Genomic DNA, 72,089 nt, shown 5'->3' on the forward strand with positions numbered 1-72,089 from the left:
AGTTCTCTGGCAGCATGACGGCGCTCCGGTGGTGGTGATGATCTACTCCTGCAGGGCTCCGCCCAAGCTCCACGGAAATCCGATCTAGAGGTGGAACTTTGTGGTTTAGGGTTGAGTTGCACGTGACAAAAGTTGTCCCAAATCAACCCTAACAGACCACTATATATAGGAGGGAGGGAGAGGAGGCTTGCCTTGAGGGCCAAGCCCTCAAGGGGTGCGCCAGCCAAGGGGGAGGTGGACTCCCACCCCAATTCGGTTCGGGGGAAGGAGTCCACTCCTTCCTTCCCACCTCCCCTTTTTCCTTTTTCCTTTTTATTTACTTTGGTATTTTCTTATGTGGCGCCATGGGCCCCTTGGGCTGACTCCACCAGCCCACTAGGGAATTGTGGCGCAACCCTATGGCCTTGGGCTCACTCCCGGGTGGGTGGGCCCCTCCCGGTGAACTCCCGGAACCCATTCTTCACTCCCGGTACACTGCCGGAATTGCCCAAAACTTTCCGGTAACCAAATGAAACCATCATATATATCAATCTTCGTTTCCGGACCATTCCGGAAACCCTCGTGACCTCCGTGATCTCATCCGGGACTGCGAACAACATTCGGTAACCACACATATAACACAACTATAATGAAACATCGCCGAACCTTAAGTGTGGAGATCCTGCGGGGTTCGAGAACTATGTAGACATGCCCCGAGGCACTCCTCGGTCAATATCCAATAGCGGGACCTAGATGCCCATATTGGATCCTACATATTCTCCGAAGATCTTATCGGTTGAATCTCTGTGCCAAGGATTCATATAATCTCGTATGTCATTCCCTTTGTCATTCGGTATGTTACTTGCCCGAGATTCGATCGTCGGTATCCGCATACCTGTTTCAATCTCGTTACCGGAAAGTCTCTTTACTCGTTTCGTAATATAAGATCCCGTGACTTATGATACGTCTCAAACGTATCTATAATTTTTGATGGTTTCACGCTGTTATCTTGTCAACTTTGGCTGTTTTGTTTACCTTTTATATCTTTTTTGGGACTAACTTATTAACTCAGTGCCAAGTGCCAGTTCCTATTTTTTTGTGTTTTTGACTCTTTTCAGATCTGATTTTCGAACGGTGTCCAAACGGAATAAAATCCCCAAAATGATTTTCTCCAGAATGGAAGAAGATCGGGAGGCTTGAGGGCCAAGCAAGTGGGCCCACAGGGAGCCCACAAGCCATGTTGCCGCGGCCAGGGGGAGGCCGCGGCAACCAAGCTTGTGGCCTCCCTGGCGCTCCCCTGCCCTAGGTCTTTGGCCTATAAAATCCCTAAAAATCCAGAAAAAATCAGGGAGTCCACGAAAACACTTTTCCGCCGTCGCAAGCTTACGTTTCCGCGAGATCTCATCTGGAGACCCTTCCCGGTGCCCTGCCGGAGGGGACTTTGGATTTGGAGGGCTTCTTCATCAACATCATCGCCCCTCCAATAACTCGTGAGTAGTTCACTTCAGACCTACGGGTCCGTAGTTAGTAGCTAGATGGCTTCTTCTCTCTCTTGGATTTTCAATACAAAGTTCTCCATGATCTTCATGGAGATCTATCCGATGTAATCCTCTTTTGTGGTGTGTTTGTCGAGATCCGATGAATTGTGGATTTGTGATCAGATTATCTATGATATATATTTGAGTCTTTGCTGATTTCTTATATGCATGATTTGATATCCTTGTAAGTCTCTCTGAGTCTTGGGTTTTGTTTGGCCAACTAGATCTATGATTCTTGCAATGGGAGAAGTGCTTGGTTTTGGGTTCATACCGTGTGGTGACCTTTCCCAGTGACAGTAGGGGCAGCAAGGCACACATCGTGTTGTTGCCATCAAGGGTAACAAGATGGGCTTTGTCGTAGATATGATATTGTCCATCTACATCATGTAATCTTGCTTAAGGCGTTACTCTGTTCTCATGAACTTAATACACTAGATGCATGCTGGATAGAGGTCGACGTGTGGAGTAATAGTAGTAGATGCAGAAAGTATCAGTCTACTTGTTTTGGACGTGATGCCTATAGATATAATCATTGCCATAGATAACGTCACGACTTTGCGTGGTTCTATCAATTGCTCGACAGTAATTCGTTCACCCACCGTCTACTTGCTTTCATGAGAGAAGCCACTAGTGAACACTATGGCCCCGGGGTCTATTCACACCTATCGTTTCCACCTTCGTTTTTTACTTGCTTTGTTACTTTGTTGCTTTCAGTTCTCACTTGGCAAACAATCTATATGGGATTGACAACCCCCGTTGGGGGCAAGCTCTTTGTGTTTGTGCAGGTACTTGTGATACTCCTTCAGTGGATCGATACCTTGGTTCTCAAAACTGAGGGAAATACTTACCGCCGCTGTGCTACATCACCCTTTCCACTTCGAGGGAACACCAACGCAAGGCTCCAAGGCCACGGGGGAATCCTTTGCATATTTGCCTAGGAAGTCCCTAAAGGCATAGCCGTAGCATAAGGATTCCTGGTGCCGTTGCTGAGAAGAATCAAGACAAGAATAGTCTCCCATCAGCACGCTTGTTTCTGGCGCCGTTGGAAGGTCTTTGGTTGCAGTAGCAGAAGTAATTTATGGCGCTGTTGCGGGGGAAGGAGAGATCTATCCAAGTAGGTCTCACAAACTCATCTCTTGCATTTATTTATTTTGCTAGTTGCCTCTCGTTTTCCTCTCCCCCACTTCACATTTGCCGTTTTCATTTGCCTTTCTCCTTTGCTGTTTTCATTTGCCTTTCTCCTTTGCCGTTTTCTTTTGCCTTTTTCATTTGCCTTTTCGTTCGACCTTTTTCTCTCGCTTGCTTTCTGTTAGCTTGTGTGCCATGTGCCCTCAATATGCTTGCATCTTCGCTTGCTGAAAATCTAGTGATATGGATCCTCATCCACTTGCTAATCTCTTTAAGAGATCCAATTATGTTGATCCAATTGCTAGTGAGTTGAGGGCACTTGACTATCTTTATGGAGTTTTGCTTGAGATGCGTGAATCTGAAAATTGTGACGAAGAAATGTATGAAGTGATTCACGAGGGCTCCTCGGATGAAAATTATGATTGCAATGGTTTCACTATAAATTCTATTAGTGACAATCATGCTAAAAATATGCAAAACCCTAAGCTTGGGGATGCTAGTTTTTCTTTGACCACTACTTATTGCAATAATCATGATTGGGGTGATGATATTTCTTATGATCTTGAAAATTTGTTTAAACCTCATGATGAATATGATATTTGCAATAATATTGAAAGTGGGTTTGGAGAAGTCATGACTTTAGTTGATGATAATCCCACTATTTTTTAAGAGCGTCAACTTTGCATGCATGTGGATCATGAAAAGAATATCCTATGTGATAGTTACATTGTTGAATTCGAATATGATCCCACATGTAATTGCTATGAGAGAGGAAAATATTTTGGTAGAAACTTTCATGTTACCAATTTACCTCTCGTGATGTTGAGATTGCTCTTGTCTCTTTCTTCTTCCTTGCATATGGCAGCTATTGGTTGTCTTGACAACTTGTTTTCCTATAAAATGCCTATGCATAGGAAGTATGTTAGACTTAGATATGATTTTTACATGCTTTAGGATGCTCTCGTTGTGCTTCAATTCTTGTCTTTTGTGAGAGCATCATTGAATGCCTAGCTAAGGGCGTTAAACAATAGCGCTTGTTGGGAGGCAACCCAACGAATCTATCCTTTTTCTTTCTGTTTTGTGTTTTCCACACCTTCATAATTCTGTTATGATTGTGTTTTTTGTGTTTCTTTTTGCGTTTGTGCCAAGCAAAACCGTTATGATTAGTCTTGGGGATGATCATTTGGTCATGCTGGAAAAAACAGAAACTTTCTGCTCACAAAAAGAATTTTCATTCTGTTTCTGTAAGATATTTTGAGTTGATTGTTTTTGATTCTGATTTCTACGTAAATTCTTCAGACTATCATAATTTTTCAGAATTTTTTAAGTACCAGAAGTATATGAAATATACAGATTGCTACAGACTGGTGTGCTGTTAACAGATTCTGTTTTTCTTGAGTTGGTTGCTTATTTTGATGAAACTATGGATAGTATCGGGGGTATTAGCCATAGAAGATTGAAAATACAGTAACCCAACATCAACATAAGTAGAATTTAAGTTTGCTACAGTACCTAAGGAAGTGGTGGTTTGCTTTCTTATACTAATGTTATCACGAGTTTCTGTTTAAGTTTCGTGTTGTGAAGTTTTCTAGTTTTGGGTGAAGTTCTTATGGACAAAAAGATAAAGAGTGGCAAGAGCTCAAGTTTGGGGATGCCCAAGGCACCCCAAGATGATTCAAGGATGCCGTAAAATCCTAAGCTTGGGGATGCCCCGGGAAGGCATCCCCTCTTTCGTCTTCAATCCATCGGTAACGTTACTTGGGGCTATATTTTTATTCACCGCATGTTATGTGTTTTGCTTGGAGCGTCTTGTATCGTAGGAGTTTTTTTTTTGTGTCACAATCATCCTTGCTGCACATGTAGAGAGAGAGACATGCACTCACCGTGATTTTGTCGAGCTTCACTTATATCCTATGGTTAGACAATTCAGCTCACATGTGCTTCACTTATATCTTCTGAGCTAGTTGCTTTTGCTCTATGTGCTTCACTTATATCTTTTAGATCACAGGGGTTCGTGGCTTGGTAGTTGATCTATTCTTTGAAAGTAGTCTCAAAAGGGGTAGTTATCCAAAGGGATACGAAAACTTCCACCTTCATGTGCATTGATTAGTTAGGGAAGTTTGATTCATCTCAACTAGTTTTGAGTTGTGGTTATGGTAATATTGAAGTTATGTTAGTAAGGTGTTGTGGATCTAGAAATACTTGTGTTGAAGTTAGTGATTCCCGTAGCATGCACGTATGGTGAACTACTATGTGATGAAGTTTGAGCATGATTAGTCTATTGATTGTCATCCTTTGTGTGGCGGTCGGGATCGCGCGATGGTTTATACCTACCAACCCTTCCCCTAGGAGTATGCGTTGAATGCTTTGTTTTGATTACTAATAAAACTTTTGCAACAAGTATATGAGTTCTTCATGACTAATGTTGAGTCCATGGTTTAAATGCACTTTCACCTTCCACCATCACTATCTTCTTTAGTGCCGTGCAACTTTCGCCAGTGCACAAAACCCACCATTAGCCTCCCTCAAAACAGCCACCATACCTACCTACTATGGCTTTTCCAAAGTCATTCCGAGATATATTGCCATGCAACTACCACCATGACATGTGCCACCACGTCTACATTTCCATTACATGATCGTAAGATAGCTAGCATGATGTTTCCATTGATGTCCATGCCATGCTAGATCATTGTCACGGTACACTACCGAAGGCATTCCATATAGAGTCATTATTGCTCTAAGTTTTGAGTTGTAAGTGTGATGATCATCATTGATGGAGCATTGTCCCATGTGAGGAAATACAAAAGGCCAAATATGCCCACCAAAAAAAGAAAGAGGCCAAAGAGCCCATCCAAAAAAATGAGAGAAAAAGAGAGAAGGGACAATGCTACCACCTTTCCACACTTGTGCATATTAAGCACCATGATCTTCATGATTGAGAGTCTCTCGTTTTGTCACCACCATATAGCTAGTGGGAAATTTTCATTATATAACTTGGCTTGTATATTCCAATGATAGGCTTCCTCAAATTTGCCTTAGGTCTTCGTGAGCAAGCAAGTTGGACGCACACCCACTAGTTTTCTTTAAGAGCTTTCACATACTCTTAGCTCTAGTGCATCATTTGTATGGCAATCCCTACTCATTCACATTGATATCTATTGATGAGCATCTCCACAGCTCATTGATATGCCTAGTTGATGTGACCATCTTCTCCTTGTTTTTCTTGCAACCTCCACCACACTCCACACCACTTATAGTGCTAAAACCATGGCTCACACTCATGTATTGCGTGAGAGTTGAAAAGGTTTGAGAAAGTAAAGGTGTGAAAACAATTACTTGGCCAATACCGGGGTTGTGCATGATTTAAATTCGCTGTGCAATGATGATAGAACATAGCCAGACTGTATGATTTTGTAGGGATAACTTTCTTTTGGCCTTGTTATTTTGAAAGTTCATGATTACTTCGCTAGTTTGCTTGAAGTATTAATGTTTCCATGTCAATAGCAAATTATTGTTTTGAATCTAATGGATCTGAACATTCACGTCACATAAGAGGAGTTACAAAGGACATCTATGTTAGGTAGCATGAAAGCATCAAAAATTCATTCTTTATCACTTCCCTACTCGAGGACGAGCAGGAGTTAAGCTTGGGGATGCTTGATACGTCTCAAACGTATCTATAATTTTTGATGGTTTCACGCTGTTATCTTTTCAACTTTGGATGTTTTGTTTACCTTTTATATCTTTTTTGGGACTAACTTATTAAATCAGTGCCAAGTGCCAGTTCTTGTTTTTTCTGTGTTTTTGAGTCTTTTCAGATCTGATTTTGGAATGGAGTCCAAACGGAATAAAATCCCCAAAATGATTTTTTCCACAACGGAAGAAGATCGGGAGGCTTGAGGGCCAAGCAAGTGGGCCCACAGGGAGCCCACAAGCCCTGTTGCCGCGGCCAGGGGGGAGGCCGCGGCAACCAAGCTTGTGGCCTCCCTCGCGCTCCCCTGCCCTAGGTCTTTGGCCTATAAATTCCCTAAAAATCCTGAAAAAATCAGGGAGTCCACGAAAACGCTTTTCCGCCGCCGCAAACTTCCGTTTCCACAAGATCTCATCTGGAGACCCTTCCCGGTGCCCTGCCGGAGGGGACTTTGGAGATGGAGGGCTTCTTCACCAACATCATCGCCCCTCCAATGACTCGTGAGTAGTTCACTTCAGACCTACGGATCCGTAGTTAGTAGCTAGATGGCTTCTTCTCTCTCTTGGATTTTCAATACAAAGTTCTCCATGATCTTCATGGAGATCTATCCGATGTAATCCTCTTTGGCGGTGTGTTTGTCGAGATCCGATGAATTGTGGATTTGTGATAGATTATTTATGATATATATATTTGAGTCTTTGCTGATTTCTTATATGCATGATTTGATATCCTTGTAAGTCTCTCTGAGTCTTGGGTTTTGTTTGGCCAACTAGATCTATGATTCTTGCAATGGGAAAAGTGCTTGGTTTTGGGTTCATACCGTTTGCTGACCTTTCCCAGTGACAGTAGGGGCAGCAAGGCACACATCGTGTTGTTTCCATCAAGGGTAACAAGATGGGATTTGTCGTAGATATGAGATTGTCCATCTACATCATGTCATCTTGCTTAAGGTGTTACTCTGTTCTCATGAACTTAATACACTAGATGCATGCTGGATAGTGGTCGACGTGTGGAGTAATAGTAGTAGATGCAGAAAGTATCGGTCTACTTGTTTTGGACGTGATGCCTATAGATATAATCATTGCCATAGATAACGTCACGACTTTGCGCGGTTCTATCAATTGCTCGACAGTAATTCGTTCACCCATCGTCTACTTGCTTTCATGAGAGAAGCCACTAGTGAACACTACGACCCCCGGGTCTATTCACACCTATCGTTTCCACCTTCGTTTTTACTTTGCTTTGTTACTTTGTTGCTTTCAGTTCTCACTTGGCAAACAATCTATAAGGGATTGACAACCCCTTCATAGCGTTGGGAGCAAGCTCTTTGTGTTTGTGCAGGTACTTGTGATACTCCTTCACTGGATCGATACCTTGGTTTTCAAAACTGAGGGAAATACTTACCGCCGCTGTGCTACATCACCCTTTCCACTTCGAGGGAACACCAACGCAAGGCTCCAAGGCCACGGGGGAATCCTTTGCATATTTGCCTAGGAAGTCCTTAAAGGCGTAGCCGTAGCAGAAGGATTCCTGGTGCCATTGCTGAGGAGAATCAAGACAAGAATAGTCTCCCATCAGCACGCTTGTTTCTGGCGCCGTTGGAAGGTCTTTTGTTGCAGTAGCAACTTACACTTAGTCACATTGCTTGCAAGGCTTTGTGTGTGATGTTGTATTACCGTGTGGGTCCCGAGATACCTCTCCGTCACACGAAGTGACAAATCCCAGTCTTGATCCATACTAACTCAACGGACACCTTCGGAGATACCTGTACAACACCTTTACAGTCACCCAGTTACGTTGTGACGTTTGATGCACACAAGGTATTCCTTCGGTGCCAGTGAGTTATATGATCTCATGGTCATAGGAATAAATACTTGACATGCAGAAAACAATAGCAATAAAATGACACGATCAATATGCTACGTTCATAGTTTGGGTCTAGTCCATTGATACGTCTCCAACGTATGTATAATTTTTTATGGTTCCATGCTATTATCTTGTCAAACTTCGGATGTTTTGTATGCCTTTTATATCTTTTTTGGGACTAATTTATTAACTCAGTGCCAACTGTCAGTTCCTGTTTTTTCCGTGTTTTTGAACCTTTTCAGAGGAGAATATTAAACGGAGTCCAAACGGAATAAAACTTCTGAAAAGATTTTTTCCGAAATAGAAGATATGCAGGGGGCATGAGAACCAAGGCACAGGCCACCAAGGGAGGCCACAAGACCCCTAGGCGCGGCCAGGGGGGCGCCTAGCAGGCTTGTGGGCCCCGTGTGGCTCGTATGCCCTACTTCTTCCGCCTATAAATCCCCGAAAAATCCAAAACCACGTGAGAGATCCACGAAAATACTTTTCCGCCGCCGCAAGCTTCTGTCTCCGCAAGATCCCATCTCGGGCATGTTCTGGTGCCCTGCCGGAGGGGGATTCGGATACGGAGGGCTTCTTCATCAACACCATTGCCTCTCCGATGATGCGTGACTAGTTCACCATAGACCTTCGGGTCCATAGCTATTACCTAGATGGCTTCTTCTCTCTCTTGGATCTTCAATACAAAGTCTCCATGATCTTCATGGAGATCTATCCGATGTAATCTTCTTTTGCGGTGTGTTTGTCGAGATCCGATGAATTGTAGATTTATGATCAGATTATCTATGAATCTTATTTGAGTTTTTTCTGATCTCTTATATGCATGATTTCATATCCTTGTAATTCTCTTCGAGTTGTGGGTTTCGTTTGGCCAACTTGATCTATGATTCTTGCAATGGAAGAAGTGCTTGGTTTTGGGTTCATACCGTGGGGTGACCTCACCAAGTGATAGAAGGGGTAGCGAGGCACGCATCGTGTTGTTGCCATCAAGGGTAAAAAGATGGGGTTTATATCTATTACATGAATTTATCCCTCTACATCATGTCATCTTGCTTAAGGCGTTACTCTATTCGTCATGAACTCAATACACTAGATGCATGTTGGATAGCGGTCGATGTGTGGAGTAATAGTAGTAGATGCAGAAAGTATCGGTCTACTTGTCTCGGACGTGATGCCTATATGTATGATCATTGCCTTAGATATCTTCATAACTTTGTGCGGTTCTATCAATTGCTCGACAGTAATTCGTTCACCCACTGTAATATTTCATATTTTGAGAGAAGCCTCTAGTGAACACTATGGCCCCCGGGTCTACTTCACATCATATTTTCAGCCTTACACTTTTACTTTGTTGCACTTTCCGCTTTCAGATCTCACCTTGCAATTAATCGTGAAGGGATTGACAACCCCTTTGTAGTGTTGGGTGCAAGTTTGCAGTTTTTGCGCAGGTACTTTGGAAACTTGGCTTGATACTCCTACTGGATTGATACCTTGGTTCTCAAACTGAGGGAAATACTTACTGCTAGTGTGCTGCATCACCCTTTCCTCTTCAAGGGAAAAATCCAACGCAAGCTCAAGAGGTAGCAAGAAGAATTTCTGGCGCCGTTGCCGAGGAGGAGGATAAAGTCAAGAATAGTCTCCCGTCAACGTGCCAATTTCTGGCCCCGTTGCCAGGGAGGACGATCAAGACAAGAATAGTCTCCCGTCAACGTGCCAATTTCTCGCGCCGTTGTCGGGGAGGATCAAGTCAAGAATAGTCTCACGTCAACGTGTCAATTTCTGGCGCCGGGGATTATTCTAAGTGAAGCTTATCCAAGTAAGTGTCACAAACTCATCTCTTGCATTTACTTTTTTTCCTCTCGTTTTCCTCTCCCCCACTTCTGAAAAACAAAAATTTACAAAAATATTTGCCTTTTTCGTTCGTCCTTTCTTTTGCTTGCTTTGTGTTCGCTTGTGCGCTTGTCTACCTGTCCTCATGGCTAGACCTATCGCTTCGAACGATACTCCCGAGAACGAAGTTCTCAATTTCAAACAAAATGAGGAAGAAAACTTAAAGGGTGCTTGGTATAGGATTTGCAATGCTCAGGGTAGATCCACTCGTAAGCAATCTACTACTGTCCTGCTTCGCAGCTTTTATGTGGGTATTTCCCCTTGGAATAGGTATGTTCTCGACACCATCGTAGGTGGAAATTTCTTGGGTAGCCATACCGTTGATTCTTACGGTGCTTTAACAAATTTGGTTGGCTCACCCCCACTCATGGTTAATGGAACTACCTTAACTCTGGAACATGTGATGCGTTTGCTGGATATCATTGAAAATAAAGTTGCTACGATCGAACTCATTGAGAATTTGGATAAAAAGATCCACAATCAAATCACTCAGTACGGATCCAAGGTGGGAATGACTTTGAAAAATTTAAAGGAGAGGGAACCCACAGTTAACGAAAAACTAGGTCATGATTCCGCTAGGATTGGCAAACTAGAGGATGTTATAACCAACTTGGGTTCCGCTTTTGCCGCTGTGCAGAACACTCCAAATTTTGCCCACAATAAGGCCACCAAGTCTATTTTTGTTCCTCAAAATAGTGGTGAACCATCTAGTAAGAGAGATAAGACCTTAAGATGATGAGTGTTCACCCTACTTATGGTTTGAGTACCAAAGACGACGATACGTGATGGTATCACCTTATGCCTAGCTAAGGGCGTTAAACAATAGCGCTTGTTGGGAGGCAACCCAATGAACTCATCTTTGCTTTTTGCTTTCTGTTTTGTTGCGTCCACGCCATCATAATGTTGTTATGATTGTGTCTTTTGTGTTTCTTTTTGTGTTGGAGCCAAGAAAAACCTTTATGACTAGTTTGGTGATGGTTGTTTGATCCTGCTGGAAAAAGACAGAAACTTTTTGCTCACGAAATTATTTTTCATTTTTATCCATAAAGATATTTGGAGTTGATTCTTTTTTATGCTGGTTGACATGCCAATTGCCCAGGCTGTTGTAAGTTTTCAGAAGTTTTGAGAAACCAGAAGTATACGAAGTATACAGATTGCTACAGACTGGTCTGTTTTTGATAGATTCTGCTTTTGTTGTGTTGATTGCTTATTTTGATGAAACTATGGATAGTATCGGGGGGTACTAGCCATGGAAAAGTGAGAATACAGTAATCTAACACCAATATAAATAGAAATCAAGTTTGCTATAGTACCTAAAGAGGTGGTAGTTTGTCTTCTTATGCTAATGATATCACGAGTTTCTATTTAAGTTTTGTGTTGTGAAGTTTTCAAGTTTTGGGTGATGTTCTCATGGACGATGAGATAAAGAGTGGAAAGAGCTTAAGATTGGGGATGCCCAAGGCACCCCAAGACAAATTCAAGGACACCAAAAAGCCTAAGGTAGGGGATGCCCCAGGAAGGCATCCCCTCTTTCGTCTTCAATCCATTGGTAACATTACTTGGAGCTATATTTTTATTCACCACATGATATGTGTTTTGTTTGGAGCGTCTTGTATCGTAGGAGTCTTTTCTTTTTGTTGTGTCACAATCCTCCTTGATGCACACCTTTTGAGAGATACATGCACTCATCGTGAATTTGCTAGAATACTCTTTGAGCTTCGCTTATATCTTTTGAGTTAGTCAATTTAGCTCACATGTGCTTCACTTAGATCTTTTAGAGCACGGCGGTGTTATATTTTGGAGAAATGAGAACTCTCGAGCTTCACTTATATCTTATGGAGAGTGATCTCTCTGAGTAACTTGGTAGTTGGCTTGTGCTATGAAAGTAGTCCCAAAGGTGATAGGCACCCAAAGAGGATACAATAAAACTTCCATCTTCATGTGCATTGATTAGAAAGATAAGTTTGATTCCTCTCAAATAGTTTTGAGACATGGATTTGGTAATATTAAGAGTTATGTTAGTAGGGTGTTGTGAATATAGAAATACTTGTGTTGAAGTTAGTGATCCCCGTAACATGCACGTATGGTGAACCGCTATGTTAGGAAGTCGTAGCATAATTGATTCATTGATTGTCATCCTTTGTGTTGCGGTCGGGATCGCGCGATGGTTAACACCCACCAACCCTTCCCCTAGGAGTATGCGTTTAGCACTTTGTTTCGATTACTAATAAAAACTTTCGCAACAAGTATGTGAGTTCTTCATGACTAATGTGAGTCCATGGTATAGATGCACTTTCACCTTCCACCATTGCTAGCCTCTCTAGTGCCGCACAACTTTCGCCGGTGCACAAACCCACCATATGCCTTCCTCAAAACAGCCACCATACCTACCTATTATGGCATTTTCATAGCCATTCCGAGATATATTGCCATGCAACTCCCACCGTTCCGTCTCATGACTTGTGCCGTCACATTCATATTGCCATTGCATGACCGTAAGATAGCTAGCGAGTCATACGCCAAGCTAGATTGTTGCACATCCCGGTACACTGCCGGAGGCATTTCCTATAGAGTCATCATTGTTCTAAGCATTGAGCTTTGAGTAAATTAAAGTGTGATGATCATCATTATTAGAGCATTGTCTCATGTGAGGAAATTAAAAAAAAGAGGCCAAAGTTGCCCAAAAAAAATATGGAAAGAGGCCAAAGAGCCCCAAAAAAGAGAGAAGGGACAATGCTATTATCTTCCCCGCACTTGTGCTTCATAATAGCACCATGTTCTTCATGATTGAGAGTCTCTTGATTTATCACCACCATATGCTATTGGGAATCTTCATTATATAACTTGGCTTGTATATTCCAATGATGGGCTTCCTCAAAATTGCCCTAGGTCTTCATGAGCAAGCAAGTTCCACCAGTTCTTCTTTTGAGCTTTCACATACTTATAGCTCTAAGTGCATCCATTGCATGGTAATCCCTACTCTTTCACATTGATATCTATTGATGGGCATCTCCATAGCCCTTTGATACGCCGAGTCAATGTGACCATCTCCTCCTTTTTGTCTCACAACCTCCACCACACTCTATTCCACCTATAGTGCTATATCCATGTCTCACGCTCATGTATTGCGTGAGAGTTGAAAAAGGTTTGAGAAATTATGAGTGCGAAAACAATTACTTGGCCAATGCTGGGGTTGTGCATGATTTAAATTAGTTGTGTGGGGTTGCTGGAGCATAGCCAGACTATATGATTTTGTAGGGATAACTTTCTTTGGCCTTGTTATTTCGAAAGTTCACGATTACCTTGCTAGTTTGCTTGAAGTATTATTGTTTTCATGTCAATAGCAAACTATTGTTTTGAATCTTACGGATCTGAACATTCATGTCACATGAAAGAAGTTACAAAGGACAAATATGGTAGGTAGCATTCCACATCAAAAATTCAGTCTTTATCACTTCCCTACTCGAGGACGAGCAGGAGTTACGCTTGGGGATGCTTGATACGTCTCCAACGTATCTATAATTTTTGATGGTTCCATGCTATTATGTTGTCAAACTTTGGATGTTTTCTATGCCTTTTATATATTTTTTGGGACTAACTTATTAACTCAGTGCCAACTGTCAGTTCCTGTTTTTTCCGTGTTTTTGAACCTTTTCAAAGGAGAATATTAAACGGAGTCCAAACGGAATAAAACTTCTGAAAAGATTTTTTCCGAAAAAGAAGATACGCAGGGGGCGTGAGAACCAAGGGAGAGGCCACTAGGGGAGGCCACAAGCCCCCTAGGCGCGGCTAGGGGGCGCGCCTAGCAGGCTTGTGGGCCCCCTGTGGCTCGTCTGCAGTACTTCTTCCGCCTATAAATCCCCGAAAATCCAAAACCACGAGAGAGATCCACGAAAATAATTTTCCGCCGCCGCAAGCTTCTGTCTCCGCAAGATCCCATCTGGAGCACGTTCTGGTGCCCTGTCGGAGGGGGGATTCGGATACGGAGGGCTTCTTCATCAACACCATTGCCTCTCCGATGATGCGTGAGTAGTTCACCATAGACCTTCGGGTCCACATCTATTACCTAGATGGCTTCTTCTCTCTCTTGGATCTTCAATACAAAGTCTCCATGATCTTCGTGGAGATCTATCCGATGTAATCTTCTTTTGCGGTGTGTTTGTCGAGATCCGATGAATTGTGGATTTATGATCAGATTATCTATGAATCTTATTTGAGTTTCTTCTGATCTCTTATATGCATGATTTCATATCCTTGTAATTCTCTTCGAGTTGTGGGTTTTGTTTGGCCAACTTGATCTATGATTCTTGCAATGCGAGAAGTGCTTGGTTTTGGGTTCATACCGTGCGGCGACCTCACCCAGTGACAGAAGGGGTAGCGAGGCACGCATCGTGTTGTTGCCATCAAGGGTAAAAATATGGGGTTTATATCTATTGCATGAATTTATCCCTCTACATCATGTCATCTTGCTTAAGGCGTTACTCTGTTCGTCATGAACTCAATACACGAGATGCATGCTGGATAGCGGTCGATGTGTGGAGTAATAGTAGTAGATGCAGAAAGTATTGGTCTACTTGTCTCGGACGTGATGCCTATATGTATGATCATTGCCTTAGATATCGTCATGACTTTGCGCGGTTATATCAATTGCTCGACAGTAATTCGTTCACCCACCGTAATATTTGCTATTTTGATAGAAGCCTCTAGTGAACGTACTATGGCCCCCGGGTCTACTTCACATCATATTTTCAGCCCTACACTTTTACTTTGTTGCACTTTCCGCCTTCAGATCTCACCTTGCAATCAATCGTGAAGGGATTGACAACCCCTTTGTAGCATTGGGTGCAAGTTTGCTGTTTTTGCGCACGTACTTTGGAAACTTGGCTTGATACTCCTACTGGATTGATACCTTGGTTCTCAAACTGAGGGAAATACTTACTGCTACTGTGCTGCATCACACTTTCCTCTTCAAGGGGAAATCCAACACAAGCTCAAGAGGTAGCATCCATCACATGATTCTCCTAATGATGTGATCCAGTTATCAAGTGACAACATTTGCACATAGCCATAAAACCTTGAGTATCATTGATCAACTGGCTAGCCAACTAGAGGCTTGCTAGGGACATTGTTTTGTCTATGTATCCACACATGCATCTATGTTTTCATTCAATACAATTATAGCATGGATAATAAACGATTATCTTTAAACAGGAAATATAATAATAACTATTTATCATTGTCTCTAGGGCATATTTCCAACAACCCGGTCAATAACCAATAGCGGGGCCTGGATGCCCATATTGGCTCCTACATATTCTACGAAGATCTCTATTTATTGAACCTCTATGTCAAGGACTCAGTTAATCCTGTATGATGTTCCCTTTGTCCTTCGGTATGTTACTTTCCCGAGATTCGATCGTCGGTATCTCCATACCTAGTTCAATCTCATTACGGGCAAGTCTCTTTACTCATTCCGTAATACAAGATCCCATGACTAACTCCTTAGTCACATCGCTTGCAAGGCTTGTTGTGATGTTGTATTACCGAGTGTGCCCTGAGATACCTCTCCGTTATACGGAGTGACAAATCACAGTCTTGATCCATGCCAACCCAACAAACACCTTTAGAGATACTTGTAGAGCACCTTTATAGTCACCCAGTAACGTTGCGAAGTTTGATACACACAAGGTATTCCTCCGGTGTCCGGGAGTTGCATGATCTCATGGTCATAGGTACAGATACATTGACATGCAGAAAACAGTAGCAATAAACTGACACAATCATATGCTACATTCATAGTTTGGGTCTTGTCCATCATATCATTCTCCTAATGATGTGATCCTATTTATCAAGTGACAACACTTGTCTATGGCCTCGAAACCTTGACCATATTTGATCAACGAGCTAGTCAACTAGAGGCTCACTAGGGACAGTGTGTTGTCTATGTATCCACACATGTATTTGAGTTTCCAATCAATACAATTATAGCATGGATAATAAATGATTATTATGAACAAGGAAATATAATAATAACCAATTTATTATTGCCTCCACGGCATATTTCCAACACAAAGAACCTCAAAGAGTGCCCCAAGATTTCTACCAGAGAAACAAAGACGATAACGTGCATCAACCACTATGCATAGATTACCCCAATGTCACATCGGGTATCCGCGATTTGAGTGTCAAAACATATATCAAGCGAATCAATATGACACCCCATTGTCACCACGTGTATTCATAGCAAGACATAAATCAAGTGCTCTCAAATCCATAAAAGTATTCAATCCGATAAAACAAAATCTCAAAGGGAAAACTCAATTCATCACAACAAGATAGAGAGGGGGAAATACCATATGATCCAGATATATTAACAAAGTCTGCGATACATCAAGATCGTGCCATCTCAAGAATATGAGAGAGAGAGAGGGAGAGAGAGATTAAACACATAGCTACTGGTACAAACCCTCAGCCCCGAGGGTGGACTACTACCTCCTCATCGTGGTGTCGGTAGGGATGATGAAGATGGCTTCCGGTGATGATCTCCCCCTCCGGTAGGGTGCCGGAACGGGCTCCCGATTAGTTTTTCGTGTTTACAGAGGCTTGCGGCGGTGGAACTTCTCATCTAGGGTTATTTCTGGAGGTTTCTCTATTTATAGGATTTTTGGCGTTGGAATCATGCCAAGATGGGCCACGAGGTGCCCACTAGGTACCAGGCCGCGAGAGGGGGCAGGCGCACCCTGGTGCCTAGTGGGTAGTGTGGGCCTCTTGTGGTTGGCTACCTTGGTCCTCTGGATTTCTTCTGGGCAGAAAAATCTCCAAAAAGTTTCGTGACATTTGGACTCTGTTTGATATTGATTTTGTGCGAAGTAAAAAACAAGCAAAAAAATAACTCGCACTGGGCACTATGTCAATAGGTTAGTCCCAAAAATTGATATAAAGTTGCTATAAAATGATTGTAAAATGATAATTCAGCAGCATTGAACAATCAAAAAATATAGATACGTTGGATATGTATCAGACACCAACTCCAAATTTTTTCCAATGTCTTGTGTGTTAGTTCTCTTAAAAATTCCTCCTCTACTCATACACAGTGTATGCAGCGCTACATAAGCAACAAAATTTTTCTGTTCATTGAGGGTTTTGTTCTTTTTAGTAACTTGTTGAGCACCTGCGTCAAAAAATACAACAAAGATGAAATGATCAAATGATCAAGAGATGAAATGACCAAATGACCAAATGTTTTTTACCTGTATCTTCCACAATTTCATCTCCTTCCATTTCATATCCTATATCTCCTTCCATTTCATGTCCCATCTTCGGCAAGTCAAGTGTAGTTGAGGTCTGGGAGATCCATGTTCTCCTGAAGATATGAACAGTTAAGATGAAGATCCATTTCATCCATTTAACTGAATATATATGGACCTAGGAGATTGGCCAAAAACAGAGAAAATACTCAAGTGCTTTTGAGAGCACTTAACTGAATTTTTATGCACATATGTGCATATTAATTCAGTAAAGGGCTATTGACGGCGTTTAACTGAATTTTTATGCACCTATGTGCACAAAAAATCAGCAAAGTGCTTTTGACATCACTTAACTGAATTTTATGCACCATTGTGCATAAAAATTTACCAAAGTGGCTTTGACAACACTTAACATATTTTTTATGCACCTATGTTCATAAAAATTCAGCAAAGTGCTTTTAACATCGCTTAACTGAATTTTTATGCACCTATGCGGAGAAAAATTTAGCAAAGTACTTTTGAAAGCACTTAACTGATTACAAGCATGAGTACACTACAATGTTTGCAAGAGTACAATTACAAGCATGAGTACATTACAATGTTTGTAAGAAAAATGGGGTAGCTCACCTACTATTTATCTTGCTTTGTCAATTTGCTTGCCTATTGTTCGAGAGTATCAACAAAAACAATAGAGACAACATGCCGAGAGAACAAAGTATCAACTTGCTTAATTTGCTTGCCTATTATTCTAGTTTGTGTCTGCTCAACTTATTGTTCTAGTTTGTACTCTTTGTTAGTGTACTCAGCAAACAGGAACCACCACAACTTGCTGAACTTTGTGAGTGTGATATGAGAATCCTCACAGTGTTATCTTCAGTTTCTGTTCCAATTTTTGGTTGCTCCTATTCCATTTGAAGTACTGATCTTGCCCTTGTTGATCTTGCTATTGTTCTTGTTGATTTGATAGTACTCCTCTTGCTGATTTGTCAATTTCACAAATATGGCAGCCCCTGTTCCATCCAGTTTGTGGCTGCTCCTATTCCAGTCTTCTTCAGAGTATTAACTTGCTTGATCAACACAATAGAGAGGAATCACCTACTGTTCACACTTACAACAAAAGGTACTCTCATTGTTGATCTGCTGATTTTCTTAGCAGATTTGTGAGCAGGATTTGCAGAACACATTAGAGTGTGATTTGTGAGATTATTCCTTGTTGTTTTTCTTATTTGAATAAGATAGGTACTCCAATCTGCAGCAGAGCAGACAACCTACAGCAGACCAGCAGAGCAGGGAAGTTCAAATCGATCCAATCTCATGGGATTTTCACTCTAGTGGCAGAAGGGATACTACCGGCGGCAAGCAACACGACTCCTCCTCATGTGGAGAGCTACAGAGGGTCAATTCAAGCCAAATCAAGCACTGAAGCAACAGGGGGTTGAGAGGAGAGAAGGAGCAGCATGATCAATTCCAGAAGGACCTCATGCTCTTGATTGGAGTTGTGGCGACCGGCGAGGGAGATTTGGTCGGCGGGGGCGGCGGGGGAACTATGGCCAGTAGGGATGGACCTCAGCATCTTGATTGGAGTGGAGGAAGATGGAGGGAGATGAGGGAGTTGCAGACTCGAGGGACCTGACGGAGGGGATGAGCCTGGCAGAGGGAGCTGCAGACTGGAAGGGCCCGACGAAGGGGATGAGCCTCGAAGATGGAGGGGTCTGACGAACGGGAGGGGCCTAGCAGAGGGAGGGGCCTGGCGAACGGGAGGAAGACGACGATCCAGCGATTTTAAAATTCGAGGTAGTTCGGTACTTTTACACGCTTTCACCTGGTGGGAAATTGATCCCAGCGACAAATATTCTGGAACAGAGGGAGTATTTCGGGGAACGGAGGAAGTATGTGCTAATAACTTTACGATTTTGCTAAAATCGAGTTGACCTGGTTCTTGTCTACATATTCGCACTAGTCGGATGGCGCTTATTTCCAATCCAACGGCGATTGTCGCGTGGGAGATTCGGTGAACAACATCCGGAGGAAACACATGCGACCTGTTGATCGCCATCCCATGCATGCATGCAAACTAAGAGACAAAAAAGATGACATCAGCAAAATATTCTTTTTATTTCAAATCTTTCAAACGTTTTGTAGCTTAAACCGGCGCTCGGATTCAAAATCCGTTTTCACATAAAAAAATCATCTCGATGAGATCTTCGGAACTAAATCTCATGTTGTCATGTTTCGATGACTCTTTTTTTCATGTCAAAAGTTACCACATCTAGACTACACAAACTATCACGTGTTTAGTACGATAACTTATCATGGTCTTTACACTAAAGTTATGAGGGTATGTTTCAACTACTTTTTTGGCCGTGTAAAAAATTTACCATGGTATACGTACAACCAGGGTGGTAACTTACGTACAAACATCGCGACAACTATTTTGACCCAAGGGAAAAAGTTGTTCAAAAATACACCACCGATACTTTTTGTGTAAATAACATGTAACACATGCATAGCATAGTTGATAACCCACGTACAAACACCGTGATTTTTTGACCTGTTTTTTTGTTGAAACCTCTTCCAATAATATTGTGTGAATAACATGGTCATTAACGCATCGCGGACCTGATAACTTACATACAAACATCCTGATAACTCACACATCACATACCTGATAATTTATGTACCCCGGTCTTGATAACTTTGGCGGCGGGGGGGGGGGGGGTGATCAAGTATCCCCTGGTAACTTTTGTGTGAATAACATGATAACTCACACATCGGAGACCCGATAACTTACGCACCCCGGTCATGGTACTTTTCGAGAGGGAGTGGTGATGAAATATACCCCCGATAACTTTTATGTGAATAGCACGGTAACTCACACATCATAGACCTGATAACTATTGTACCCCAGTCTTGGTAAATTTGGTGACCGGGTGGGGGAAGGGTGGTTGATGAAATATACCATTGGTAACTTTGTGTGAATAATATGATAACTCACACATCGGAGAAGTGTGATCTACTACATTTGCATGTGGAGAGAATATTGGAGGAGCCATTTTTGTGCCTCGGTAATTTCCATGTAAACATGATGGTAACTGGCGTACCACGTAGGTGATAACTTATTTAGCCTAGGTCTAATAACTTTTAACCAAAAAAAAGTCACCAAAACATACCAACATGGGATCTAGTTTTTGAGGTCTCGTCGCGACAATCTTTTACATGAAAACAGTTTTTCAATCGGACCAACGGTTTGAGCTACAAAATATTTTGAAGTTTCGTTTCTAATGGAATCTTTCATGACATCATCTTTTCTTCTTACCTACATGGATGCATTGTTAATTGGGTGCAATATGTACGTTCCATGCAAACAAAACAAATATGTATATGAGATTGTAGGGACAACGCTGCATGCGAAATTGCATCGAGCGTCTACACGTGTTGCTAAAATCCTGCCTTCCGGAGCTTAGTCGCGTCCATAACTTTATATAAGCATGTTTTGTAGGCCCTGCAAAAGAAAAACAAAAAACAAGTTTGGCAGGGTTTGTCTGGCAAGTGGGCCCATGTCTCCATGGCTAGTAAAATGCCCGTGCGTTGCTACGGGCCATTCAATGTTTGTTTTGATGACGTGTATATACCTATATCGGTACATACAACTCGATGAATTCTTTTCCCTTTCGAACGACATTGTGTGGGGCGATGGATTCTTTTTTAAACGTCAACCTAATCCATCTTCGCCTATACCTTACACACACACACATGCACCTTTTATATTATCTGTGCAACATCTTCAATATTGCTCGTGCACATCTTTTCATCTCTTTTCTTTTAAAAAAGTCAATTGCACATACGTTGCAAGTGGGACATATATATTCGAATGATTTGTTCCTAAAAATAAGGATCTAATGATTCGACAACCGTATATGACACTGGATTTTATAAACCTCGCGACAAGTGTGGTGAGCAATCTCCGAATCATTACAAAGAGACATACATCTTTATATAGACAAACTAATTATCAAAATAAAAAATGTGCAGCGAGCATAACAACATGTAGTACCCATTCATATGGAAATAAAGATATATATTCTCCACATGTTTCTCATAATTCCTTACCACCCTCTCCTTCCAAGAAAAGAAAACAACGTTTTTATCCTTAACCTTCCTTCCCTTTCATTTTTTATTCTCCTCATTCACCCTAACTCTAGAGCATTGTTCTCACTTCAGAAGTTTTTCATCTCATCTTGCAACCTTTTAAAACTTTGGCAACTCTACCAATAGTCCCATCTAGCCATTTGCTCAGAACTGCCACCACTTCAGAAATTTGTCATCCCACCATGAAACTTTTTAGAACTTCATCAAATCTACAAAATGGCTGAAACTTACCACCTCCTCATTTATGCTTCATTAATTGATCCATAGATGATCCAGAACAAATATAGTGCAACATAAGAAGAAAAAACTATCTTGTGTTTTGCAACGGGAGGAAAAAAAACTATCTCACGATGTCTGAAAAGGCATAACTCCCATTGGCTTTGAACTCAATGCAGAGCTTCTATATGATGTTATACAAAAGTAGCACCCAAATTAAAAGACTATACATGATAGAAGCACGCTCGTAATTGCAAATCTATAGGGGCAAAGAAGGCACGTCTTTGTCAGCTCAACATTTCTTCTTTGTACTTTAGCTATCTCTTCTTTAATATGCATTGTTTGATGTACACCGTGCGAAGTGCTTCCTCTGTTTCCTCTTTCTCGGTCTTAAGAGTTACCAAAAGTTGTCCATTTGCTTCATTATTATCTAAATTGTCCATAACTTTATATAAGCATGTCGGTCATCACAAACAGCGCACTGCTGTGTGGCTGCGTAGTATTCCAAAGGAGCTCGACTCTTTTGATTGATCATTGAAATATTTTCATTCGCAAAAAAAAAACTTTATATAAGCATGTGTTTGTAGGCCCTGCAAAAGAAAAACAAAAAAAAAACAAGTTTGGCAGGGTTTGCCTGGCAAGTGGGCCCACGTCTCCATGGCCCCAAAGCCGATAACGTAACGGTCCGGATGTCACCGACGGGCCTGGCCGCCCAAACCACACCACAGGATAAACCCCTCCCGGACGAAACAGCCCCCTTCGGCTCGGCCGTCCACACCCCACCCCACCCGTCCCCAACCCGTTCGGCGAAATGCCGCCGCCGCTCTCCGTCTCGCTCCCCTCGCCGCAGCCCCCATCCCTCCTCCCGCGCCACGCCAGGCTCCCCCTCGCCCCGGCCCAGCCCCTCTCCGCCAGGGCGCCGCCCTCCTCCGTCTGCTCCGTCGTCCCCGCGCGCCACTCCGCCGACTACTTCGACCCCCGGGCCCCGCCGTCGCAGCGCGACGCGTACGGGCAGCCGCCGCCGCCGCTGGAGAGGGAGCCGCCGGTGCCGGGGGGCCAGGCCGGGAGGGTGTTCGCCAGCTACAGCATCTACAAGGGCAAGGCCGCGCTGGCCTTCGACCCCAGGCCGCCGCAGTTCGTGCCGCTCGAAGTAGGTAGAGCGTGGCGCGCCATTGGGCGCCCTTATGCCGCCCCGCTTTGCTGTTTTCGCTTAGTAATGATGGGTGGTTGGTTCGGAATTCGCAGTCTGGAGCGTACAAGGTGGCCAAGGAGGGGTTCGTGCTGCTCCAGTTCGCCCCCGCGGTGGGGCCCCGGCAGTATGATTGGGCACGCAAGCAGGTGATGCTGGATTTTGCCCTACCTTCTCTATTTATCAATTGAAATGCTCGTTCATTCCTGCGTAGTTACAAACTTGCAAGACATATTGCGGTTTCTGAGCCGAAGGGTTATCTTGTTAGAGAAAGCTGTTGAGGTTCGCGTTTCTTTCGTGACAGAAAATAAAATGTCGATATGTTGGACAAGTTAATCAGGTGTTGCAAACTTTAATGGAGCTGTTAGCCTGCTCCTGCATTTTTTTAGCCGACTCTTGACTAGATAGTTGCTGGTTTGTAAGTTAACATTTTGAAGTCGGGAGCATGTATTATGGGCTCTATTGGTTTGTTTGGTTTCCTTGTTAAATCGGCTGGAAGCTCTGCTCAGACGCTTTATTACGGGAAATAAGCCTATCAATATTACGTTGTTTACATCAATTTATTTGGTTGTGGTGCAGGTGTTCTCATTATCTGTGTGGGAGATGGGAACCTTGCTTACTCTTGGTCTAACAGATTCGTGCGAGTTCTTTCATGATCCTTTCAAGGGAAGGAGGTTGGTCTTCTTTGTTATATCTATTTACAAGCTCCTTCTTTTCCTAGGGCGTCTTCCCTTGTCTCACTGAAGTGTGTGAGCAAAATACTTGTTATGCTTTTTTCCATATCTACTAGGTGTATGTGGATCATTATTCTTCAATATGCAACATTTTGTAATTGCCATGGGTATACATTTTCCTTATATTATCAATGCAATGATTTAGAAAGACATCAGGACAAAACATATCAAACTTCTCAAGTAAAATCTACAATGTATGTGCATTGAATTAAAATGGTCCTAGAACTTAAAAGTACACCCTTGGCTATATCATATGGTCACTGTATTTCCTTCCTTAAAATGGTCCTAAAATGGCTGATGGTCACTATAGAACTTAAAATGGTCCTTGAATTAATATGGGACGACAATAGGAGAGACACTGTATTTCCTTCCTTTGGTCAAGATTATTAATTGGCAAAAGAGGGACTTCGTGTAAGATACTCTCCGCAACACTTATTTTGGAACGGAGGAAGTACCATTTTGTTAATCTATCCAAAGTGTCAAGCACTCAAACCCATAAAACAGGTTGCTAGTTAATACAATGTTCTTTATTACAATGTTTGTAATCAAGTCCTCGCAAAATGAATTATCTGTAGCATAGTTTATCAAGTCTTCAATCGGCTTCACATTCTCATATTATTTGTTTCTATATGTTTCTTTTGGTATGTACCTGTGCGTTTGACTCATGATGTTGTGAATTGAGAAAACCTTAATACTTACTATTGTTGCATACATTCATAAAAACAGCGACGAAGGGAAAGTGCGCAAGGTTCTCAAAGTTGAGCCAACGCCAGATGGGAATGGTCGCTTTTTCAACCTCAGTATGTAGTTGCCATTGCTATGTTACAAATTATACTTGTATCTGAATCTATGCTCCCAAATTGATCTGGTGATTACTTTTTTCCTTGTAGGTGTTCAAAACCGTCTTTTGAATGTTGATGAGAACATATACATCCCTATAACCAAAGGAGAATATGCAGTCATTGTATCAACCTTCAATGTATGTATCATATTTTTTTTGTTATAATTGTTCTACTGAAGCTGTTCGTTGGCAGTTCATTGTGGTAGTTTGGGCTAATTGCATGAGTTATAGTTTGAACGCCACTTGATTCTACTTCCATCACTCAGCGCTATTTTAACATATGGCATGGCTGATGACTTTAGGTACTCATCAACCTATTTTCTGCATGATTGTTTGTGGAGCATGTTAGCATGTGGTAGACTGACACTGGACGTGTTTTGAAACAAGTAGGTTTAATTTGGGGTATATGCTTGCTGCATTTCGTCTTTCAGTCCATATAGAATTTATGGAGCGTGGGACACTTCTAAAGCTAAGTATCCTTGCCATAGTCAAGAACCAATAATAACAGTGCAGTAGATGGTTTGCCTTTTTTTCTTAGGTAATCTACATGCAAAAATCAAGCGTGTTCTTCATAATGTCTGAACACGCTGTTATATGTGCAGTACATCATACCGCACATCATGGGCTGGAGCACGTTTACAAATTCTATCAAGCCCGAGGAGTCGCAGCCATACAATAGGCCACAGTCCTCGCCCGAATTGGAGTGGCGAAGGTGAAGAATGACGACGGTTCTCGGAGGGAGATGGCAGGGAGGATGAACTTTTGGTGGAGTTCCTTCCAGAAGAGGAATTCTTGGTGGTGCTGTTTGGAAAATATTTTGGTGCATAATTTGGCTGGTAATCTCTGGTTTAGTTAGGAAATGATATATTGGGTTCTGGCCTATTCCTTTGGTTTTTTCCTTACAGCAGGCTGGAGTTCTGTTAGTCAACCATTTCGCCTTTGCCATGTAGAGTTACATGGGTTCATCTGCAAGACTACAGATCTCAGTCTGGCCTTAGAATCGGAGGCGGTGGAAATCACACCTAGTTCTCACTTCTTAATGCAGGAATGGCTTACATGGGACTTACTGTAGCATTTTTGCTTGGAGGTATTGCAGTTCCCCCCATGGATCATGACACCTGCCTCAGGGTACCTGAGGCTCTGAACCCTGAACTGTTTTGCATTTGCAATCCAAGTTGTTCATTTGCTAATTCTGAATTCCATATTGTGCGCTGGTCATGTACTGAAACCTGAGTAAGCTCTGCGATTTGCCTATTAAAAAGGTAACTACTCTGTGATATCTCATGAACCAAAGCAATATCTGTCAATTGTCATCACCAGGTTTTCATGAACCAAACCAATATTTGTCAATTGTCATCGCCAGGTTTGGATTGAAATGGTCGTCTTATTTTGGGAAAAGCCTGTTTAGAGAACAGTTGCAAAAGAAACTTTGACATGGTTTTCTTTTCACCATGATGGTGACACGAATAAAATTGTTTGCTGGATCATCTCAGTCCAAATATATATTCAAACTTTATGTCTGAAATACTAAAGCCGACTTGCGAGAGAGGACCGTACAGGTGACTGGATACGATGCAAAAGGAAAATTCATATCGTTTGCGTCTAATAAACAGAGATTTTAGTTTTTTTTTTCCCTTACAATCCTTGGTAACAAGGGCATCTACAACCGGACTTCCTACTCTCCCCCATTTGTTCGTGCGGACAGCCAGGACTCTGCCCAAACCGACAAACCACACCCAACCAGGCCCCTCAAACCTGGTTCAAGTGTCTGGTCTGTTTGATATGAGCAGAACTGGACATGTCCGGACATGGCTGCCACATCAAACCGACCCATGTTGGCCCATCCCCGACCCCACACAAACCCCACCCGGGTCAAACCCTACCCTAAACTCTTGACTGTTCTAAAAGTGCTAGTTATCGATTGGGGGGTGTTGAATAGCCGATTTTTAAGAAAAAGCTTCTAAACCGACCCATGTTGGCCCATCCCCGGCCCCACACAAACCCCACCTCACCCCACCCGGGTCAAACCCTAGCCTAAACTCTTGACTGTTCTAAAAGTGCTAGTTATCGACTTGGGGGGGGGGGGTTGTGGAATAGGCGATTTTCAAGAAAAAGCTTCGAAACAGTAAATGTATTCAAAGTATGCGAAAGCGAAACAAGATCAAGTAGGGATGTCGATCAAAGATCCAAGCAAAGCATGAAATACTACGAAGACATTCACGCAGATATAGCATAGTTATCATGCACGCTAAGATGCATGAAAGATAAACTTAGGTAGTTCAAGATAAATGACAGTTAAGGAATGCCTTCGGTGTATGTCTTTGAATTGAGATGATCAAGCAATGGCTTCACAGTACAATAAGGAAAGTAGGGGAGTGAATAATAGAACCAATAGCTTAACGAACACACATGATTTGTTGGACTAGTTTCAATTGTCGTGACAACTGTACGTCTGGTTTAGGGATGGCACCCACCGGGTTTGGGTACGGGTGGAGCCACCCCATACCCTTACCCGTCGTCCCAAACCTTACCCACCACCCATACCCATACCCGTCGACGGTATAATTTTTCCCCATACCTGTCACTCGTCAGGGTAAATGGTTACCCGCGGGTAAAATTATCCAGATTTATAACACGTCTATTCGAATATTACATAGTCATAATATCCGATGGGTTTCTATTTTCCCATTTATGTACCAATGGGTTTACCCTGATAGGGTTTTTACCCACCGGGTACACGGGTAATGGGTACCCATTGTCATCCTCTGGTTGGGGAGGCTGAGATTGAAATCTGAAGACCTCGTCTTCACCTTGTCCCCCTTGAGCCGAGGCAACTCAGACCGCTCCCAATCATTTAGGTAAGTCTTTTGGGAGACTTTCGAAACCCGTACAAACTCGTTCATCCGACAATCTACAATGACTCTTGGATGCTCTAGACCACAACACCTAACCGTTTGGAAGATCACAGTCTTCAAGTGTAACAAGTCTTCGGTTCCCTTAGAACAAAATGACTCGGTGATGCTCAAACACTCTAGCTCTAGGTGTTTGGGTTTATCCTCGAAGGATAGCTCTCTCCCAATGTCTGCGAGGTGGGTTGCTCCTAAACGACAAGAACCGTATCTAACTCTGAGCAGCCACCAACTTATGGTGGAGGGGATGTGCTATATATAGCCAACAATCAACTCGACATGATATGACCGAAATGACCCTGGGTCAATGGCCAGTCGACAGGTGTTCCAACGGTCGGATTTCAAAGACTCACGCGACAACATTGCTTGGGCTACAAGCAATGCCGACTCAACCAACTCTAGAAGAGATTTCCTCTCATTGTCTTCACTCGAAGACATAGGTATTTTCGGGTTGAGCATCACGTCAGCATCTGACTTCAATCACCTTGACCCGACTTAACAATATAGTGGTTCCTATGACTCAGGAAAGAAGAAATAACATAACTAAAATACTTCGTCTTCTTGTTTCATTATCTTCAAGCGATTATCTTCATGTACCACCAATGGTTTCATTCATCATCAATGTCTTCGGACATTTTTAGGGTTCGTCTTCGACGGTTAAACCAAATCTCCAAGGACTTCTATCTGTGTTAACATGTGAACTCTCACAAACACATTAGTCTTGCAACCACGTTTGTTTTCAATACTCCAAAACCAACAAGGGATGGCACTAGATGCACTTACAATCTCTCCCTTTTTGGTGATTGATGATAAACTGGTTGAAGTTTTCAACGAGGATAAAATGTATATGAAGATAAATACTTGGAGATTATGATTGCAAGATATAGAGAGATCCCCCTGAACATGTGCTTATGAAGATTTTTCTTTGAATGCAAAAGCACATGGCATGTTCTAATTTGTGGAGATCTCCCCCTATATCTTGGAATCCAACCACTATGCATTTTAGAGGTTTTATAAAGATAATGAAATGCATAATGAAAAATGGACGTATGCTGAATGACTTCGGGCGCATATGATAAGATATAGAGTAACGCCATAAGTAAGGTAAACATAAAATGTGCAGACGTCCATCAGGACTTAAGTTTTACAACTCAAAACATCAAACGCTCAGAACAAGAGTTGCAAACTTAACAAAAACAGCAACACCCAATCCTATTGACCCGTTTGAAGACTATCAATCCAATGCTTCTCCCCCTTTATCATTGAATGAACAAAAAGGGTGAAGACATTGGGCACTACACGTCCCCAACTTGAGTTGAAGATGATGGTGCAGCAGGGTCATCGTTGGGCAGTGCTGATGGGCCTGTTGCAGCGTCATTGCATTCGGTTGGTGCCGATGGAGAAGTGACATATTTTGCTTCATCATTAGCAATATTGAAGTTGATGGATGGTGCTAAAGAAGGATAGTCACTGTCTTGGAGAGATGGCGTCTTACGGCACTTCTGTTGGAAATATGCCCTAGAGGCAATAATAATTAGTTATTATTATATTTCTTTGTTCATGATAATCGTTTATTATCCATGCTATAATTGTATTGATTGGAAACACAATACTTGTGTGGATACATAGACAAAACACTCTCCCTAGTAAGCCTCTAGTTGACTAGCTCGTTGATCAAAGATGGTCAAGGTTTCCTCGTCATAGGCAAGTGTTGTTACTTGATAACGGGATCACATCATTAGGAGAATAATGTGATGGGCTAGACCCAAACTAATAGACGTAGCATGTTGATCGTGTCATTTTGTTGCTACTGTTTTCTGCGTGTCAAGTATTTGTTCCTATGACCATGAGATCATATAACTCACTGACACCGGAGAAATGCTTTGTGTGTATCAAACGTCACAACGTAACTGGGTGACTATAAAGATGCTCTACAGGTATCTCCGAAGGTGTTCGTTGAGTTAGTATGGATCAAGACTGGGATTTGTCACTCCGTATGACGGAGAGGTATCTCGGGGCCCACTCGGTAATACAACATCACACACAAGCCTTGCAAGCAATGTGACTTAGTGTAAGTTGCGGGATCTTGTATTACGGAACGAGTAAAGAGACTTGCCGGTAAACGAGATTGAAATAGGTATGCAGATACTGACGATCGAATCTCAGGCAAGTAACATACCGAAGGACAAAGGGAATGACATACGGGATTATATGAATCCTTGGCACTGAGGTTCAAACGATAAGATCTTCATAGAATATGTTGGATCCAATATGGGCATCCAGGTCCCGCTATTGGATATTGACCGAGGAGTCACTCGGGTCATGTCTACATAGTTCTCGAACCCGCAGGGTCTGCACACTTAAGGTTCGACGTTGTTTTATGCGTATTTGAGTTATATGGTTGGTTACCGAATGTTGTTCGGAGTCCCGGATGAGATCACGGACGTCACGAGGGTTTCCGGAATGGTCCGAAAACGAAGATTGATATATAGGATGACCTCATTTGGTTACGGAAGGTTTTCGTGCATTACCGGAAAAGTTCCGGGCTCATCGGTAGTGTACTGGGAGTGCCGGGAGGGGTGCCGGGGACCATCAGGAGGGGTGTGACGCCCCAAGGGGTCTCATGGGCTATGGGAAGAGATAAACCAGCCCCTAGTGGGCTGGAATAAGTTCCCACTAAGGCCCATAAGGTTTGAGAAGGAAAAAACACAAGGTGGAAAGAGTTTCCAAGTGGGAAGGTGGAATCCTACTCCAAGTAGGATTGGAGTAGGACTCCTCCACCTCCAATTTCGGCCAAACCTTTAGGTTTTGAGGCTGCCTCCTCCCCTCCCTCCCTCCTATATATAGTGGGGTTTTAGGGCTGATTTGAGACAACTTTTGCCACGGCAGTCCGATCACATACCTCCACGGTTTTACCTCTAGATCGCGTTTCTGCGGAGCTCGGGCGGAGCCCTGCTGAGATTAGATCACCACCAACCTCCGGAGCGCCGTCACGCTGCCGGAGAACTCATCTACCTCTCCGTCTCTCTTGCTGGATCAAGAAGGCCGAGATCATCGTCGAGCTGTACGTGTGCTGAACGCGAAGGTGCCGTCCGTTCGGCACTAGATCGGAGCGGATCGTGGGACAGATCGCGGGACGGTTCGCGGGGCGGATCGAGGGATGTGAGGACGTTCCACTACATCAACCGCGTTTCTTAACACTTCTGTTGTGCGATCTACAAGGGTACGTAGATCGAAAATCTCCTCTTGTAGATGGACATCACCATGATAGGTCTTCGTGCGCGTAGGAAAATTTTTGTTTTCCATGCGACGTTCCCCAACAACTTCTCCATGCAAGAAGGAGGAGCACATAATATGAAGTATTTATCGAAGCCATCCTCATGAAGATCATCCTCATGTGCCATCATTGTCAATGTCTTCGAGGAACGCCTGCAAGTCACATGGGCCACAAATGTGTTCTTGGTGGAGAGATTGCAAATATGATTGATATCAGTAACAAGGGATTGCATTTGCCTCCTCATCCACTCATGGTGTTGATCCTGCTTATGATGAAGACACACTAGAAGCTCTCGATATGTCATTGCATGTTCCCTTATGGGTTGGGTCTTTTGAGGCAGAGTGTTGGCAGTGGCTTTAGTGGCAGTAGAACTTGGTTGTGGATGGCTAATTGAGCCAATCAGCCTAGCCATGGCAGGATCATACGGAATGAGAAGCCCTTCAGTGTGAGCAGTGCCACTTGTGACTTCAATAATGGGGTTCTTGTTCTTGGATGGGTGAATGTCTTTGTGAATGACTTCCACATCCGGGAGGTACACACCATGGTTGCAAGCATAGGGAAGATTCCTCGTGTTTGTTTTACGCTTGATGAAGCACATTGAAAAGATCGATATGTTTGACTAGAGGGGGGGGGGGGGGATAGGCAGCTACCAACTTTTAGCTCTTCTTAACAAATTAGGGTTAGCAACAAAAGGTTCTCTAGATAAACAACTAGGTGAACAACCTATATGATGCTAACAACAACAACAACTAATGCAAGCGAGGAATACAACACAACAATAATAAGGGCAAAGTAAAGGTAAGAGATAACCACAAGTGGAACTGGTGGGGACGAGGATGTGTTACCGAAGTTCCTTCCCTTTGACATGAAGTACGTCTCCGTTGGAGCGGTGTGGAGTCACAATTCTCCCAAGAAGCCACTAAGGCCAACCTATTCTCCTCACGCCTTCACACAATGCGAGATGCCGTGATTCCACTAGTGGTGCCCTTGAAGGCGGCGACCGGACCTTTACAAACAAGGTTGGGGCAATCTCCACACAAAGCTTGGAAGGTGCCAACAAGACCACGAAGCTTCACCACATTGGAATGTGGCTCTGAGGTGACCTCAACCGTCTAGGATGCTCAAACATCCAAGAGTAACAAGATCTGTAAGGGATTAGTGGGGGGAATCAAATATCTCTTGGTGGAAGTGTAGATGAGGGCCTTCTCAACAAATGCCTAGAAAATCAGCAAGTTTGATTGGCTAGGGAGAGAGATCGGGCGAAAATGAGCTTTGGAGCAACAATGGAGCTTGGGGAGGTGAGAGGTAGTCTTCTTGGGGAAGAAGCCCCCTTTATATAGTGGGGGAAAGAATCCAACCGTTACCCCACTCTCAGCCCGAGCAAAGCGGTACTAACACTGCTAGGAGCGGTACTACCGCACGGTAGATCCACCAACCACGGAAGTAAAAAAAATACTTCCGTGCCTACCACCGCTGAGCCTGCGGTTGTGCAAAAGTCCGACCCAGTAGTACCGTACGGTACTACCGCCGGAGAGTGGTTGTAAAAAAACTAGTATCGCTTCTAGAGTGGTACTACCGCTGTCACTTTGCATAGACAGGTGGAAATGAACTGAGCTCGATTGAAGCGAATGAAAGGTGGTGCAAAAGAATAGATGTGTACGTGCTGATTCCACCCTCTTAATAGTACGGCTTTCCTACGATTCAAATCCATCGAAAACAAACGTAGAAATCAACCGTCTTTGATAGACTCCGAGGAGCACCGAATCGTCTTGTGCCTAGACATGAATTATCTGAAATACTCATGCACACGATTAGTCCGCAGTGGCATTGTCATCAATCACCAAAACCACATAGGGAGAAATATGCCCTAACAATCTCCCCCTTTTTGGTGGATTAATAACAATACATGATTTGCACAAAAGGATATAAAATTAACATATGCAAACCCAAAATCTATAAACTAGAGACAGGCTCCCCCTAGACGTGTGCATACTTAGACGGAGCTTGGGAGGTAGTCAAGGAGCTGATGCAGATTATGGTCTGCATCGACGACATCTGGAAGGTGGTGTATCTGGGTTCGTGGTTCATGGATGACAGGTATGGTTTTCTCCTCTGACGTCTTACTCGGATGGGGGGTGTCAGATCTAGAGTTCGATGGCGTGTCCGGGGTGTTTCCCCAATCTAATTCGTTCAACGATAATGGTTTCGTCTTTGGTGAGCCACCTTGTTGGTTCGAGGGTTGTATATCAACAATGGAGCCGCTTCGAGCTCGTGTGTGAAGGTGATTCGTTATTTTTTCTTTTCTTTTAATGACTGTAATGATGGTGCCAAACATAGGTGACATGCGTCGGTGTAAAGCTGAGAGGATTCTTTGATTATATTATACTTTTACTTCTTGGCTAATGTTCCTTTGTAAGACTAGCTTTTTATCATCTTTTAAGTTTTGTCACGTTCAGTGTGCACGTGGAAAAGTAAAAGTAATAAGTGAAACACGTATTATCATGCAAGAAAAAGTAAAAGTCATATCTTGCTTCGGAGAGATACCAGAGAAGGGAGAAGGAGTGAGCGAGGTAGGAAGGAGTTGAGCTTTATCCGAGCATCCATGGGGAGGAAGGAACGAAGGAAGCATCCGCGTGCCTTTGATGATTCCTTCCCAAAAGAAGACGCCTACGGCCTACGGGTGCCCAGTCGCTATCATCCTGGGGTTGGACGGACCGGAGCACCACATATATAACAGACCGCGCCCGGTCATGGATGCTGCTCCTCCGACGGTCGGAATCATGGCGACGGACCTCAAGTTCCTGTGGAAGTGGCGCAAGTACCTGCTGCTGCTCGCCACGCTGGTCGCCAGCGTCACCTACGAGGCCGGGCTGAACCCGCCGGGCGGCGTCAGGTCCGACGATGCCCCCCCGCTGCCGGCGGCCTACCCGGACCGCGTCGGCGACCCCGTGCTCCTCACCACCAACGAGCGCCGGTACACCGTCTTCTTCTACTGCAACGCCGCCGCCTTCATCGCCTCCCTTGTCGTCATCATGTTCCTGCTCGACCGCCGCATCAGCGACAACAGCGTTGGCCTCACCGTGCTCCGCTCCGCCATGCTGGTCGACCTGCTCGCCCTCATGTCCGCCTTCGCTGCCGGGAGCTGCCGCGACGTGGCCGCATCCGCCTACGTCTCGGCGCTCTTCGCGCTCGTCTTCGCCTGTGTCGCCGTTCACGTCCTTGTGCACAAAGCCCGGGAAAAGGAGGCGTCCGCCACGTCCCGCGCGGACAAGTTCCTGCTGCTGCTCGCCACCTTCGCGACGCCGCTGACGTACGGCGCCGGGCTGGTGCCGCCGGGAGGCTTCTGGAGCCAGACCGAGGCCGGGCACCTCGCCGGCGCCCCGCTGCTGCACGACGGGCCCTACAAGATGCGCTACAACGTCTTCTTCTACGCCAACGCCATCTCCTTTGTGGCGTCGCTCGCCATCATCATGCTGTTCATGAGCCGGACGCTGATGAGCGGCAGCCTCGCCCGGTGTGCGTCGTGGTGGAGCTGCTCGGCCTCATGGTCGCCTTCGACGCCGGGAGCTGCATGATGGTCGACACCACCGTGTACGTCGTCTGCCTCGCGGCCGCGGTGCTCCTCCTCAACATTGTGCTGCAGGCGGTGGCCATGTACACGTTCAAGGAATTGCATGGAAACGAGCCACAACAACCAGACGCGTACGTAATTATATTAACCTCCTCGATCGTCTCGTGTACACCTTGATCTACACCGTGCTTCATTTCCACAATTAATCAGTGTCTGTCACTTGATGTGTAGAAACGGGAATCCGGCGCCGGGTAATGCTGACTCCGGCGAGGTCCACGGGGAGACGACAATCACCGTCGAAAATGGGGAGGTAGACGAGAAGGTGGAGGAGTCGCGGTCACTTCTGCTGCTGCTGGCCACGCTGGCGGCGACGGTGACGTACCAGGCGGGGCTGAGCCCGCCGGGCGGCGTCTGGCCGGATAACCATGACCCAGGGCACCCGGAACACGTCCCAGGGAACCCGATCCTCCTCGACATGCACCCCAAGAGGTACAAGGTGTTCTACTACTGCAACACGACGGCGTTCGTGTCGTCGGTGGTCATCATCATCATCATCATCGTCCAGAGCAAGGAGCTGAGCTCGCCGGCCGCCATCAGACGCGCCGGGCTCAAGACGTTCATGATCCTCAACCTCTTTGGCCTCATGGGCGCCTACGTCGCCGGGAGCTTCCGGGACGCCCCCACCACCATCTATGTCTTCTCCCTGGCCGTCGCCGTCTTCGCCTACTCCATCGTCAAGGTCGTGACGTACACTCATGGGCAGAGCATGCTGATGGGGTGGATGCGCCGTATGTCAGACAAGCTTGCGAAGCTGGTCCGTCTCTCCGACGGCCTACCCAGGTCCGAGCCCGAGGGCAGCGAAGAAGACTGCAAAAAATTCGAGAGGTGGCGCCAGTTCCTGCTGCAGCTTGCCATCTTCGTTGCCACCGTGACTTACCAAATCGGACTGAACCCGCCAGGCGGGTTCTGGCCGGAGAGCAAGCACGAGGGGTCGCTCGTCGCCGGCGACCCTGTCCTCCTCGACCACTACGGGGTCAGGTACCAGGTGTTCTTCTACTGCAATCGCGACGGGATTCATGGCGTCTGTCACCGTCATCCTCCTGCTGGTGAACCAAAAGCTGTACAAGCAAGGCATCCGGAGCAACGCACTCCGCGTCTGCGTGACGGTCGGGCTGCTCGGCCTCATGGGCGCTTACGCCGCCGGCAGCTGCCGGCAATTGCGCACATCCATCTATGTCTTTGCGCTGGTGGCCGCAGTGGTCGTCTTCCTCTTCATGCAGATCCTACTTTTCCTGTCGGCGGAGAGCGTCCATTGTTCGGAGCTGCCATGGCTTCCCAGCCGGCTAACAGGGTCGTTCCAGCCGTTATCGTCACCGCCGAGATGGCTGGCCGGCAAGAAAGATGATGACGAACAATACGCGAAACGCAAGTACCTGATGCTGCTCGGCATCCTTGGAGCGAGCGTGACGTACCAGGCGGGTCTCGCGCCTCCTGGTGGCACGTGGGGCGACGACGATACCTCGCCGTCCCCAGCACTGTCACCGTCGCCATCGGCAAGCCCGCCCAGTGTCACCGGCAACCCAATCCTGCTTCAATCCAACCCTGCCCGGTACCAGGCCTTCTTTTACTGCAACGCAACATCGTTCATGGCCTCCATCGTCGTCACCATGCTGCTGCTGCAGTACACCGTGAAGAAGAAGCACGGCGCGCCATTGTGGGCGCTGCAGGCCTTCGTGGTGCTGGACCTGTTCGGCCTGCTAGGCGCCTATGCTGCCGGCAGCTGCAGGGACATGGAGACGTTGGCATATGTCATCGCGTTTGTCGGTACCGTGGTCGTCTTCATCGCAATCTACGCGTGCATCGCAATCTACCCATTACTGTCGTTTGAGGCAGTGCGGGGGAGGGCCAAGGAGCTCAGGGTGTGCAAGTACTTTTCTAGGGTGATAGAAAAATGGTTGTGGAGGCCCTTGGGAGTTAGCAATGGTACCTTGGGAGTAGGCAATGGTGACCAATCGGCCGCAGCAACCGGTGCCAGTGTGTAATCAATTGATTTTTCTTGTCTACATTCCCTTGATTTGTTAGTGTTTGTTAGCATAACAATGCAACCAACAACTTTGTATGGTTCATGTTACATCTATTGTAGTCCTGCTAAATTAATAAACAAAAGCAGAGCATGTATATCGCCAAATGAACTAGTTTCACAGGGCACTACATGATGAGCAATATTTAGCTCCACATGGAAGCTCACATAGGTTATGAATGAAGAAATAGCTGGATGAACCCGATTGAACAACTGCAGTGTTCTTTTCACCCTGCAGACAGAGCAGGTGCTAGAAAGTCATCCATAGAACAATAATTAAACACAAACATGCAAAAGTTCAGAAAATAATAATCAAACACTGGAATGCAAGGGGGTGATGATGCTAGGATGAAATTAATTGTCAAAGCAAACAGGCTCCCATAATTTCCCTCCTAATGTGAAACTAACTGGTCCAAGTGGCAACAAATATGAAGCAATAACAATTCATAAGAGGAGATGGATAGTCCTATCACCCTTCACCCACGAGTTGGAGATTATTTATGCCACATATGTTCGACCTGACATTTCTTTAGTTTCATGGACTTTCTTCTTCATTTTTCACACTGAACATTTTTCTAATAATTAACACCCACATATATGAGTATGTTTACATTTTTAAGGCTGTAAGTTGCGACACACTTCTACATAAGAATCAAAGCTCCACTGAAAATGCACAAGGTAATTGTAGCTTATGGTACGTACATATTTCCATGCCAAATTTTAGGTTTAAAAACATTTAATGTCAGTAACAGCTGTTACAGTGGCCCAATATTAGCATTTTGCAGATAATTTGAATTTAATAACTTTAGCAGTTGCCAGATTGTGTGCTCACTTAAGCACATATACAGTAGGTTATATACTGTAATGTAAGATGAATCAACAGAAATTCATTGACTCTTCAAATCCATAACTCACAAGAAGTTAAGAACCACATACATGTCTCTTATGTTCTATTTTTGTACAGATGAGTTCAAATAAATATCTTCACTTGTCCACTTTACACAGTTCAACAAGGACCTACTCACTAAGCCAGCAGCAGCCTTGTGCCTAGGGCTTCTAGATGGCTTCCTCATTTGTCCTGGTCTCATCCATTTGTCATCCAAGATATATTAGTGTTTTTGTGCTAATTGTAGTTAAACATGGCACTGAACAGAACTTATGTATTCTCCCAGTGGCAAATACAACAACATGCAAACTCAAGTGATAGATACGAATTAGCAAACCGTGTATAAAATATGTTTACTAAGTATATGATGAGATAAACCCACCTAGGTTTTCAGTCAATTGAACATGAAGCTTGAGACTGAAACGAGAAAACAAGTAAACAGCATTGGTCCCTAGATTATGATTACCACATATCACAAACTAGTTATTAGAGATTCTCTGAAATTGCACAAACACAGCAAACGGAAAATGTATCTTCACAGCAGCACTATCATGCAATCACCATTTCAGAAAAAAGGGACATAAACTGTTTACTATCATTCGAAATAGATAATCCTCAGACCACCAACTGAAATTTGAGTGCAACGCAACATCCTATGGTAACATAGTAACTTAAAGAGTGAATTCTGACTTTTACACCCTATTTTGACAGTTTTGATATTAATTACCCCATTTAGTGAGATTCCATCCATTTTACCCCATTTAGCAAAAGTTCTGCCAGGATTTACCCTGTTTAAAACTTTGCGAGTGTTCTATCACATCAACCTTTTTTCCTGCCTATTTTTCTCTCGGTTGAACCGGTCATCGCAACTTCTACCGACCAGGACCGACCCGATGGAGATCGCTCGCATCGCGTCCAACGTAAAATGTCTGAGTTAGCCATGCGCCATACACGCCCCTAATCGATTGCATCGCCCGTCCATATTTTCGACTGCAAGCACCCATCAGGCTCGCTCGAATGTTGGGTCAGGGATTGTCAGGCAGCGGCGACGGCAATGGCAGCGGCGCAATTTCACACCTCCTCAAGTAGGGTTGTATGGCTGCAACATCAAGGCAAGATACGACCCTATGGAATCTGACGGCTCCGTCATGCTTGCCGATGTCTCATGCATTGGCCGATGAGGTGTTTGATTCATGCAGAATTAAGATGCTTATTAGAAGATCACGTGTATACGTGTCACCCTTCTAAAACCGAGTTATGCATTGGCCGGTGACGCAAACGACATGTATTGGTGCGATCATATCGGACCGGCCGGCTTGGGACAAGCTGCGAGGACCGGTTCAACATGAAGAAAAATAGACAGAAAAAACCCGTCGATGTGGCTTGCCAGTTGAACGTGACAATTGAGACTTTCCCACTAAAACTCTTACAAAATTTTAAACAGGGTAAATTGTGACAGAACTTACGCTAAATGGAGTAAAACAGATGAAATCTCGCTAAATGGGGTAATTACTGTCAAAAATGTCAAAACATGGGTAAAAACCGGAATTTACTCTAACTTAAATTGTACACTAGAGTCATCAGCAGCAGCTTTAGCATCCTCAGATCTGATGACGGATCTGGGCATAACGAACTGGGGAGATGATTTTGCGGCCTCACCATAGGTATCCGGGTATCTTGATGCGGAGGAAGAGCATGGCCATGGCGTAGGCGATGACGATGGCGGCGACGCCGGCGCCGCCGAAGGAGACGCGCAGGCTGCGGGGCCTGGTGCGGTCGACCGCCAGGTCGAGGAGGATGATCCCGACGCCCCCGAGGTGGAACATGAAGCCGGAGGAGAGGCCCTCTATGATGTACTGGCCGTTGACGCGGACGGGGAGGAAGACGACGGGGCGGACGGCTCAGGTGGCCGGGTCCTAGGAGCTGCCGATGCCGGGAGGCTGGACAATGACGCCGTAGACGAGGCCGGAGACGACGGCAAAGTAGGTGAGAAGGATGAGGGAGAAGACGACCATCGGGGACGGCAGCTTCAGCCTTCAGGTGGGTGCGCGGCGGCTGGAGGAAGGCGAAGGGGACCACGCGGAGGGCGTGGAAGAAGGGGTCCATGGAGTCGAACCCGTATCCGTGGCTCTGGGCGGCTGCCGCCGCCGAGGCGCTCCCGCCGGCGTGCTCCGATCTGGGAGCGCCATGGAGACTTGGATGATTTGGGTCTGGTCACTCTGGTGTGGGGGGCCGTGGGGGCTGCTCACCCGTGGAGGGATGAAGCCGGATCGCACATACGTACTCTGTTTTTCTTTATGCTACTAGGAACAACCACACTTAGTACTCGAATTGATAAATTTGCCGTTTGCCGTGCCTTTGTCGTATGCTGACGCATGGCAAACATGCTCTTTGCCATCAGTTGGTACAAAGCGGACGGCAAAGAGGTAGCCGATGGCAAATGTTTTATTTGTCGTTTGCCACCTCTTTGCCGTCTGCTGACGCATGACAAATGCCCTAAAGGCGGACGACAAAGAGCACGCGGACGGCAAAGGGGCGCCACCCTAACGGCCAACTCGCGCCCCACCCCACCCATCCCTTTGCCGTCTGCCTCCCAGCCTTTGCAGACGGCAAAGGGGAGCTCCCCCTAACGGCGCCCAGCCCCCACCCCCCGCTCCCCTAGCGGCCAACTCGCGCCCCTCCTCCTCGCGCACTGCGCACCCCAGCGCAACTCCTCCCCGCGCACTGCCCACTCCAGCGCCGCCGCCACCACCACCGGAGCTCGCCGGAGCTCGCCCTCCCCTCGTCCCCGCGCAACTCCTCCCCGCGTCCGTCCTCCACGCGCCCCTCCTTCCCGCGCTCTGCCCACCCAAGTGTCGTCGCCGCCACCACCGGAGCCGCTCCGGCCCACCACCGCCGCGCGCCCGGATGTCGCCCTCCCGTCCTCCCTGCCGCCCAGGGCCGGAGGTCGCCCTCCCCTCCTCCCACTGCCCTCCGCCCCGGCCGCCCACTGCCCCTACGCAGGTAAGGTTTTTTTTTCTTTTTCGCTTTATTTCTTGTTTTTTCTTTTAAATTAGATAGTTAATTTAGATAGTTAGTTTATTTTGTGTTTTTCTGTTAAATTGGATAGTTAGTTTTTTCTTCTTCTGTTTTTATGTTAAATTAGATAGTTAGTTTATTAAGTAGAAAAAGTAGATAGAAAAGAAAAAAAATAGATAGAAAAAAGAAATGATAGATGAAGAAGGGTATGGGCCCCAAAAAAGAAATGATAGATTTGCATTTGAAGTAAATGTGCATTTTTGACAGAAGTTGCATGTTAAGCTTTTGGTCTGAAGATAGGAGGTGTTGACATAAACCTCATGCATGAAGCATTGATGTAGTTTTATTTGCACCTCTTAGATCTTAGCCTTTTGAGGTTCTATTGTAATAGAAACATGTATGTTTGCGCTGAATTGTATATTATGCTTCTACTCTACATGCTTTATCTAGTCAAACTTAGAAGAAAATAAGAGAATAATAAACTAGAAGAAGAAAGAAGAAGAAGAAGAAGAAGAAGAAGAAGAAAGAGGAGAGGAGGAGAAAGATAAAAGAAAGAAGAAGAAGAAGAAGAAGAAGAAGAAGAAGAAGAAGAAGAAGAAGAAGAAGAAAGAGGAGAGGAGGAGAAAGATAAAAGAAAGAAGAAGAAGAAGAAGAAGAAGAAGAAGAGGAGGAGGAGAAAAAAGAATAATAATAATAATAATAAGATGATCAAGAAGAAGAAGAAGAAGAAGAAGAAGAAGAAAAAGAGGAGAGAGGAGAAGAAGAAAGAAGAGGACCCGACCCCCGAACCCCGGCCCACGACGACCGATGCCACCAACCCCTGACCCTCGACCCCCGACCTCCGACGCCACTGACACCCGACTCCCGACCCCCAATGCCCGACACCACTGACCGTTGACCCCCGACCCCCGACTCCCAACCCCCGACTCCACTAACCGCCGACCCCCGACGCCCGACGCCATTGACCCTCGACTCTAGACGCCACTGACCCTCGACCCCCAACCCCCGACGCCCGATGCCACTGACCCTCGACTCCTGACGCCACTGACCCTCGCCCCCCGACCCTCACATTAACCCAGACACATATGAAGGAGAATTCTTCCAAGAAACACGTATGTCCAAGAAACGTTTCAAGAACAACTCTACTTCACCCTAGAACATTGAAGTAGACAGCGACAGTGAATCCGTCTTAACCCGTGAGCCCGAACAGGAAGAGCTGGAAGAAGAAGAGGTTACTGCTGCGGATGACCTGTCACTTCTTGACCGATTACATAATGGTGGCCTTCCACATGTTCTTCGTGATAGTGATGATGATGATGCATTTATTGATGATAGTGATGATCATGATGCATTTATTGACCCCGAAGCATATATAGACGAGCACGATTGTTATTAGTTCATGTCAGGTATTCAACTATTATACTGTATATAAATTTTGAGTTCATGTTAGGTATTCAATTTTTATTAGTCATGTTGGTATTTATGATGATGATACACTTAAATGTTGGGGAACGTCGCATGGGAAACAAAAATTTTCCTACGCGCACGAAAACCTATCATGGTGATGTCCATCTACGAGAGGGGATGAGTGATCTACGTACCCTTGTAGACCGTACAGCAGAAGCGTTAGTGAACGCGGTTGATGTAGTGGAACGTCCTTACGTCCCTCGATCCGCCCCACGAACAATCCCGCAATCAGTCCCATGATCTAGTACCGAACGGACGGCACCTCCGCATTCAGCACACGTACAGCTCGACGATGATCACGGCCTTCTTGATCCAGCAAGAGAGACGGAGAGGTAGAAGAGTTCTCCGGCAGTGTGACGGTGCTCCGGAGGTTGGTGATGACCTTGTCTCAGCAGGGCTCCGCCCGAGCTCCGCAAAAACGCGATCTAGAGGAAAAACCGTGGAGGTATGTGGTCGGGCTGCCGTGGAAAAGTCGTCTCAAATAAGCCCTAAAACCTCTGTATATATAGGTGGGAGGGAGGGGACCTTGCCTTGGGGCTCAAGGAGCCCCAAGGGGGTCGGCCGAGTCCAAGGGGGAAGGCTCCCCCCAAACCGAGTTGGACTTGGTTTGGTGGGTGGGAGTCCTTCCTTCCCTTCCCACCTCCCTTTTTTTCTTTTCTCTTTGATTTTCTTTCCTAGGCGCATAGGGCCCTTTTGGGCTGCCCCACCAACCCACTAAGGGCTGGTGTGCCACCCTCAAGGCCTATGGGCTTCCCCGCGGTGGGTTCCCCCCCCCCCCCCCGGTGAACTCCCGGAACCCATTCGTCATTCCCGGTACATTCCCGGTAACTCCGAAAACCTTCCGGTAATCAAATGAGGTCATCCTATATATCAATCTTTGTTTCCGGACCATTCCGGAAACCCTCGTGACGTCCGTGATCTCATCCGGGACTCCGAACAACATTCGGTAACCAACCATATAACTCAAATACGCATAAAACAACGTCGAACCTTAAGTGTGCAGACCCTGCGGGTTCGAGAACTATGTAGACATGACCCGAGAGACTCCTCGGTCAATATCCAATAGCGGGACCTGGATGCCCATATTGGATCCTACATATTCTATGAAGATCTTATCGTTTGAACCTCAGTGCCAAGGATTCATATAATCCCGTATGTCATTCCCTTTGTCCTTCGGTATGTTACTTGCCCGAGATTCGATCGTCAGTATCCGTATACCTATTTCAATCTCGTTTACCGGCAAGTCTCTTTACTCGTTCCGTAATACAAGATCCCGCAACTTACACTAAGTTACATTGCTTGCAAGGCTTGTGTGTGATGTTGTATTACCGAGTGGGCCCCGAGATACCTCTCCGTCACACGAAGTGACAAATCCCAGTCTCGATCCATACTAACTCAACCAACACCTTCGGAGATACCTGTAGAGCATCTTTATAGTCACCCAGTTACGTTGCGACGTTTGATACACACAAAGCATGCCTCCGGTGTTAGTGAGTTATATGATCTCATGGTCATAGGAACAAATACTTGACACGCAGAAAACAGTAGCTACAAAATGACACGATCAACATGCTACGTCTATTAGTTTGGGTCTAGTCCATCACGTGATTCTCCTAATGACGTGATCCAGTTATCAAGCAACAACACCTTGTTCATAATCAGAAGACACTAACTATCTTTGATCAACTGGCTAGCCAACTAGAGGCTTCCTAGGGACGGTGTTTTGTCTATGCATCCACACATGTAAATGAGTCTTCATTCAATACAATTATAGCATGGATAATAAACTATTATCTTGATACAGGAATTATAATAATAACTATATTTATTATTGCCTCTAGGGCATAATTCCAACAGTCTCCCACTTGCACTAGAGTCAATAATCTAGCCCTCACATCATCATGCGAATTGCATTGTAATAAATCTAACACCCATACAGTTCTGGTGTTGATCATGCTTTGGCCGTGGAAGAGGTTTAGTTAGCGGGTCTGCTACATTCAGATCCGTGTGCACTTTACATATATTTACGTCCTCTCCTTCGACGTAGTCGCGGATGAGGTTGAAGCGTCGTTTGATGTGTTTGTACTTCTTGTGAAACCGTGGTTCCTTTGCTAGGGCAATGGCACCCGTGTTGTCACAGAACAAGGTTATTGGATTCAGTGCGCCCTGGCACCACTCCAAGATCCGTCATGAATTGCTTCATCCAGACACCCTCCTTAGCTGCCTCCGAGGCAGCCATGTACTCCGCTTCACATGTAGAATCTGCTACGACGCTCTGCTTGGAACTGCAGCAGCTTACCACACCCCCATTAAGAATAAATACGTATCCGGTTTGCGACTTAGAGTCGTCCGGATCTGTGTCAAAGCTTGCATTGACGTAACCTTTTACGGCGAGCTCTTCGTCACCTCCATACACGAGAAACATCTCCTTAGTCCTTTTCAGGTACTTCAGGATATTCTTGACCGCCGTCGAGTGATCCACTCCTAGATTACTCTGGAACCTACCTGCCATACTTATGGCCAGGCTAACATCCGGTCTAGTGCACAGCATTGCATACATGATAGAACCTATGGCTGAAGCATAGGGGAATGAGCGCATATGCTCTCTATCTTCATCAGTTGCTGGGCACTGAGTCTTACTCAATCTCGTACCTTGTAAAACTGGCAAGAACCCTTTCTTGGACTGTTCCATTTTGAACCTTTTCAAAACTTTATCAAGGTATGTGCTTTGTGAAAGTCCTATCAGGCGTTTTGATCTATCCCTATAGATCTTAATGCCTAGAATGTAAGCAGCTTCTCCTAGGTCCTTCATAGAGAAACTTTTATTCAAGTAATCCTTTATGCTCTCCAAAAACTCCACGTTGTTTTCAATCAGCAATATGTCATCCACATATAATATTAGAAACGCCACAGAGCTCCCACTCACTTTCTTGTAAATACAAGATTCTCCAACCACTTGTATAAACCCAAATGCTTTGATCACCTCATCAAAGCGCTTGTTCCAACTCCGAGATGCTTGCACCAGTCCATAAATGGATCGCTGGAGCTTGCACACCTTGTTAGCATTCTTAGGATCGACAAAACCTTTGGGTTGTATCATATACAACTCTTCCTTAAGGAAACCGTTAAGGAACGCCGTTTTGACATCCATCTGCCAGATTTCATAATTGAAAAATGCAGTTATTGCTAACATGATTCTGACGGACTTAAGCATTGCTACGGGTGAGAGTGTCTCATCGTAGTCAACTCCTTGAACTTGTGAAAAACCCTTTGCCACAAGTTGAGCTTTATAAACGGTCACATTGCCGTCAGCGTCCGTCTTCCTCTTAAAGATCCATTTGTTCTGAATAGCCTTGCGGCCCTCAGGTAGTACTTCCAAAGTCCACACTTTGTTCTCATACATGGATCCTATCTCGGACTTCATGGCTTCTAGCCATTTGTTGGAATCTGGGCCCACCATTGCTTCTTCATAATTTGCAGGTTCATTGTTGTCTAACAACATGATTGATAAGACGGGATTACCGTACCACTCTGGAGCAGTACGTGGTCTCGTCGACCTGCGTGGTTTGATAGAAACTTGAACCGGAGTTTCATGATCATTATCATTAACTTCCTCCTCAACCGGCGTCGCAACGACAGAGGGTTCCCCTTGTCCTGCGCCACCATCCAGAGGGATGAAAGGTTCGACAACCTCGTCAAGTTCTATCTTTGGGTTCCAGCTTTTCAGGCTGAAGCTTTTTGACATAAGCATCACATCCCCAAAGTTTAAGAAACGACAACTTTGGCCTTTTGCCATACCACAGTTCGTATGGTGTCGTCTCAACGGATTTTGATGGTGCCCTATTTAAAGTGAATGCAGATGTTTCTAATGCATAAGCCCAAAACGATAACGGCAAATCGGTAAGAGACATCATAGATCGCACCATCTCTAATAAAGTACGATTACGACGTTCGGACACACCATTACGCTGTGGTGTTCCAGGCGGTGTCAACTGTGAAACAATTCCACATTGTCTTAAGTGAGCACCAAACTCGAAACTCAGATATTCACCCCCACGATCAGACCGTAGGAACTTGATCTTCTTGTTACGATGATTTTCCACTTCACTCTGAAATTGCTTGAACTTTTCAAATGTTTCAGACTTGTGCTTCATCAAGTAGACATAACCATATCTACTTAAATCGTCAGTGAAGGTGAGAAAATAACAATATCCGTCGCGCGCCTCTACGCTCATCGGACCACACACATCGGTATGTATGATTTCCAACAAGTCACTTGCAAGCTCCATAGTTCCGGAGAATGGAGTCTTAGTCATCTTGCCCATGAGGCATGGTTTGCACGTGTCAAGTGAATCAAAGTCAAGTGACTCCAAAAGTCCATCAGCATGGAGTTTCTTCATGCGCTTTATACCAATATGACCTAAGCGGTAGTGCCACAAAAATATGGCGTTATCATTGTTAACTCTAACTCTTTTGGTCTCAATGTTATGTATATGTGTATTGCTATCAAGATTCAATATGAACAATCCTCTCACATTAGGTGCATGACCATAAAAGATGTTACTCATAGAAATAGAACAACCATTATTCTCTGACTTAAAAGAGTAACCGTCTCGCAATAAACAAGATCCATATATAATGTTCATGCTCAACGCAGGCACTAAATAACAATGATTTAAGTTCATCACTAATCCTGATGGTAACTAAAGTGAAACTGTGCCGACGGCGATTGCATCAACCTTGAAACCATTTCCTACGCGCATCGTCACTTCATCTTTTGCCAGCCTTCGTCTATTCCGCAGTTCCTGTTTCGAGTTGCAAATATGAGCAACAGAACCGGTATTGAATACCCAGGCACTACTACGAGAGCCGGTTAAGTACACATCAATAACATGTATATCAAATATTCCTGATTTTTCTTTGGCCGCCTTCTTATTAGCCACATACTTGGGGCAGTTGCGCTTCTAGTGACCCATACCCTTGCAATAGTAGCACTCTGTTTCAGGCTTAGGTCTAGCTTTGGGTTTCTTCATTGGATTGGCAACAGGCTTGCCGCTCTTCTTTGAATTACCCTTCTTTCCTTTGCCGTTTCTCTTGAAACTAGTGGTCTTATTCACCATCAACACTTGATGTTCTTTACGGAGTTCAGACTCTGCGACTTTCAGCATCGCAAAAAACTCGCCGGGTGACTTGTTCATCCCTTGCATGTTGTAGTTCAACACAAAGCCTTTATAGCTTGGCGGCAGCGATTGAAGGATTCTGTCAGTGATAGCTTCTTGCGGGAGTTCAATCCCCAGCTCAGCTAGACGGTTTGAGTACCCAGACATTTTGAGCACATGTTCACTGACAGACGAGTCTCCTCCATCTTGCAAGCATAGAATTTATTGGAGGCCTCATACCTCTCGATCCGGGCGTTCTTCTGAAAGATAAACTTCAACTCCTGGAACATCTCAAATGCTCCATGACGCTCAAAGCGACGTTGAAGTCCTGGTTCTAAGCCATACAAGACTGCACATTGAACTATTGAGTAGTCCTCCTTACGTGCTAACCAAGATTTCTTAACATCCTGATCAGCCGTAGCGGGTGGTTCATCTCCTAGCGTAGCATTAAGGACATAATCCTTCTTCCCAGCTTGCAAGATTAGCTTAAGATTATGAGCCCAGTCTACAAAGTTGCTTCCATCATCTTTCAGCTTAGCTTTCTCTAGGAACGTATTAAAATTCAGGGTGACTGTCGCGTGAGCCATGATCTACAACACAAATATATTCAAAGTGGACTTAGACTATGTTCAAGATAATTAGAGTTTAACTTAATCAAATTATTTGCTAAACTCCCACTCAAAAAGTACATCTCTCTAGTCATTTGAGTGGTTCATGATCCACTTACACTAGCTCAAGTCCGATCATCACGTGAGTTGAGTATAGTTTCAGTGGTAAGCATCCCTATGCTAATCATACCATCTATATGATTCATGATCGACATTTCGGTCTCATGTGTTCCGAGGCCATGTCTTCACATGCTAGGCTCATCAAGCTTAACCCGAGTGTTCTGCGTGCGCAACTGTTTTGCACCCGTTGTATGTGAACGTTGAGTCTATCACACCCGATCATCACGTGGTGTCTCGAAACGACGAACTGTAGCAACGGTGCACAGTCGGGGAGAACACAATTTCGTCTTGAAATTTTAGTGAGAGATCACCTCATAATGCTACGGTCGTTCAAAATAAGGTGCATAAAGGATTAACATCACATGCAATTCATAAGTGACATGATATGGCCATCATCATGTGCTTCTTGATCTCCATCACCAAAGCACCGGCACGATCTTCTTGTCACCGGCGCCACACCATGATCTCCATCAACGTGTTGCCATCGGGGTTGTCGTGCTACTCATGCTATTACTACTAAAGCTACATCCTAGCAAAATAGTAAACGCATCTGCAAGCACAATTGTTAGTATAAAGACAACCCTATGGCTCCTGCCGGTTGCCGTACCATCGACGTGCAAGTCGATATTTTCTATTACAACATGATCATCTCATACATCCAATATATCACATCACATCGTTGGCCATATCACATCACAAGCATACCCTGCAAAAACAAGTTAGACGTCCTCTAATTTTGTTGTTGCATGTTTTACGTGGTGACCATGGGTATCTAGTAGGATCGCATCTTACTTACGCAAACACCACAACGGAGATATATGAGTTGCTATTTAACCTCATCCAAGGACCTCCTCGGTCAAATCCGATTCAACTAAAGTTGGAGAAACCGACACTTGCCAGTCATCTTTGAGCAACGGGGTTACTCGTAGCGATGAAACCAGTCTCTCGTAAGCGTACGAGTAATGTCAGTCCGAGCCGCTTCAATCCAACAATACCGCGGAATCAAGAAAAGACTAAGGAGGGCAGGCAAAACACACATAACCGCCCACAAAAACTTTTGTGATCTACTCGAGAAGACATCTACGCATGAACCTAGCTCATGATGCCACTGTTGGATAACGTCGCATGGGAAACAAATATTTTCCTACGCGCACGAAAACCTATCATGGTGATGTCCATCTACGAGAGGGGATGAGTGATCTACGTACCCTTGTAGACTGTACAGCAGAAGCGTTAGTGAACATGGTTGATGTAGTTGAACGTCCTTACGTCCCTCGATCCGCCCCGCGAACAATCCCGCGATCAGTCCCACGATCTAGTACCGAACGGACGGCACCTCCGCGTTCAGCACACGTACAGCTCGACGATGATCTCGGCCTTCTTGATCCAGCAAGAGAGATGGAGAGGTAGAAGAGTTCTCCGGCAGCGTGTCGGCGCTCCGGAGGTTGGTGATGACCTTGTCTCAGCAGGGCTCCGCCTGAGCTCCGCAGAAACGCGATCTAGAGGAAAAACCGTGGAGGTATGTGGTCGGGCTGCCGTGGAAAAGCCGTCTCAAATCAGCCCTAAAACCTCCTTATATATAGGTGGGAGGGAGGGGACCTTGCCTTGGGGCTCAAGGAGCCCCAAGGGGGTCGGCCGAGTCCAAGGGGGAAGGCTCCCCCCCAAACCGAGTTGGACTTGGTTTGGTGGGTGGGAGTCCTTCCTTCCCTTCCCACCTCCCTTTTTTTTTCTTTTCTCTTTGATTTTCTTTCCAAGGTGCATAGGGCCCTTTTGGGCTGCCCCACGAGCCCACTAAGGGCTGGTGTGCCACCTTCAAGGCCTATGGGCTTCCCCGGGGTGGGTTGCCCCCCGGGTGAACTCCCGGAACCCATTCGTCATTCCCGGTACATTCCAGGTAACTCCGAAAACCTTCCGGTAATCAAATGAGGTCATCCTATATATCAATCTTCGTTTCCGGACCATTCCGAAAACCCTCGTGACGTCTGTGATCTCATCCGGGACTCCGAACAACATTCGGTAACCAACCATATAACTCAAATACGCATAAAACAACGTCGAACCTTAAGTGTGCAGATCCTGCGGGTTCGAGAACTATGTAGACATGATCCGAGAGACTCCTCGGTCAATATCCAATAGCGGGACCTGGATGCCCATATTGGATCCTACATATTCTACGAAGATCTTATCGTTTGAACCTTAGTGCCAAGGATTCATATAATCCCGTATGTCATTCCCTTTGTCCTTCGGTATGTTACTTGCTCGAGATTCGATCGTCAGTATCCGTATACCTATTTCAATTTCGTTTACCGGCAAGTCTCTTTACTCGTTCCGTAATACAAGATCCCGCAACTTACACTAAGTTACATTGCTTGCAAGGCTTGTGTGTGATGTTGTATTACCGAGTGGGCCCCGAGATACCTCTCCGTCACACGGAGTACCAAATCCCAGTCTCGATCCATACTAACTCAACCAACACCTTCGGAGATACCTGTTGTGACAGCCCGAGACCGACGTTCCAGAAGATTTCCCCTTCTTTTCCGTTTTCGTCGTGTGATTAGAATTATTCGTTGCATCGTCATGTAGTTGCATCATCGCATCATGCATGGCATCATGTCATCTGTGTTCTATCGGTGTGGCTTGTTACTTCGTGTTGTTGGGTGTTAGTGTTTCGTGAGTGGCGTCGTTTGTTGCCGCGATGAGAGAGGGAGCGTGAGAGCCACCGCTAAACCCCGTTGCACCGCAGACTTTCTCCCCTCCTCTCCCCTCCTAAGTTGTTTTGTGGTTTTGCTAAAGATTTCTAACTTTACCCCTCTTTCAAAATAATTCGGTCTTCTGTTAAAAGTCCTTTTATTAAATGTAGGGGCAACCCTTAGGTTTTAATTTTACTCTTCGTTTGCTTCATTTTAAAAGCTCTCCCATTTTATTTTCTCTTTTAAAAGGCTCTTGTTTATTCTTTGAATAAAGAGGCTTTAGTTAATTCTTTCGAAAAGGGGTTATTTTTATCTTCTTGTTAAAAGAGCTTTATTTTAATTCTTTAAAAAAAAAGGGTTTTGATCTCTTTGTAAATTCTTTTGAGTAGGGTTTTATTTTAAATCTTAATAGAGTTTCATTTTATTTGTTTTAGAAAATGCCCGAACTATCTTTAGAGTTGGGGTATAATTTACAAAAGGAGTGAAACATTTTTTTTCTATTTATTTTATTTTATTTTGTTTTATTAAAAGCATTTATTTTCTTTTCTTTTTCTTTAGTCTTAAAGAAAAAAAAGCTGTTGTTTAAAAGTGTTTATAAAAAAAAAAACTTTTGGGCGAGGAGCCAGCCCAGGCCAACTGGCCCAAGGACCAGCTTCCCTCCCCGAGACCTAGCGCGTCTCCTCCTCGTTCCTCCTCTTCCCCGCGACGCGCCGCCAGTTGCTCCTCTGCGCGCCGCCGCCGGCCGCCTCGCACCCCCCGCTTCGCCTCTGTCCCCGCCGCGCTGTGCTCCATCCCTGCAGCAGCTGGCCGCCGCGCCGCCTCGCAGCGTCGCGCCCGTCTCCCGCGCGAGCCCCTTTCGGCGCCCGCCGCCGCGGCCTCCCCGCGTAGGAGCTCGCCGTCGACCTTTGCCGCAGGTGCCCGAGCGCCCCGCGCCCCGCGGCTCCCCCCTGCGCGCCGCCCGGCCGCGCCTCGCCGCCCAGCGCCGTCTGCTCCGCCTCCCTGCGACGCAGCACCGGCGTCCCTCCCCGCCGCCTGCACCCGCTCGCTGCCGTGCCGCCCGTCTCGCTGCCCTCGCCTTCCGCCGCGCCAGCCCCGCGTCGCCGGCCTCTCCAGTCGCCCGCCTCGCCAGCTCCCCGCCGGTGCTCGCCCCGCCGCCAGCAGCACGTTCCGCGCTGCCGCGCCTCCCAGCTCCGCTCCGCCACGCTGCGCGTCATGGACGCCTCCTCCTCCTCGGCCTCGCCCTCGTCTTGCTGCGCCGCGCCCGCCTCCAGCCGCCTGCTCGCCGGTTGCCCCTGCCTCGCAGTACCTCGCTCCCCAGCCCCGTCTCCCGAGCAGCTCCGCCCCGCCTGCGCCGTGGCCTGCTGCTGCCCGTCGCGCACCTCGCCGGCATCCTCCTCCCGAGCTGCGCCTCTCCGTCACCGTGCTCGCCTCCCAAGGTCCCTGTGTTGCTGCGCTGGTGCCGAACATGTAACCTGCGCGCGTTGCAGCTGCCCTGCTTGCCTGCAGTCGCCGGTGCTGCTTGCTGTTGCTGCTGTGTGCTGTAGCTAGTTGCTGTTGCTGTTCTGTTGCTTTTGCTATAGGCTGCTGTAGATTGATGGTGCGTGCTTGCTTGCTGTCGAGCTGTGCTGTTGCCCAATCTTGCTGCTGCCTGCCGCTGCCGAATTAGCTGCTAGCTAGTTGGTTGTCTTATGTGCCTTGCTGATGTTGCTAGGCCGCCGTCAGGTAGTTGCTGCTGTTTGCCTGCTGCCTTCCTTGCTGCTGCCAGCTTGCCTGCTACCGTTGGGTGCTGATGCTAGTAGTTGCCTGATGTGTTGTGGTTGCCTGCCGTAGCTTGCCGTCAGTTGTTGGTTGGTTGCTTGTCGTGTCGTTTGCTGGTGCTGCCGCTTGCTGTCGCCGCGTGCACCATTCCTTCCTGTCGTGTGTCGACGACGAGCTCGTCGAGTACCACGTCGCCCTCGACGACCCCCGGAAACGAGTTCGACTTCCTCGACGTCCTCGACGACCCCGACCATCTTCGAAATCCGAGTTCGACTACCGACGCCGAAGACCGGGAACCACGACGCCGAGCGAACGACTACCGTCGACGAGACCGTGTACCACTACTTCAACTACCGGTGCGCGTACGACTACTTCCACGACGACCACGACGTCCGCTTCGACCGAACCCCTCCAATTCGCACGCGTCGAAGGTATACCGATGGGACATGTCGTGTACCGTGTGCTAGTGTTGTACGGATGTGTGTGTTGTACAAGTCGAATGCATGTATGCACCGTATTTATGCACCGTTTGTTTGCACCGTTTATTTTCCGTGCACGTCGTCTTCCTTTTCGTCGAGACCTCGACACATGGGAACCCGAGATACGGGATCACCCCATCTTAATTCACCGTTCCTGCACGCGTTTGTATACGTTGGCACCGGTTTCTCCTCGAGTTATCGGGACCGGAACGTTGCCGTGGCATCGTTTCCGATTCGCCGCCTTGTTTTCCTCTCGCTCGCCATGACAACACCATGCTTATTTCCCTCCTAGTCGTGATGTGTTAGAACTCGCATGCATAATGCATCCATGGCATATGTTTCTGTGTTGCTTGTTCTTGTGTCGTAGCTCCGTTCAAAGTCCGACGTGATGTCGACTAGGTTGTCATGTAGGTTCATCGCTCACCCCTTGCCATGTTAACAACATTTAATATTGCCGTGACAATTAACGGGAGTTAATTAAACATTTAAATGTGGAGTTTCGTCGATATGCAACCCGTTGCATATCGAGCTTCATTTAATGTGTAGTGTATGTGTGAGGTGTTTTGCCGTGCCATCCCGTGCATCGATGACCTGTTCATGCATCATATTAGGGTTGCATCCTGTCTTGCTTTGTGGTGGTGAATACTTGCGTTGATGTTTGTTTCCGGTTTCCTCCGTCTCGATAGAGTTCCGCAAGCGTGTCGGAATGTGAGGACCGTTCGACTACGTCGGTTCGCTGACTTCTCCGAGTTGTCCTTCTTCCAAGCGGGATCTCAGGCAAGATGATCATTTCCCCAGATACCATTACTATCATTGCTATGCTAGTTATTTCGTTGCTACCGTCTATGTCTCGTTGCCTACCACATGTTAAATATCAGCCTCTCAACAATGCCATGATCACCTTCAACATGTTCGACCTAGCAAACCACTGAATGGCTATGTTACCGCTTGCTTAACCCTGTGTTAGCGTTGCTAGTTGCAGGTGCAGATGCTTCCATGTGAAAACATGGGTTCCTTGTTATATCACCATATTAATGCTATTTAATTTAATGCACCTATATACTTGGTAAAAGGTGGAAGGCTCGGCCTTTCTAGCCTGGTGTTTTGTTCCACCTTTGCCCCCTTAGTTTTCGGCTTACCGGTGTTATGTTCCATAAACGAGCGCTCCTAACACGATCGGGGTTGTTATGGGGACCCCCTTGATAATTCGTTTTAGATTAAAGCTGGTCTGGCAGGGCCCAACTTTGGTACTACATTTGCCTAATCACTAATGAACTGCATAGGGAGTAATTAACCCGAGGATAATTTAATCAACCCCCGGGCCAGTGCTCCTCATGAGTGTTGGTCCAAATTGGCAGACTACGGGGCCACCGCGGGGCAACCCGAGGTTTGGCATCTCCTAGTGTGACCCATCCGTCGTGTCCTGAGAACGAGGTACGCGACTCCTATCGGGATCGTCGACACGTCGGGCGGCCTTGCTGGATTAGTTTTACCTTTGACGAGATATCTTGTGCATCGGGATTCCGGTGATGCTTTGGGTAATCTCAGAGTTGAGGTTTTCCACTAGGGAATCCGACGAGATCGCGAGCTTCGTGATTGAGGATTTCCATGCGGCTTGTGGTAATTTGTGATGGACTAGTTGGAGCACCCCTGCAGGGTTAAATCTTTCGGAAAGCCGTGCCCGCGGTTATGTGGCAACGTGGAAACTTTGTTTAACACTGGTTCTAGATAACTTGAAGTTAACTTAATTAAAACTTGCCAACTGTGTGCGTTTCCGTGACTGTCTCTTTCGTGAGTTCCTTCTCCGATCGAGGACACGGTGGGGTTATGTCTGACGTAGGTAGTTGTTCAGGATCATTCTTATGATCATCAGTAGACACGTCCGTTTTGCGTAGATCTTCCCCCTCTTATTTCTGGTATTCGTAAGTTAGCCACCATATATGTGCTTAGCCGCTGCTGCAACCTCACCACTTAACCATACCTCACCCATTAAGCTTTGTTAGTCTTGATACCTTTGGAAATGAGATTGCTGAGTCCCCTGTGGCTCACAGATTACTACAACACCAGCTGCAGGAACAGGTAAAGGTTACTTGACGCGAGCGCGTTGATTGTTCATTTGGAGTTGCTTCTTCTGCTTCTTCTTCTTCATCGATCTAGGATGGGTTCCAGGCCGGCAGCCTGGGATAGCAAGGATGGACGTCGTTCTTCTTTTGTCGTTTGTTTTCGTCCGTAGTCGGACCCTGCTCTTACTCTTGATGATTATGTAATGTACCGATGTGACTCTGATGTAGCTTGTGGCGAGTGTAAGCCAACTCTTTATATATCTCTTCTTTTCAGTACATGTACTTGTAACGATATCCATTCTTGCGACACGACGAGATGCGCTTCTATCCCTGACGAGGCCCTCATGCCAAATTGAGGATAGGGTCGCATCTTGGGCGTGACACCTGTGGAGCATCTTTACAGTCACCCAGTTACGTTGCGACGTTTGATACACATAAAGCATTCCTCCGGTGTTAGTGAGTTATATGATCTCATGGTCATAGGAACAAATACTTGACACGCAGAAAACAGTAGCAACAAAATGACACGATCAACATGCTACGTCTATTAGTTTGGGTCTAGTCCATCACGTGATTCTCCTAATGACGTGATCCAGTTATCAAGCAACAACACCTTGTTCATAATCAGAAGACACTGACTATCTTTGATCAACTGGCTAGCCAACTAGAGGCTTGCTAGGGATGGTGTTTTGTCTATGCATCCACACATATAAATGAGTCTTCATTCAATACAATTATAGCATGGATAATAAACGATTATCTTGATACAGGAATTATAATAATAACTATATTTATTATTGCCTCTAGGGCATAATTTCAACATTAAATTATATACATTTTATTAGTCCTGTTGGTATTTATGTTGTACTAATTTCATTTACTCTTTGTCATGACAGGTGTTGAAAGATGGTGGGAAAGGGTCGAAAGCACTCCGCGGCTCCTTCTTCGTCGGCGGGTGATGGGATGGGTACTTCCATTCCTGCCTCGCCTCTTCGGAGAGTGTTGCTCTCTACTATGCAAGGAGCGCCCCCCATGAGAGGAGGTCGACCCCCCGCGAAGCCGAGAGGCACTAAAGGTACACGTTGTATTCATGTTGGTATTTATGTTGTACTCATGTTGTATGCATATTGGTATTTATATACATTTTATTACTCATGTTGGTATTTATGTTTTACTAAAGGTACACGTGGGCGCGGGAGAGGTAGGGCGGTGGCTGCCACGCCTTCTGAGGTGGCGGCTACACGGTCTTCGCCACCACCCCAAGCTGATTCACCTGAGCACAGGACTTCTAGGGTGGATTCGTCTGAGGTGGAGGCTACACGGTCTCCGGTTCAGGAGCCTCGGATCGACGAGCCTCAGGTCGACTAGCCTTCGACCCACGAGACTCGTGTCCCAGAGGCTTCCTTCCAGGCGACTCCGGAGCAAAGCAGGGATGAGGGTACGTCCCAAGAGACCCAGTGGGATACCTGGGCTGAGCCAAGTGGCCATGCTGGTGGCAACGAGGAGCTAGGTGAGGGGGCTACCGTCTACCAGCGTGGTAGTTCGGGGCTCCCGCTCGTGCCAGCGACCCCCGAGCAGAGGTGGTCGATTAGGCCAAATGGGGACAAGTAAGTTAATTTACTCTTATTTAACCTTTTGTCGCCGCGTTTTCTCAAATATCTAATGTTTTGGCTTTAATTTGTCATGCTGTAGGAGTTGGATTGTTGCCAAGGGTGTCCGCAAGCCCAACAGCGTCCTTGGTGTTCTTTACCGTAAAAACTTCCCAGGGTTTGTTACGTTGCCCGGTCGGGAGTGAGAGGTAGGAATGACCTGGGAGCACTACTTGGGTGCCCCGACCCTGCCGGAGGTGGAGATCGACAGTGTTTTGTGCGACACGAGGGCGGACATGGTGATCCGAAAGTTCTGGGTAATTTCTCCTTCACACAATTATAAATCAACCATAGCTATTTATTGTACTAATCGGTGTTGTCTCGTTTGCAGACCTACTACAGGTGTGAGGAGGGATACGAGGAGGACGAGCCAAAGGTAAACCGAATGTCGCCGCCTACTTCAAAACTTTCGGCACGAGGCTCGGGTGCAGGCTGTTCGAGACTACTATGCCACGCGGCGTATTAGGCTTGACAAGGCGAATGCCGTGATGCTAAGATGGAGAAGGAGCATTACATGAAGGTAATTACATATTATTAAAGGCTTTGTAGTTAGTTTCCTTGATTTGGTTCTTACGCGCTCAAATTTCTCTTTATTAACTTAGGTGCCCCCGAGATGGTGTGTGGATAAGATGGATTGTTGGGAGGCCTTGGTGGATCAGTGGTGCTCCGAAACGTGGGAGGCCAGCCACAAAAATGCCAAGGAGAGACGTGGCAAAATGGTTGGCGTGCCACACCATCAAGGGAGCGTCAACTTAATCCAATTTGGCGAGAACTGGGTATGTGGTTTTGCTTCATGCCTCATGCAATTCATTCTTAATGCTATCTTGAGCCTTTTACTAATACAATTTTCCTCTCTCTCTCTTTTAGGCACGTCACAATAAGACGGAGGCGCCACAGATGTACGACCTATATGCGATGGCCCATACTGCCTCGTACAAGAAGGTCAAGGCATTCTTTGAGTCTGAACTCGAGCATCCAGAAAACTTCAGCAACATCTCCTCCCACCACAAGCTCGTGAAGTACAGAGATCACGGGAAGGCGAGGAAAGGGGAGGACTTTAACCCGAGCGAGGGGCCTATTGATCCAGAGCTGGTGATGATAGCTGGCAACGGGAGGCCCCATGGCTCGATCGCCATTGGAGACGGCCTTATACGTTGTCCTAGCACTCTCCGGCAGATAAATGCACGCCAAACAAGCTCTTGTCCGGAGATAACACGTCGTCCACGGCCAGTCGAGCTCGCCATCGAGGTTAGTTTAATGGACTCAACTATCTTTCCGCATTATGTTGTGCGTTGGAACCAATATGATTACATTGCTAACAATGAGTTGTGTTGCAGGCTGCTATTCAGAAAGAGAGAGAGGCAATGCAGGCGGCTATGGCGGAGAAGGATAAGGAAATTAGGGAGCTGGAGGAGAGGACGACTGCATTGGTGGAGGCGGAGAGGGCACAGAATGATGCGTCTAACAGGGCCATAGACGAGCTCTTCGTGGTAAGTTTCTTCTTCATGTTATTTCAAATCTTGCATTTGGATGTCCGTTTCATTAATAAATAAAAAAGTTTGACTTGTCGAAACCAAATGTACAGTCTATGTGCGAGAAGAACGGCCAAGTCCCTCCGTCGATGCCAGTCATTAACGTGGCGGGGACGGTGAGTTTCATTTCAGTGCAGTGATCTTAAGAGTGTCCTCATGCTAACTACACATTGCAAACGATGTTTGGTGCAGAATATCTCCCGAAACGCATCGCACGACCCTTCTAGAGTCGAGCCTTCTCCAGGGCAGCCTTCTCGAGGTGAAACAAGCCAGAGCCACCGTGCTTCACCGCTGTGATGACGATAATGGTATGTTATTTCTAGTGTTTTAATAAAAAAATAGCTAGACTTCCATCTAAATGACATAATTAGCTTAGTTAGCTCCAAGAAAGGCTAAATTGGCTAATTATCCTACGAAATAACATAATTAACTTAGTTAGCTCCAAAATGACCTATTTAATAAAAAATGACCAACAGTTAGCTAAGTTCTCTCCTAAATGACATAATAAGGCTTACGTAGCTGCAAGATGACCTATTCCCCTAACTTAGGTATTAAATGGCCTATAATTAGCCTAGCTAGATCCAAAATGGCTTAATAAGCATATTTTGCTCCGGAATGACCTTTTTTACCCAAGTTAGCTCCGAAACGACGTATAGTTAGTTAGGGTTCCACCTAGATGACATAATTAGCTTAGTTAGCTCCTAATTGGTCTATTTAATAAAACATGACCTATACTTAGCTAATTATCCTCGAAATGACATAATTAGCTCCAAAAAGGCATTCTAAGACAATTTAGCCCGAAGAAGGGGACAAGAGGAGAAGAAAGAGGAAAAATGAAAGGAAGGAAGGAAGAAGAAGAGGAGAAGAAGAAGAAGGAGAGGGAGGAGGATAAGAAGAAGGAGAAGAAGGAGGAGAAGAAGGAGAAGGAGCTCCTCCTTCTCCTTCTCCTTCTTCTTCCTCCTTCTTCCTCCTTCTCCTTCTCCTACTTCTTTTCTTCTTCTTCTCCTCTTCCTTCTCCTTCTCCTCCTCCTTCTTTTACTTCTTCTTCTCTTTCTCTTCTTCTACGTAGCTTAGACTCATCCAAGAAAGGCTAAATTGGCTAATTATCCTACGAAATGACATAATTAGCTTAGTTAGCGCGAAAATGACCTATTTAATAAAAAATGACCTACAATTAGCTAAGTTCTCTCCTAAATGACATAATAAGGCTTACGTAGCTGCAAGATGACCTATTCCCCCTAACTTAGGTATTAAATGGCCTATAATTAGCCTAGCTAGATCCAAAATAGCTTAATAAGCATATTTTGCTCCGGAATGACCTATTTTACCCAAGTTAGCTCCGAAACGACCTATAGTTAGCTAGGGTTCCACCTAGATGACATAATTAGCTTAGTTAGCTCCTAAATGGTCTATTTAATAAAACATGACCTATACTTAGCTAATTATCCTTGAAATGACATAATTAGCTCCAAAAAGGCATTCTTAGCCAATTTAGCCCGAAGAAGGGGACAAGAGGAGAAGAAAGAGGAAAAATGAAAGGAAGGAAGAAGAAGAAGAAGAGAAGAAGAAGAAGGAGAAGGAGGAGGATAAGGAGAAGGAGAAGAAGGAGGAGGAGAAAGAGAAGGAGCTCCTCCTTCTCCTTATTCTTCCTCCGTCTTCCTCCTTCTCCTTCTCCTTCTTCTTTTCTTCTTCTTCTCCTCTTCCTTCTCCTTCTCCTCCTCCTCCTCCTCCTCCTCCTCCTTCTTTTACTTCTTCTTCTTCTTCTCTTTCTCTTCTTCTACGTAGCTTACACTCATCCAAGAAAGGCTAAATTGGCTAATTATCCTACAAAATGACATAATTAGCTTAGTTAGCTCCAAAATGACCTATTTAATAAAAAATGACCTACAGTTAGCTAAGTTCTCTCCTAAATGACATAATAAGGCATACGTAGCTGCAAGATGACCTATTCCCCCTAACTTAGGTATTAAATGGCCTATAATTAGCCTAGCTAGATCCAAAATGGCTTAATAAGCATAGTTTGCTCCGAAATGACCTATTTTACCCAAGTTAGCTCCGAAACGACCTATAGTTAGCTAGGGTTCCACCTAGATGACATAATTAGCTTAGTTAGCTCCTAAATGGTCTATTTAATAAAACATGACCTATACTTAGCTAATTATCCTTGAAATGACATAATTAGCTCCAAAAAGGCATTCTTAGCCAATTTAGCCCGAAGAAGGGGACAAGAGGAGAAGAAAGAGGAAAAATGAAAGGAAGGAAGAAGAAGAAGAAGAGAAGAAGAAGAAGGAGAAGGAGGAGGATAAGGAGAAGGAGAAGAAGGAGGAGGAGAAAGAGAAGGAGCTCCTCCTTCTCCTTATTCTTCCTCCGTCTTCCTCCTTCTCCTTCTCCTTCTTCTTTTCTTCTTCTTCTCCTCTTCCTTCTCCTTCTCCTCCTCCTCCTCCTCCTCCTCCTTCTTTTACTTCTTCTTCTTCTTCTCTTTCTCTTCTTCTACGTAGCTTACACTCATCCAAGAAAGGCTAAATTGGCTAATTATCCTACAAAATGACATAATTAGCTTAGTTAGCTCCAAAATGACCTATTTAATAAAAAATGACCTACAGTTAGCTAAGTTCTCTCCTAAATGACATAATAAGGCATACGTAGCTGCAAGATGACCTATTCCCCCTAACTTAGGTATTAAATGGCCTATAATTAGCCTAGCTAGATCCAAAATGGCTTAATAAGCATAGTTTGCTCCGAAATGACCTATTTTACCCAAGTTAGCTCCGAAACGACCTATAGTTAGCTAGGGTTCCACCTAGATGACATAATTAGCTTAGTTAGCTCCTAAATGGTCTATTTAATAAAACATGACCTATACTTAGCTAATTATCCTTGAAATGACATAATTAGCTCCAAAAAGGCATTCTTAGCCAATTTAGCCCGAAGAAGGGGACAAGGGGAGAAGAAAGAGGAAAAATGAAAGGAAGGAAGAAGAAGAAGAAGAAGAAGAGAAGAAGAAGAAAGAGAAGGAGGAGGATAACGAGAAGGAGAAGAAGGAGGAGAAGAAGGAGAAGGAGCTCCTCCTTCTCCTTCTTCTTCTTCCTCCTTCTTCCTCCTTCTCCTTCTCCTTCTTATGTTCTTCTTCTTCTCCTCTTCCTTCTCCTTCTCCTCCTCCTCCTTCTTTTACTTCTTCTTCTCTTTCTCTTCTTCTACGTAGCTTAGAATCATCCAAGAAAGGCTAAATTGGCTAATTATCCTACGAAATGACATAATTAGCTTAGTTAGCTCCAAAATGACCTATTTAATAAAAAATGACCTACAGTTAGCTAAGTTCTCTCCTAAATGACATAATAAGTCTTACGTAGCTGCAAGATGACCTATTCCCCCTAACTTAGGTATTAAATGGCCTATAATTAGCCTAGCTAGATCCAAAATGGCTTAATAAGCATAGTTTGCTCCGGAATGACCTATTTTACCCAAGTTAGCTCCGAAATGACGTATAGTTAGCTAGGGTTCCACCTAGATGACATAATTTGCTTAGTTAGCTCCTAAATGGTCTATTTAATAAAACATGACCTATACTTAGATAATTATCCTCGAAATGACATAATTAGCTTCAAAAAGGCATTCTAAGCCAATTTAGCCCAAGAAGGGGACAAGAGGAGAAGAAAGAGGAAAAATGAAAGGAAGGCAGAAGAAGAAGAGGAGAAGAAGAAGAAGGAGAGGGAGGAGGATAAGAAGAAGGAGAAGAAGGAGGAGAAGAAGGAGAAGGAGCTCCTCCGTCTCCTTCTCCTTCTTCTTCCTCCTTCTTCCTCCTTCTCCTTCTCCTTCTTCTTGTCTTCTTCTTATCCTCTTACTTCTCCTTCTCCTCTTCCTCCTCCTTCTTTTACTTCTTCTTCTCTTTCTCTTCTTCTACGTAGCTTAGACTCATCCAAGAAAGGCTAAATTGGCTAATTATCCTATGAAATGACATAATTAGCTTAGTTAGCTCCAAAATGACCTATTTAATAAAAAATGACTTACAGTTAGCTAAGTTCTCTCCTAAATGACATAATAAGGCTTACATAGCTGCAAGATGACCTATTCCCCCTAACTTAGGTATTAAATGGCCTATAATTAGCCTAGCTATATCCAAAATGGCTTAATAAGCATAGTTTGCTCCGGAATGACCTATTTTACCCAAGTTAGCTCCGAAACGACCTATAGTTAGCTAGGGTTCCACCTAAATGACATAATTAGCTTAGTTAGCTCCTAAATGGTCTATTTAATAAAACATGACCTATACTTAGCTAATTATCCTCAAAATGACATAATTAGCTCCAAAAAGGCATTCTTAGTCAATTTAGCCCGAAGAAGGGGGCAAGAGGAGAAGAAAGAGGAAAAATGAAAGGAAGGAAGGAAGAAGAAGAAGAAGAGAAGAAGAAGAAGGAGAAGGAGAAGAAGGAGGAGAAGAAGGAGAAGGAGCTCCTCCTTCTCGTTCTTCTTCCTCCTTCTTCCTCCTTCTCCATCTCCTTGTTCTTTTCTTCTTCTTCTCCTCTTCCTTCTTCTTCTCCTCCTCCTCCTCCTCCTTCTTTTACTTCTTCTTCTCTTTCTATTCTTCTACGTAGCTTAGACTCATCCAAGAAAGGCTAAATTGGCTAATTATCCTACGAAATGACATAATTAGCTTAGTTAGCTCCAAAATGACCTATTTAATAAAAAATGACCTACAGTTAGCTAAGTTCTCTCCTAAATGACATAATAAGGCTTACATAGCTGCAAGGTGACCTATTTCCCCTAACTTAGGTATTAATGACCTATAATTAGCCTAGCTAGATCCAAAATGGCTTAATAAGTATAGTTTGCTCCGGAATGACCTATTTTACCCAGTTAGCTCCGAAACGACCTATAGTTAGCTAGGGTTCCACCTAAATGACATAATTAGCTTAGTTAGCTCCTAAATGGTCTATACTTAGCGAATTTCGCTCCGAAATAACCTATATATACACTTCTTAATCTAGTATTATTCTTCTAACTTTCTTATTTGTCATTTTGGAGATTACCTTCACTTCACGGGAAGCTTGGATTATATTGATGGAATGCTTAAAGATGATTTCTTGTACCATGGCTTGTATTGAAACTATTGTAGTATATGGATATATATGAAACTTTGTATGCATGTGGATGAAAGTGGTGTAATATATGGTTTGGTACGGATGCAACTTGCATAATATGTATGCACTATGGATGAGAGTTATTTTAATATGGTTATGAGTACGAAAAGAAATTTATTTATGTCATATATATATATCCTGATTATTGTTAAAAATGATGGATATAATAAAAAATAAATTAAAATGGGGCAGGTTCCTCTCTTTGCCGTCTGCCCGCACATGGCAAAGGGGGGTGGGCAGACGGCAAAGGGGGGGAATCTGCCCCCTCTGTTTTCCCTCTTTGCCGTCTGCCCCCACATGGCAAAGGGGGGGTGGGCAGACGGCAAAGAGGGGAATCTGCCCCCTCTGTTTGCCCTCTTTGTCATCTGCCCCCACATGGCAAAGGGGGGGAATCTCCCCCCCCTCTCTCCCCTCTTTGTCGTCTGCCCCCACATGGCAAAGGGGGGCACGGTAGACGGCAAAGAGCAGACGCCTGCCGTTAACACTTAACGGGGACATTGCAGTATATGCCATCCCAGTTAATTTGCCGTGTGCCCCCTCATGGCAAAGATTCTTTGCCGTCCGCTTTACAAAAGTAGACGGCAAAGAACCTCTTCACCGGATTTTTTTTTACCGTCTAGTTTGCCGTCTGCTGACCGACGACAAAGCCTTTGCCGTCCGTGGTTGCCCCTTTGCCGTCTGCCATGGCAGACGGCAAATTTCTAATTTTAGTAGTGACTTATCTTAAAGCAAAACATATACAGAATCTTAGAGTAGAGGTGACTACCAAAGGAGAAAGGTGATTCTCTTGTGCATGGATCCATCGCCCGAGGCTCGAGGGGCCGGCTCCAAGGTTCATCAACCCTTGGGTCCGGTGCATAGAGTTGTGAAGCCGAAAGGGTTCTTTTTGATTGGTGTGGAGGTCGAAGGTGTTGAAGGAACGATGCTCGATGGCGTCGTAACGTGCGCGGTGGCATTTTGTAGACGTGACTCTGTTAGTGTTGTTGATGATGGAAGAGTTGTTGGTTGTCGAAGATTGGTGGATGTCATTTTTGGATCCGCCTAGAGTTGTCATGAGGACTAGCTTCAGGGTGATGGCCGATAGGGGATGTCGTCATCTATTGATGAGGTTGTTGCGGGGCTTACTCTGGTATCTTTGTTGGCTTCTGTTTTCAGAAGCAAGAGGCTTGCTCAAGTGGTGTCGTCGTGTGAGATGTAGCCGTCTTAGATGCAATCCATTGAATCATGGTTTTCAACATAGTTTGCGCACACCATTGTGACTAGATGTGACATAAGGGCGGTGTGATGGGTTGTTGTTGAGTCGGCACAACGTTCTAGCCTCACAGGCCTGATCTGGGCCTTCATTGGAAGGTGCTCGGAGGCCGATGGTGCTAGTAGCGGGGGTTCCGCAAAAGCCACATTTGTTATTTGATGAAGCGGTTGAACACATAGTTGGAAGTCACCACATCTGTTGATGTGAATGCGAGTGTTTTGAAGAAGGTTCAAATAGTGGTGTGCAGCGGATCAATGTGAGTGGCCTTGCCCTTTTCGCAATGAAGGTGAGAGAGACGAAAGTGAAGCTCTGGCCTGGCATTATCGAAGATTCGATCTAGCGTCGGTCTCCACCCGACGCAACCTTGGCCAACTAACAGTGGGCAAAATTGACAAAAATGACCCTTGGGGCGAAAGAACTCACAGATTGACCCCTCGGGGGAAATAATTCACCGGCCTGACCCTTTTGTGTGGCGCCCGACACCTAGGGGCCACACTGCACTATGTGACGCCTAGAGGTTCGGCGCCACACCCCCCGACCACGTGGCAGGGAGGGCCTCACCCCCCAGGCAGTGTGACGCCTAAGCTTCAGGCGTCACACATTGTAATGTGTGGCGCCTAACGCTTAGGGGCCACACATGGACTTAACTGGCCACGGGCCAGCCCCCCTCCCCACCCCCTCCCCACTCCCTCCCTCATTCAAACAGAAACTGCAACTGCGGCGACGGCTGGCTCTCACCCCCTCCCTAATCCCCTCCCCCATCTCCTTCAGATCTGGTGATTTCTTCCTTGGATTGATCCCCCAAGGTAATCTCCTCCCCCATCCCTTCCCTTTCCCATCCTTCTATCCAATTGTATTAGGTTTTGGTTGAGTAGATTGATTTTAGTAGATTGATTTGAGTAGGTTCTTAGGATTTGACTAGTTAGGATATGAGTTAGTATATGAGTATATTAGTAGTAGTAGTAGTTCATATTTGTAGTTAGTATTAATAGTTAGTATTAGTAGTTAGTAGTAGTAGTTAGTATTAGTAGTAGTTCATATGAGTTCTTAGGATTTGAGTATACGAGTAGTTAGTAGTAGTAGTAGTTAATAGTAGTAGTTAGTATTAGTAGTATTTCATATGAATATATGAGTAGTAGTAGTTCATATGAGTTCTTAGGATTTGAGTAGTTAGGATATGGTGAATATGAGTTAGTATATGAGTAGATGAGTAATTTGAGTTCTTAGGATTTGAGTAGTTAGGATTTGAGTTCTTAGGATTGTAGGATGGTGTAATTTTTTGAATATGAGTCCTATTTGAATATTAGTTAGTATATGAGTAATTTTTTGTGATTTGTAGGATGGTGTGGCTTCTGAATAATGTTTATGACGTTGAACACCGGGCCTATTTCATGTCGGAGAAGAAGATGGTAAGTAGAAAATGATTAGTAGATGAGTAATTTTTTGAAAATGTAATAAGCACTTGATATCTTCTTCTCCTATATGTTTGCAGGAGCTTACGCCCTTGAAGATCCGGTCTCATGGGGAATCCTCTGTAATGCAGTACGATGACCGGTACACCCCGTACATCGAGATGACCGGACTCCTTCCATTCGTGCAGCTTGTGAGTCGGTCAACTCCCAATCTGAACGCTGCGGCAGTCACATCACTTATTGATCGTTGGAGGCCGGAGACACATAGTTTTCACCTCCGGACCGGAGAGATGACGGTTACCCTTCAAGATGTTTCCATGATCACCGCTCTTCCGATCGAGGGGAAGCCTCTCTGTATGAGCACTGATTCTGAGGGATGGCGGCAACAAATGGAGGCTCTTATTGGTATGTCGCCGCAGGAGCTGGAGGTAGAAGATGGAGGGAAGAAAGATAGAGTCCCGGCCGGCGCCACTTTCACTTGGATTGCCGCCAACTTTGCTCATTGTTCTGAGGACGCAGATGACGAGGTGATCCAGAGGTATGCTCGCGTCTACATGTGGTACGTCATCTCTAGTACTATCTTTGCTCACGGCACAAGCAAGAATGCTCCATGGATGTGGCTGAAGGCGTTGACTGTTTTCGACAACAAGTTCAGCTCGGGCTCGGCCGCACTGACTTACTTGTATCGGCAGGTAATAAATTGTTAGGATTAAGTACTCTCTGTTATCTTTTCCTGCTAAACTGATGCATGTTTGTTGTTACTTATAGTTGGACGATGCTTGTCGCAGGACGACAAAGGATGATGGAGTTGGTGGTTGTATGCTCCTAATTTCAGTATGGAGCTGGGAACGCCTACCTGTTGGACGCCCTAAAATCTCACAGTGGAATACCTGGGATGACCACGGCAACCCTGTACGACAACCTACATGGGCTTACAAGTGGGACTTGGTATCGGAGGTGGCAAGCAAAGTGAACCTATTGTACAAGCAATACACCAACGAGATGGATTCGCTTACCCCTGAGCAGGTAAGATGGTTTCAGAGTTGACTTCCAGCTTCTATGTTGTGAGTAAAATGAATTGTGCTATTCATCTTGTGTTGTAGGTTGAATGGGAGCCATATGGTGTCGGGCAAAACTTTGGTGATGCACACACGTTCGAGTTGAATCCAGTATGCGTGCAGGAAAGACATCTTTGGCTAATGCGTTGTCCCCTAATATGCAATTGGGCGGTTGAGTTTCATCTCCCGCATCGTGTGATGTGTCAATTTGGGTACTTTCAGCCACACCCGCCGGAGTGGGTGCACATGGACACACAGCTTCATAGGTAACAAAAAATAAGTAGTGATTAGTTTTGTTCTTAGTGTTGAGCGAGATATTGATGTGTTTTTTTCAAAGCAGGTTGGATAGGAGGAGGCAGCGAAAAATCAAGGATTGGCAGAAGCATCATAAGAGCTATGTCGTTATGTTCGAGCAAAGTGTGCAGGCAGCTTCGAGCATACAAAGAACCCAGTACCGCCAGCATTGTCCTCTTGCGTTCAACAACTACTTAAGATGGTTTCAGGCGAGTACTCGTGTCGAGATTTGTCCGCCGGCTTACGAGGAGGACATATTGGAAGAACCCACTGAGTACGATGCACTTGCCCAAGGCCGTTACAACAAGTTGATTCGCGAAGGGTACCAAACTTCCTTCGCCCTGTCCTGAACTTTGTGGTAAGTGTGCTCCCCTATGTAAATTATGAATTCTAGTGGACCTATTCACTTGCACTTATTTTTTGTCATTGTCTTGTGATCATAGCGCAAAGAGGTCAAGAAACAAGCTGATGAGTCCGAAGATATTCTAGATAACACTGCTGGAGGAAAAAAGGGAGAATCTGCACTTCGTCTATTCATAAAGGTGTTGTGTCATTATTATTATTTTGCCCACGAATACAACATTATAGGTTACCTAATATATGTCATTTATATTTGAATCTAACAGGAACAGGGCCAGAAGTTACGACGCCTATCCAACATTTTAGGTTGCCGTGACCCTGAATATGTTTCACCTTCGAGATCCGGTTCATCCAAAAGAAATACTCTTGACGATTCAGCTTCTTCGGGCGCTCGTATGGACGATGGTGACATTACCTCGGCAGCTAATACCCAAAGAAATATTGTAGAGGATGATGTTGACACTCCTGAGGTATGACATAGCCATACAATTTGCACTTTCAACCTTCAACTTTGAACCTTCAAATTTGAACTTTCAACCTTCATATGTATTAGGCTGCGGACGACATGACGTTGAAGGCTTTCCAACGCTCCGCTTACATGTTGAAGCCCAGGAAGGAATTTAGGCGGTACTCACCGGATGATTATGCGAAAGGAAAGAATCCGGTGGCCGGGGGCTCTCGTTTGTCAAGGATGAGAAGCATGGACGATGAGGATGAGGATGACGATGACGATGAGTCGGATGACCTGGAGCAATTTGTGGTTGCGAGAAGGAAGAAGCTAGTATCCAAGAGGGGACGAGGCCCCAAGATGTGAACCGGAGTGATTTGGAGTTGGTGTTGCACTTGTGTTGTGAACTATTTACTTTTGTTGTGAACTATTTCGAGTTGTGAACCATTTAGTTGTTGTTGCACTTGTTGTGAACCATTTAGTTGTTGGCTATGATGATGATGTCAATAATTGTTGCACTTGATGTGATGATGCTTCCTTGGATTTCACATATATGATGATTTCACTTGTTGCACTTGATGCTGTCAGAAATGTTGTCTACATATATGATGATGCTGTTGCACTTGATGCTGTCAAAAATGATGTATTGCTGTCTAAATTAAGCTTCCGGCAAGGCTTAGGCGCCACACATGTGAAAACCTGCTGGAATCTCAAAGCCCACTATTTCCCGCCACCTTTCCCTCCTCCGTTCCCGCCAAAATTTCCACGTCTTCTTTCCCGCCACCTTTGGCTCCTCCGTTCCCGCCAAAATTTCCACGTTTCCTTTCCCGCCACCTTTCCCTCCTCCGTTCCCGCCTAAATTTCCACGTCTTCTTTCCCGCCACCTTTCCCTCATCCTTTCCCGCCTAAATTTCCACGTTTCCTTTCCCGACACCTTTCCCTCCTCCGTTCCCGCCACCTTTCCCTCGTCCGGTCTATAAAAGTTGGCATTGGACTGCCTTCCTCCGTCATCCACCCTCGCTTGAGAACACTACCACCGCTTTAGTCAATATGAGTTTGCCTTGCTCGGATCAAAGCATCAGGCCTAAGAAAATGAAGAGTGCGAGTTTACCTCGGCGTGTGGAAGCAGTTCGATGTTGGTGCGGTGATCTCTGCAAGGTGAAGGAGGTGGAGGATTTTTCAGATTGGTTGGGCATGAAGTTTTTCATGTGCGCCAATTATGAATCTGATCCACCCGAATGTATTTCTCCGTACATCAGGCCTCCGGTATGCTCAAGTCATCCAGATTATTGTTTACTTGATATTTTTGTTTACTTGAATCTGATCCTCCTCGTAGTATCCTCCTCCTCTTTGCATGTACTATCGTTGGATTGACACGGAAATGACGGACTGGGCGGTGACCGAGATTCGTCAAAGAGGTCGCCGTGCATGGGCTAGCTGGGACTTGGAAGAGCGCCGCGAGAAGGCTGAAGCAGAGGAGAAAGCAGCGCAGAAGAAAGAGTGGGAAGAGTACTGTGTGGAGCAGAGGGCTTTTCTTGATGAGATGATAAGGAAAAACCAAGAAGAGAAACTACAGCAGGAGGAGGTTTACAGACAACGGGAACAAGCCCATCAAGCTGAGAGGGAGAGAAAGAGAGAAAGAGCTCGTGCGGCCAAGGCAGCAGAAGAAGCCAGTGATGGAAAAGGAAAACATCCACGTTGGACTCAGTAGATTTCACGAAGTTGTATGAGCAAGTTGTATCTTAATTTCAGCAAGTTGTATCTTAATTTCAACAAGGATAATGATCAATAGAGTCTTGATGAAATGAGAAACATAGTCTTGATGAAACAGAGAACAAAGTGAAACTAAGAGAAAAATGAGAACAAAGTGAAACTAAGACCAACATAGTGAAACTAAGACCAACATAGTGAAACTAAGAGAAAAATTAGAACAAAGTGAAACTAAGACCAAAATGAGAACAAAATGGGAACATAGTGAAACTAAGACTTAGGATGAGCATTACTCATCAAAAGAGTAGCCAAGTTACTCTGTTTCACATGTGTGGCGCCTAAGCCTTAGGCGCCACACATGTGATGTGTGGCGCCTTAGGCTTAGGCGCCACACATGTGAAATAGATTAACAGAAAGTGTGCATTTTCGATGCCAGTAGGTTTTCCATTGTGTGGCGCCTAAGCCTTAGGCGCCACACAATTGAAAACCTACTGGCATCCAAAATGCACACTTTTTGTTACTCTATTTCACATGTGTGGCGCCTAAGTCTAAGGCGCCACACATGTGCAACGCCCAAGGCTTAGGCGCCACACATTCTGTCATGCTGAAAACTGCAGCACATAGTGGTGGAGGAGTTCAAATATACATCACAAATATGCACAAATATACAACACATAGTAGGTGGAGGAGTTCAAATACACACGTTAAAACATACAACACAAAGAGGGTGGAGTTCAAACATACATACGGTTCTTGAAGTAACATACGTCCAAAAGTGAATACATAGTGGAGTTTCATAGTAAGAAAGCGCGGAACCGAACAAGGTTCAACAACACATAGGGTTCAACAACACATAGAATAGAAGCATCCGGCTCTATTGGGTCGAGCAAGGCCCCTTACCCTTCTTCTTCTTCCTCTCTTCTTCCTCTTCCTCTTCCCTTTTGCGCATTTTTGAAGCCTCTTCCTTAACCCTCTCCGTGAAGCGTTGATGCTCCCGCTCTCTCTTTGCTGCGGCCTCTGCCCACATCTTCTTAAAGTTAGCTTCATATTCTTTTTTACGTTTCTCTAGCGTCTTCCTGTCATTCTCCTTTATCCTAGCCTCATATCGCTTATGCTCAAGGAACATTTGCCAGTCCTCATCCATCTTTGCCTTATGCTCCTCATCCTTCTTCTTTCGCGCTTCCGCTGCATCCTCCTCTCTCAACTTCTTTGCAGCCCTCTCCATCAACAGCTGCTCCTCACTGGCTGCATCCTTCTCCTCCCCCCACTCCGCTTTTGCCTTGTTGGGTTGAGAAGCGGCCATACCTACAAAACAGGCATCAAAGCTCATAGTTAGTAAAATAACACACAAAGGAGCATGAAAAACAACATGATAAAGATAAGTGAAATATGTGACATACGGAAATGGTCCTCGTAGGTATCCACGCATACCAATCCTAGTAAGTCCACCACCTATCCCACCACTGCCTCTAGCAGCACTACCACCTATCCCACCCCTGCCTCTAGCACCACCACGACCTATCCCCACCCCTGCCTCTAGCAGCACCCCTGCCTCTACCACCACCACTTCCTCTAGCACCACGTCCTCTAGTAAGCCCAAGTCGGCTAGGAACATGTTGAGTAGGAACTTGTTGGGTCGTGCTTGCTTGACCCGTCCCTTATTGGCTCGTGCTTCCTTGACCCGTGCCTTGTTGGCTCGTGCTTCCTTGACCCATCCCTTGTTGGCTTGAACTTGGTTGGCTAGGACTTGGTTGGCTTGACCTGGAATCATTGTTTTTGGACTTCTTCTTTCGCGTCGTACACCTTCTTGTGTTGTGCCCTGTTACACCGCAATCTCCACAATGTGATCTCTCAGTAGGCTCTTGGAATTGGTTGTTCCCCATTTCTCTGCCACCACCATGGCCCCATCCATCCATGTCTCCTCTAAAACGCTTTGTCTTTCGTCTTCCTAGTTTCACAACCTTCCACTCTGGGTCGGGCCATAGTTGTACTCCATGATACTCCGGCCATTGTGATTGGTCAAAGTATGGTTCAAATCTAGGAGACCATGTATGCTTCGTGGTCATGATCGAGAACTCGGACTCCCTCATGGTTAGTGGATGGTTGACGTCCACATTCCTACTGCGAGCTGCCGTGTACAAATGCGAGCATGCGAGATGAAGCAACCTTGGCCTCCCACAAGAGCAATTACACAAAGATAAAGATACCTTGAATGCCCTGTTTCCGTGTTGCTGGCCATCGTTTGTCGTTCCTCCGGGCTCATTCACTTCGTATGTCCAATCCTCGTTGTTGTACAGGGTAGCCGTTTGGGAGTCAGCCTTACGTGATTGAAATACCATCCATTTGTCAACCTTTGGTGGAAACTGGTACTTATACTTTTTCTTGTTCTCTCCCGCAATCTGATCATCTGTTTCTTGCGAGTACTTTAGAAAGTATGCTCTCAACTTGTCGAATGTGTATTGAACTATTGCCGTCACCGGCAATGCACGGACACCCTTCAACACCCGGTTGAAGCATTCTGCCATGTTACTTGTCATTTGACCATATCTTCGGCCATCTTCGTCATAAGCTCGTGCCCACTTGGACCGAAGTTCAATGTGCCTGTTAAGAAACTCAAGCCCACCTGCATCAAGTTTTTTGTTTACAAGCAAAGCATTGTACAATCTTGCAAATCGTTTGT

The 72,089-nt window shown here is 45.3% G+C and overlaps 2 protein-coding genes and 2 pseudogenes across 5 annotated transcripts; 2 read left to right on the top strand and 2 right to left on the bottom strand.

Annotated features, from left to right (window-relative positions):
• The first annotated feature begins 22,461 nt into the window (after nt 1-22,461).
• Nucleotides 22,462-25,764, top strand: LOC123410098 (single-stranded DNA-binding protein WHY1, chloroplastic-like). Of its 4 annotated transcripts, none has more exons than XM_045102986.1 (7): nt 22,462-22,857; nt 22,953-23,045; nt 23,476-23,570; nt 24,357-24,430; nt 24,521-24,609; nt 24,703-24,773; nt 24,859-25,067. In XM_045102986.1, exons 1-7 carry the CDS (start codon nt 22,519-22,521, stop codon nt 24,971-24,973), a joined length of 876 nt encoding a protein of 291 aa, XP_044958921.1. In that variant the 5' UTR covers nt 22,462-22,518; the 3' UTR covers nt 24,974-25,067. The 4 variants fall into 4 exon arrangements, 3 of the variants coding, with proteins under 3 accessions (XP_044958921.1, XP_044958922.1, XP_044958923.1); XM_045102987.1 differs by having other exon boundaries at nt 24,862-25,067; XR_006612966.1 differs by lacking the exons at nt 24,703-24,773; nt 24,859-25,067 and adding exons at nt 25,074-25,307; nt 25,517-25,764 and having other exon boundaries at nt 22,465-22,857.
• Nucleotides 25,765-32,976: 7,212 nt separating this feature from the next.
• LOC123408118 lies at nt 32,977-35,731 on the top strand (annotated as a pseudogene).
• Nucleotides 35,732-37,728: 1,997 nt separating this feature from the next.
• LOC123411457 lies at nt 37,729-39,446 on the bottom strand (annotated as a pseudogene).
• Nucleotides 39,447-70,283: 30,837 nt separating this feature from the next.
• Nucleotides 70,284-70,712, bottom strand: LOC123412453 (vicilin-like seed storage protein At2g18540). The gene has a single exon (XM_045105399.1). It carries the CDS (start codon nt 70,710-70,712, stop codon nt 70,284-70,286), a length of 429 nt encoding a protein of 142 aa, XP_044961334.1.
• Nucleotides 70,713-72,089: the final 1,377 nt, after the last annotated feature.

This window comes from Hordeum vulgare, chromosome 7H, assembly GCF_904849725.1.
Source record: "Hordeum vulgare subsp. vulgare chromosome 7H, MorexV3_pseudomolecules_assembly, whole genome shotgun sequence".
Taxonomy (NCBI): domain Eukaryota; kingdom Viridiplantae; phylum Streptophyta; class Magnoliopsida; order Poales; family Poaceae; genus Hordeum; species Hordeum vulgare.

Excerpts from the sequence above, each read along its gene's own strand:
- LOC123412453 (XM_045105399.1), bottom strand. The coding sequence starts at position 70,712 with ATGGCCGCTTCTCAACCCAACAAGGCAAAAGCGGAGTGGGGGGAGGAG.
- LOC123410098 (XM_045102986.1), top strand. The coding sequence starts at position 22,519 with ATGCCGCCGCCGCTCTCCGTCTCGCTCCCCTCGCCGCAGCCCCCATCC. Across the intron at positions 23,571-24,356 it reads GATCCTTTCAAGGGAAGGAG|CGACGAAGGGAAAGTGCGCA; the intron begins GTTGGTCTTCTT and ends TCATAAAAACAG. Across the intron at positions 24,610-24,702 it reads TCATTGTATCAACCTTCAAT|TTTGAACGCCACTTGATTCT; the intron begins GTATGTATCATA and ends CATGAGTTATAG.